General features: G+C 50.9%; 2 protein-coding genes across 2 annotated transcripts in view; both read right to left on the reverse strand.

The window, feature by feature from the left end:
• Positions 1 to 2,647: 2,647 nt before the first annotated feature.
• NSMF (NMDA receptor synaptonuclear signaling and neuronal migration factor) lies at positions 2,648 to 49,812 on the reverse strand. Its single transcript, XM_029960542.1, has 15 exons — positions 49,687 to 49,812; positions 41,122 to 41,183; positions 29,239 to 29,715; positions 23,866 to 23,941; positions 22,178 to 22,183; positions 17,498 to 17,550; positions 15,249 to 15,338; positions 13,539 to 13,660; positions 12,043 to 12,126; positions 10,967 to 11,000; positions 10,381 to 10,451; positions 9,171 to 9,250; positions 7,535 to 7,637; positions 7,378 to 7,453; positions 2,648 to 5,575 (listed from the first exon to the last, which is right to left on the reverse strand). Exons 1-15 carry the CDS (start codon positions 49,794 to 49,796, stop codon positions 5,478 to 5,480), a joined length of 1,542 nt encoding a protein of 513 aa, XP_029816402.1. The 5' UTR covers positions 49,797 to 49,812; the 3' UTR covers positions 2,648 to 5,477.
• Positions 49,813 to 69,393: 19,581 nt separating this feature from the next.
• The window catches only part of PNPLA7 (patatin like phospholipase domain containing 7), a 132,867-nt gene continuing 131,417 nt past the window's right edge, over positions 69,394 to 70,843 (reverse strand). Inside the window, exon 33 of the mRNA XM_029960607.1 lies at positions 69,394 to 70,139. Within this exon, the coding sequence (XP_029816467.1) occupies positions 70,059 to 70,139 (81 nt within the window). The 3' untranslated portion in view covers positions 69,394 to 70,058. The remainder of the gene's footprint in view (positions 70,140 to 70,843) is intronic.

Here is a 70,843-nt window from a genome sequence, read left to right on the forward strand (position 1 = left end):
TTTAAGTTGTATTAGTTCTTTAATATTTACCAAACATCTATGGAAAGCAGCAATGTGGTTTCTCTTCAGATGGATTCTTTACATTTAATGTCCATAATGTTTTATTCCCTCCAGTCTTTACATTTCTCACACTGACTGGCAGTGGGTTGGGCTGAAGTTATTTCTGAACCAAAGCTGCTGCTGGTTCCTGCTCTTTCACAGATCATGCACTGCCTCAGTAAGAGGTTATCTTACTGTTAACTCTGCCAATTACACAGCAGGATCACCTGGGAGTAACGATGACCCCAGTCAGGTTCATGGCCATTAAACCACCCATTTGCTCACTCAGCTCCCATATATGATACCATTAGCAGGCTGACTCGCCCACAGAAGTTTCCAGTTGCCTTTGGCTTGTGTTTCCACAATGAGAATTAAAAAACACTTCCATGGAAGATGCAGAAAGCCACAGATCCGCTGTGGCCAGTGGGACAAAACACAGGATCACAAACAGCTCTTTACAGATGACGTGGAAGATGATATTGCCACTCCACATCCCTCAGGAGGGTACTGGCATCCTCGGGAAGGACTGTCTGTATCACCAGCTCCAGGGACTGGCACAGCAAACCAGGGGCACAGAGAGGCTCAGCTTTACCTGCAGCTGCAGATCCCTGTCCTGGTGTTGGCAGTGGGGCCTGATCCCCCAGAGGATGACACAGCCCAGCTCATCCCCTGATGGAGGGTTCTGACAGCAGGGGCCAACTGCCAAGACCCCCAGAAGGATCTTTTTTCCTCATACAGTAACACATCTTATCCTGAACTAACATACAAATAATACACAGGTGTGACTCAAACTGGGTTGTGATGGGCTGGATGTTTACACTTACACCAAGCCTGCCATTCCACCTCCAGGGGGATTAAGGATGGGGCTGGGATTAAGGGCACATCTCCAGATCCTGCCAGGCTGGCTGTTTAGAATCAGCCCTTTCCATCCTTCCAGCTGACCCCACTCGTGCTGTGTGAAGGTGCCAAGGCAGCCCTGCAGTCCCTGCCAGCAGAGCCTGGGAACAGGAACTCCCAGGGCCGGGTCACCAGCGCAGCCACAGCTCTCTGTGGGTGGGTGTGTGCCAGGCTCTGCAGTGGTGCCAGGGCAGCAGGGACACGTCACTGCCTCTCACTGCACAAGGCAATGGAGGGGAGCAGCTCCCCTGACCAGGGACAGGGCTTGTGTGTGAGGAAGGAACACACACACACTCCAGAAGCCCCTGGAGCAGGAACCCTGTGCTGAGCTCCAGGCACCAAGTGCAGGCTGAGAAATGAAGAACAAATTCCTTCTGGGGGTCCCCCGTGCAGAGGATCAGCAGAGCCCCTCCTCAGGTTGTGGGACATGGCTCAGGTGGCTCCAGAGGCACTCAGAGGCAGGACAGGGTGGGATCCCAGGGATGCACAGAGCAGAGTCCTCACACGGGCACGATGAGCTGCCTGGGGGCCTTTTGCAGTCAGATGTTTTGCTGGAGCTACAAGGACTTTTCTGTTTGGTTTTTTTTCAACACAGGAAGGGATTATTTGGGAGTTCATCTGTTTCCCACCCCAGCCCTGGAGGTCAGCTGCAAAGGGAAGCTGGTGGCTGCAGCACAAGGAAAGGTAAAAAAAGCTTTATCTCAGTTTTCTACCTGTTCCTATATCCCTCAGGTAACTTGAATTTTCTTCTTCCCTTTCCTTCCCAGCCAAACAAGAGGAAAACCCCTGTACAGGACAAGTGCCACAACCAAGAAGACAATGATCCCCCCAGGCCTTTACAGCTCAGTGAACATTTCCCTGCAGGCACCAGAGGACATGGTGGGGCCACTCCCAGCAGGTGAGCCAGGCTGAGCCCCTCCTGCTACCCTTCTCCCCTCCTGGAGGTGACACTGCCAGCCCAGGCCATAACACATTTATCCACACACGGGGCTGGATAAATCTGCCTCACAGCAAGGGCAGCACAAACCTCCACTGTTGGCTGGTGAACAGCCAGGGCTGGAACCCAATTCAGCCATCCCAGGTCCATCTGCCTCCCTCCAGGGGTAACCAGGGCTCTCCTGCCCCTGGGAAATGCAATTCCAGAGCACACAGGAGCTGCAGCAGCAGTTCCTTGGGGAGGGATTGAGTGTAACAGAGGGTGGTGGATGCCCTGACAGAGCACAGGGGCAGGACCAAGCCACAGCTCACAGCATTTACTGACAGCACAACTGGTTCCAGACACACCCCGAGAGCAGGCTGAGCTGTTGAGGGCTGGGAGGAGCTGGGGGAAGTGGAATGATGACAAACTGTCCTGTGTGCCCAGCAGCCACAGCTGCCCCAGGCAGGCACTGCAGGGAGCTGTGCCCTGGCCTTGGCATCCCAGGGGAGATACTGCAGGAGTGCACATGGAGCTGTGCCCACGGGTGCTGCCCTGGCATTCCCAGGGCAGATAACGCAGGGATGCACAGGGAGCTGTGCCTGTGGGCACTGCCCTGGCCCTGGCATCCCCAGGGAGATGCTGCAGGAGCACACAGGGAAGCAGTGCTGGGCCTCAGAGATGTCCTGGCTGGGGCTGTGCCGGGCGCTGGCAGCGAGCACACACCCACAGCTCATCATTCTTTACAGGCTGGTCCCACTGAGGAAGCTCCAGGCTCTATTTTTACCTCTAAAGTTTAAATAATGACAATTTTTATTTTCCTCTGCTGACCCCTTCCTTTCCCAGCAGCCACTTGAAAAGCTCAACCGGTGAAAAAGGGCAAGAAATGTGTTTTCCTCTGTCACCAATGGTTAATTCCAAGGATGCTGCTCCACACAGGATGTCAAACATCACAACTCTGTTCCAGTCACAGCTCTGAGAATATTTCCTCCCTTTAGGCAAATGAAGGCTACAAAGGAAATAATATGCTCATGTCATAAACATCACAAACTATGAGGAATATAGATCTTTGGAGGGAAATGCATTCATCAGTTCTCATTATCCTATAAACTGCACCAGGAAAACAGTCCACAGTGTCCATTCCAACACACATCTTCCCACAGGAGTCACTGTACAATCTACCTTCTACTTTGCACCCCAAGTTCTACAAGTGGTCAGTGAGGATATACAACAGTTCTACAGAGAAATCACTCCAGTGGATACAGAAACGGGCCCTTTTGGGGTTAAATAAGATTTTCAATAGTTCCACAATGCTACATTCATGCTACCAAGTTCACTGAATTGGGATTTCACTTCAGGAAAGAGAAAGGAAGAACAGTTTGTCTGTCTCCAGTTAGGAGGTGAAAGGGTCAGAAAGGGAGAGAGTTTTGTGTCAGCATTTTAATCCTCCCACAACCATTTCCTTCTCCAGATAACATGACTTTGTGCTTCCATTGCACCTCTGGCTCCCACCTCTCACCTCAGAGCTGGTGGGAGCCACAACATTAAATAGTGATTGGCATAAATTTTGGGTTCTTTTTTTTTTTTTTTTTTTTTTTTTTTACATCTGGCATTTCCTTCCAAAAGCTACAGACTGGTGCCTGTTCTTCCCTTCACTCCAAGTCTGGCAAACCTGAGTCCAGGGATGAGATGAGGCTCCCAAAGCTCCCGAGGTCAGGGCAGCTCCCAAGAGCTCCCAACCAGGGGGAGGCAACAGCCCACACCTCTTTGGTTCAGTATGTGGCTTTCAACAACTTTAAACCATCCCTCTCCACTTATTCCTCTCCTTACGTGTATGTACATTATTTCTTCAAAATAGTTTTGCTATAAAACTGCCATAAATGTAAAGGGTTCAGCAGTTCTAGCCAGGGACCTGCTCCCCAAAATCACAACCACAGGGGGAGGAGGACTCTACAGATCAGAACAAGTAGTTCTTTTTGTAAGTAGTTAAAAGAAGATTTATACATATATTTTCCTTCACTTCACAATCAACTAATTTTAGATAACAGGAAATCAGGAAAACAAGGTAATCCTTCCCTGTTACTTCTTTTGCTTGTAAAAGAAGTAATTTGTGTCACCTCCCAGAATTGCCAGTGACCTACAGACTCTAAGTACTATTTATCCTCTGAAAGGACAGTCAAATGTGAAAAAAAAGCCCTTCCCAAAACAAAAAGCACCCCTTGACCTGACCAAAAAAAAGTAAACAGATTCCAAAATGTATCATCAAATATCAAGACCTGGGTTCTCAGGTCTGACAGAGCTTGGGGTTTTCTCTGTCCTGCTCAGGAAGGGAAGGGAACAGCTCAGACCAAGAAACAGGTCTTTCAGCAAGGAAAAAGAGGTGTTTTATGCACAAACAACTGGCAATCAAGTGAACACAGGGAAGATTCAAACTCATGCTCCAAACCTGTTCCTCCAGAAGCATTTCTCCCAAATGCCTCAGTGCACAGTCCCCTCAGAGGGGTCCCAACAGCTGCTCCTCGTGGCAGGTCGGGAAGGGAGCTCATCTCCCAGCACACAGCAAAGCACTGGCAGGAACAGGTAATTACCATGGCTATTAATTTCTAATTCATTTTTATACCACAGAGGGCCTGACAGAGGTTTCCCCAGCCAGGCCCCATATTCCTAACCTAAAGTATTTCAGCAAAACTAAAGTCCCATAGTTTTGCAAGCAGCAAAATAGAAAGTAATAAAGTTGTGGCTAATTGGAGGAGAACTATACATTCGTGAGAGCAGGTACAGTTAGTGCAACACAGCTACTCTGAAAGGAAGGAACCAAACCAATGCAGCAGACATGCAGGGTCTGCCAAGTTATGTTAAAACCATGTTTGCTGGTGATTAAATATGTCTACAGAAGATATATTACCAATCTGAATATATTTTCAAGCAGACCAGAAATACCTCATCTATTGGTTATGGTGTGTTATTTTTTAACTAATTAAATATTGAGAGGGATTTTTACCCCCACCCTTTGCTATAAAAATTGCACTTATTTTCTATTAAACAAAACAAAACAAAAAAAAGAAGATTTCAATTCTATATCCCAGTATATATTCACATGGAAACTGGGTTGTCTTGCTCTAAGCTTGCAGGAGTAGGTGTAGCAGTCCTTGCTCTCCGAGATCCTCAGCACAGAAGGTCCCAGCAGTACAACCCCCTCCTCCCTCTGTGCTCTGGTGACTTCTCCATCGTAGTGCATGGGTAACTGGGTTTATATTTTTTTTTTGTAAGAAAACCTGAGCTTCAAAAGTCTTTAAAAGGACCTGGAATCAAATCTGGCCCATTCTGACCCAAAACAGCTCAGTTCTGCCAGGAACTCCATCCTGTCCTCGTTGCACACAGCTCCTCCTGAGACCCCAGGGCTCGGACTGGGGCCAGCCAGGGTCACCCCCTTTCCCTCCAGTCTCTCTTGACCCAGGAGACTCTCCTTGGACACGCTTCCGAGGGCTCCTCCTCCCCTGCCTTTAGCACTGCTGCTCCCGTGGGGCTCTGAAGGGCTCCCTGTGCCAATAAAAAAGTCTCTCTGCAATAAGCATGACTTCTTGGACACTGGTGATGAGCTTCCTCTTGCAAAGTCTTCTCCAGCTCATAAAATGTCATCGTAATCCAATAGTTTCGAGTGCTGGCGGGTCTTCCAGAGGCGGTAAAGGCGGAAGTCAAAGTAAGTCTCGATCATTTGCTTACCTAGAAGTGAAATGGAGCAGAGGGGTCACACCCTGCAGCACGGGGGACACAGGGGAGAGGCCACAGCACCACAAAAACCCCAGCAGGTTTGTGGGCAGGGCACAGGAACCCATGCAGACACTTCCCTGGGGGAACACTGGCATTGGGCACCTGCCCCGGGGCACGCGGAGGTGCCCGTGAGAACCAAACATCTTTTCAGATCTCCTCAACCATGAATGGCTCCTTGTAATCCCCTGGCAGGGTTTGTCCATGGGGGAAGGAACTGAGCACAAAGTCTGTCTCCAGACTTTGACCTCTCTGCTCTGAGTGCTGAGCTGGGGCCAGGGGCTGGGGAGGATCAGCCACAGGGACTTCAGAAACTACAAACCAAGAGTTAACTCATTGTAAAGACTTGTGGGAAACACTAAAAATAATTAACATTGAAAATTCAAACAAAAATATGCCTTTTTTTTTTAAATTACCAGGCCAGCTCTGCGCTGCAGGGCTGTCTCTGCTCCCAGCAACGAGCTCACAGGACACACCAGTGCCAGCTCTGAGCCCCTCTGATCAAAGGGGGGTCTCACAGGCACTCACAGAGCAAGGGCAGTGCCCAGGAGGCAGTGGGTGCATTGGAAAATGCAAGGGCAAACAACCCTGCACTCAGACAGGGCTTAAGGAGGGGATTTTCGCTTGTGAGGCCTGATTAAGATTAGTTTTAGATGACTTTGCAAAGGATTAGGAGGGTACAGTATTACTGCGTCCCAGACTGACCAAGGGGATAAATTCAGCCGTGTTCTTCAGCCCTCCTGGAAGATCAACTGCTCAGTGCCTGCACACAGAGCCCACTGCCTGCCTGCTGAGCTGCCCACAAACCTGGGAATCTCCCTGCAAGCTGCTCTTGGACACATGTCCAAGCATGTTCCCCGTGGGATCTCTGCAGGCAGCGGGTACAGCTGCTCCAGACCTTGGCAGGACACACACACAGAACTGAGAATCTGGTTTAGTAGAAAGTGTCCCTGCCCATGGAACTGGATGAGCTTTAAGGTCCCTTCCAACACAAACCAGTCTGGGACTCTGTGATTCCATGAACTCTGTGCAGCACCAAAGTGCTCAACTCCTGCACATTCCTGAGGGAGAGGGGAGTTCAGAATAACCCAGCAGTGCTGAGGCCAGCTGGGAGCAGCTGAGGAAGCACCCACAGCCTGATGCTGTGTGGTTTTATTTGCCAAGAGAACAAAGTGCCAAGGAATACAGCAAACACAAAAAACAAGGGCAAACTCAGAATCTGCTGCTTGTAAAACCTCACCAGTTACCGACACTGAGCAGAGAACAGGAAAAATCCTGTAGCCCCTTGAAACATCTTGAGCTACAGGCAGAAAAGGGGAAAAAAGCCAAGAGACTGAGCTGTAGAAAGGCTCTGATGGGTCATATCCCAGTTGCTTGTTGATGACACAACTCTTTCAGTGCCAGTGGTTTGAGCCCTGGAGAACCTGGCTACAGAAAAGGTTCTGCTCCATGTGCATTTCTCCCACATATTCCTCATGTCCTAGTATTAACAGATCTCCTACACTCAGCTTGGAAAGCTGCCCACTTTGCACTGCCAGTGGCCTGGGACAGGGCTCTGGAGCCTCAGGCACAGGACAGATGAAGTGTGAACATGGAGGAACTGCGAGGGGAAACCCAGGAAAACACGGTGGTTACAGGCAAAACAAAGACCATGGCAGGACTTAAGGGAGCTCAAAACTGCTTTCTCAGGAAGATGCCCCCCTGAAGGAGGCAGGCTGGTTAGGAGGGTGTGTGGCTTTGTAAAGAAAATAAATTACCTTGAGCTGATAGTTCAAGTGGAGACTCAAAGGCAACCCTATAAGGATTCATTAAGTTTTTCAGATTCTGAAATAGCTGAAAGGAAAATATATCAAAGTTAGCAGCTGAAAACAGAGATGACTCCTGGAGACCCAGAATTGATCCAGAAGCTCCTACCTTCTCCCCATTGGGGTTTCCAAGAACATAGCAGCCCATGATGTGGATGATATTTGGTTCAGGATTGATTTTACTCATCAGCCGGCTCAACCTCTTCCAGAAGCTGGAAAAAACAGGAAAATACAGAATAAATAATTAAAATATAAACTATCTCTCCTCATAGGCATGATTTATCCCAAGGATGTGTGCACACACCACTCAGAAGGGTGTTCAGGAAAAGCCATTGGATCTTAGACAGGGAAGAGCAGTGGCAGAGCAAGGGCCTGAGGAGCAGGTCCAAGTCATGTGCCTGAGGAGGAGCAGCCCACTGAGCCAAGGAAGCTCCAAGGTGAAGAGAAGGGAGCAAAGTCCACCAGGAGTGCTCTTGCAGTGACAGCTTTACTAAGCATCCCCTCCAGTTTCCTCTCTCCCATTTCTATCAACAACTGCCCTTTCTACTCACCAGTGTTCTCAGTGCACTGGTTCATTTCCAGGGCAGGAAATCAGCAGGGAGTAGCTGGAGAAGTTGTTGTTCTCCACAGCTACAGAGGCAACACAAGCCCAGGCTGCTCCATGTCAGCCTGTGCTTGGTGCTGGTCACAGTCAGACCCACTTTAGGTGCTGTGACTGTGACCAGGAACCTGGTGGGATGTGAAACACAACCCTGGGCAGAGGGTTGGAGCTGGGGGGGGCTCTAAAGCCCAGCAGTTCCTCCATGGGTTTCCCAACCAGCCTGCAGCCTCAGGTTTCCTCAGGACAGCCTCCCAAGGAACACACAAGCTGCATGGAGACATTCACTGCCAAGCTCCCAAATTTTCAGCTGTGTGTTCACAGCTTTCTGAAGATCCCTGATTTATTGGCTTGGGAGCAGTTATGATGCCTGGAATGTGTTCAGAATCGTGTATGTGCACAAGTGCTCAAAGATTTTACAGCCAGTGTTTGTGCCAGAGCACGGGATTGCTGAGCAGATGTTGATTTTAATACTCAGTTCTCTCGCCAACAAAAAGTTGTGTAGGAACAGGTTGGTGTAACATCCTCTCCCCCACAGCCAAGCACCATTAGCCAAGGAAGTCTGAGCCAGCAAAAGTGAGTAGGCAGCAAAGCAGGCAAAGCTTAACTCTACAAGGAGAAGCAAAATTGCCTCAGCAATCCCAGCTGACAGGCTGGCATGTTAGTGAAAGGCCTCCTCAGTAACAGGCTGGACTTTGAGCAGGCTTTGCAGAGACAAATTCCACTTCCCCCTGACCAGAGACAGCTGTGGGGGAACACTCTGGATTTCTGCCACTGGTGTCTGCTCAGCAATGCCACTGCAGCCACTGCTGAGCACCAGAGGCTCAAGGGGCATGTTCTGGTTTCTGGTCAGCACAGCCTTTGTTAGGAGAGGAAATACCTTTTTTTTAATTTTTTTGATAGTCTCTAGTCCAGAGAGACACTAAATAGCAGACAGAAGCACAAATCTCCTGGTGACCAGGGCTGCAGCTCTGTCACCTTTGCATCTCCCCCTGAACGAGCTTCAACCTGCTGACAGCCCCTCCTCATCCCCTGAATAACCCACCCCAGCTCCCTTCACCTCTTCTGCTTGGCCATGTGCTGCAAACATTGAGCAAACCCAGCAGGAAAACTCCATGCAAGTCCAGAACACAACAGAGCCACTCACAGGATCAGATCTTCCTCCTTCTCCACTTTGGCGAAAGTGGCGACTTTGTTCTTTAACAGGTATAAGTGCCCGGGACCTCCCTGCAAGAGAGACGCAGACACGTGGAAACCCCTTTGCACAGGCCCCGGGGATAAAAATCCTGGATGCATTTCCTGCCCTGCCCAGCCATTCCCGGAGCTGCCACAAGGGAGCAGGGCAGCCACGCTGGGAACCCCCCGCAGCAGGCACTGGCTCAGGGCACATCCACACATGGGGAGTGGGGGGGTTGGAGTCTCCAGTTTTTACTGTTCTGTGCCCACCTTGCTCTAGAAAGGCACAATAATAGACAAAAATCGTCGGTGTGAGTCACTGGAGAGTAATAGGGAAGACAAGAAAGTCTGTGTCATTTGGGGACAAGGGACATCCCCTGTCACTGGGGGACCTGCCGTGGTGGGCAGAGGAGAAGCTGAGCACAGCAGGGATAAACAGGAAAGGGATGATGGCACTGCAGAGGAACTGGCCTTGGGCAGCAAAAGGCATAAACAGACTGAGCACAGCACCAGGAACATTAAAAGCCACAATCTCTAGGTCAGTGTGCAGCAAACCTGCCATGCTGCAGCACAGGGGACACGGGAGGGAGTTCAAGTCAGGTTCTCTTCCTCATTTCTCATGTCAAGGTTCCCTGCACAGCTGCTGGGGAAGTCCAAAGCTGACCACCCCGGGGAACAGGAGACTTGGGAAGGAAATCCCCAGCAAGCCACAGATCCAGCAGGGCTTGAACCTGTCCAAGCCACAGCTCCAGCCTGTACCCTGACCCCTCTCCTGCCTCCACTGGCCTCCAGCTGAGCCATCTGCCAGTCTGACCCACAGCTTGCACCACTGTCACTGTCACACTGGAACTGGATGGAAACCATAACCATGACACTGCAAATGCTTGTTCCTGTCTCTGGAATCCCCTTTTGAGGTCTGTGCTGATGCTGGTTTGCCTGGGGTTCCTCGAGAGCAGCTGAGAACCAGCCCAGCTCTTGACCTGGCCACACCAAATCAGGTTTGAGTTCCTGCTGTCACAGCAACTCCAGCCTGCTCAGTGTCTGGGAAACGGGAAGTGAAAGCTGGGCACTGGCAGTTACCCCAATGGAACCTGACTTTGGAATATTGCTTCCTTCATTCTCCCTGTAGAAAAAGACAAATTTGTAAGAAATCACCCAAGCACTTAAAAACTTTCACATACCTGGCAAAATATCAGCATCTTCCAGATTTTGCAGCCTTTGCGATAAATGTTAAGTTTCTTCTCTATTTCCTCTGCAAAAAAACCCCAAATATGATAGAAAATATGAACCATGGAGGAGGTTAAAAATCAATCTTATTTCTTTCCACTTCAGTCCTGCAGGCAGGAGGCTGAGCTGGGAGAGCTGCTCAGCACCTACATGCCGGGGATGCTGTGGGAAGCAGGAATCCCAGTGTGTCACAGGGCAGGGGAGGGATGGTGCAGCACCAGGCACTGGAGCAGAGCCAGCCCTCCTGACCCTGTTCATGCTCCCACCCACCACACAGGTGCAATGAACAGGTACCTGCTGCCCTGTGCCTCAGTTTCCCTTCCACAAACCAGGAGTTTGGCATAGAAAACGAGCCACAGAAGTGAAGGTTTATTACAGCAGCACATCCAAGAGCAGCTGACTGTCTGTCATGTGTCACTGGGGTGGCAAAAACACCTTTATGAGTGGCAGCTGAGGCACAGGGCAGCTGAGTGACTGACACATTGATGGGTTACATTCACAATGGGCAGGAAGCAAGAAAAGGAAATAACACTCACGTACCTAAGATGTCATCAAAGGTGGCATGTTCATGGTCCTGGAAACCAAGACAGAGGACACACAAAGGTTCACTGTCACTACATCAGCTCCCATGACAGCATTATGGTCTCTAATATTGCACACAATCCCATTCCCAGGCCAACAGATGCTCTAAGAGCAGTTACACCAACTGAAGGCTGGTAGTGACAGCACAGCAATCACCACCCTAAATCACATTTCAGCACAGAAGCTGAAGGCTCAACTGCCCATGAAGACCAAATCCACCCAAAGGCTTGGAAATGAAGGCTGCAGACACATCCAAAGCACAGACTGTCCATCAGATGCAGTCAGCACCAGCAATGCCTATTTGCCTCTTGGCCCACATTTTGCAGCCAGTTTTCCCCACGTCCAAGCTGGCTGACAAACATCCCAACACAGTGCCTCTGGCACAGCAGGATCATCAGGACAACTGCACAACTCCCCAAGGAAGGGAGGCAGCAAGGCTGAGCCCCCAGCAGCACTGCCTGCTGCACACAGGGCTCTCTGGGCTGTCAGTCCCACCTTCCCTTTCAAATTAAGTGAATAAGTCATTAGGAAAAAGAGACCCATGACTCCTTCCTGCTGTTTCAGACACCTGCTCAGGCCAGATTCCCAGAGAAAAATCAGAGTTAAATTAGTGACTGGCAGGGATGCACCACAGCTCGTGGGGTGATGGGGTTTGTGTTCACTGCTGAGCTCTGAAGTCCTGCTCATCCCAAGGATGAGCATAAGGAGGAGCCCTAAGCCTGACAATGCAGAGCTCTGCCTGTGATCCAACCTGCCCTGCCTTCCCTTGATAACCTCCCCATGCAGCTTGGCTGGGCCTGAAGAGCCCAACAACTCCCATGTGCCATTTTCACTCCACCTTCCTGTTCTGCCCAGACCTGAGCCCCCACAAAGCCACCCCAGACCCCAAAACTGGGTTCAGCACAGCCCCAGCCCCTCCCTGGCAGCTCTTCCAAATCACACCAGTGCTTTGGAGAGACCATAACAGGAACTATCAAATAAAAAATTCCCAATATGAAGCCTGTTCCCAGCCACAGCAGAAGGGATTTACTTACATAGAGGATGGGGATGATGGAGGGGTCGTCCCTGCGGATAATGGTTGGGACATACTCTGCTTTGGGCACCTTGGAAGAAATGAGCTGGAAGAGACAAAAAAAAGGTGTAATAGCATGAGGAGAAGGTAGTACAGTGTGGACAGAAGCACATAATCCACTGCTAACAGTGCCCTGGCAGCTAATCCAGCCTCTCTGCATCCCTGTGGAAGGTATTCCAGCCTTTGTTCCACCACAGAGCATCCCAGGCCTGTCAAGTACCCCCTGTGTCACCATCTCCTGGACCCCAACACAGGAGCACACAGCTCTGCCTCACAGGCAGCAGAGAGAACAGTTTGGGAAGGGGAGGCTGGTGTGCACAGAGGATGTGTCACCAGGAATGGCTGTATCCCCAGGAATGGCTGTATCCCAGTAAGGATCCCTCCTGTACAGACTCCCTTCTGGCTGTAGGGAGTGCAGGGAGTGTTCAAAAGGCAGGAGTGGCTGGCTGCTGGTGGGACACTGCATCAGGCTCAGGGTCACAGGCATCAGGAAGGTATCTGGCAACTCTGGCTGAAGGTTCAGGTGGCTCCAGCAGCACCAGAGCCCCAACTGTGCTGTGATTCCAGGCACCTCCATTCATCCCCGGGAGAGCAGAGCAGGCAGTGCTGCTGGTGGACTGGGAAGTGCAGCCTGGCTTCCAGCTGGGGCTGGTGCCCAAGCCCCCCATCCCAGTAGGCAGCACATCTGTGCTCCAGCCACATGGAGTTATTGGGACACTTCTGAAGCAGCACAGATTTTATATATATATATATATATATATATATATATATATATACACACACATATATATATACACACACTCCATATATATATCCAGGGATGGACAACCACCACACACACAGTCTCCATGTCCTTCACTCTTCCCAGATCTTAGCAGGACCCATTCAAACCCAGCACTGCTGTGCTGGACTGGCAGTGCTGCCCTGACAACAGGCTGGAAGCCTCAGACCCCATTTTGCCTCGTGCATGTGGCCAAGAAGGGATGTGTGAGAACCTGGCCCTGTCTGCCAAACCCCACAGAGCAGAGCAGGGGAGCACAGGGGGAAGGTTGGAATCAAGGAATAGCAAGAGAGAGAAACCATCCCAAGGAATGACATGCAGCTTCAAAGTAAATCAGGCAAGTAACAACAGGAGAGAGGGACTGCTGGGACTGGGGACTCAGGTCTCCATTTTCAGGGTTAAACAGACTCAGGCTGACTTGACTCTGTGTTGGTGTCAGTCCTGCTCTGATCTGGATTACAGGTCCTTCCTTCTAGTTTTCTGTCAACACATTAACCCCAGCAATAACAGCTCTGAACACCGTGTCATGTCTTGGCTGATCTCTGGGTGACCCTCACACACACCTGAGGCATTGCCTACATAACAGACTTGCCTCTTCCCATGGAGACCCTAAACTTAGCTCTGAAAGGACAGACAGAGCCTGAGTAGACACAGACAGCTGAGCTGGAAACCCTCACCATTATTTTTGGTGGAATAAAGTCTTCTCCGTCACATGCCATGGCTTCAAGTTCCTTTTCTGCTTCCCAGTTCAAGTCGAAGTCACCCTCCAGAGTGCCGCAGGAATCCTGAAGGTCATGGCCTGCCAGGACACAGGGAGCATTACCAGGGCAGAACAGCCTTCCCCATCCATCCTGGCAGCTTCCTCCCAGGAGGCTCCACAAGCCACCAGACTTGTGCCCTCCTGCCTTCCCCAGAGGGACAGACACCACACTTTGGGGCTGGTGTCTCCAAACAGACAGACACGGAACGGATGGAGAGTGCACGAAGAGCTCCACACCACATATCACAGAGCCTCATCACCCTCACAGTCACCAGGCTCAGCTTTCACAACAGTCACCCCGTCATTCCAGAAATGGAGAAGGAGACAGAACACAGACAGGCTCTCTACACTTCAGCATTGCCAAGCTGATAAGCAAAAGTTCAAACACTTCAAAGCTGGTCTCCTTGTAGTAATTACTGCTCTGACTACATCTTTTGAGGGATTGTAAAGCAAATCTGCCTTGTTGGTCAGACTGATCCTGGCAGAGAATTCTTAGAGCGTGCGTGAGGACAGCTGCAGCAAACACATCATAGTGCAACAGTGGACTTGAATTTGCTCTCCAAATTGACCTTACCTGTTGGCCTTCAATGCCTCCTGGGGAAAAAAACATCTGGAAGGAATATAATTGACCATTAAAGGTTAAAAATAGAGATGGTTCCTGGACTGAGGAAAGAGAACCGAGGTGCCTCTCTTTGTGCCTGTCGGGATGTCCGAGTGTCGCTGGGCAGTGCCTGCAGCCTGTCTGAACCACGGCTTTTCCTCTGGTTAGCTGAGGGAGCAGGGAGGGATCAGACTGCCAAGCAGCAAGCAGGTCATGTTTTGAACTTGGCCTGCCTTTCACACACCTCCCCCTACAGCTAGCAGGGCCAGATCTCACGCTTACCTGGTAGGTCAGGTCATTTCATTAGTGAAATCCATTTCAACGTGGGCAAACTCATAACCACCGAGTTCCTGCCTACAGGCTTTGTAAAATCTTTGTAAAATCTTTGTAAAACAGCCATTCCCTCTAGAAGAATACAGTGGGAAGATGCTGGCATTTCCTCCTGTAAATTAGCACAACAGCATCTCAGTCCCCACAAGCAGAACATGGCAGCACTACTGGGGATTCCCAGAGGAATTCCTGGCAGCCCAAATGAAGATCATCACCTATCAAGCCTGACCTGTGCAGGCAGCACGGCCAGGAAATCAAAGCTCCATTTCACAGAGCATTTCAGTTGTTCTGGAGCTATTCCAGACTAGAGAAGAGCTCAGAAGGGGCTCCTGCATGGGAAGCCAAGTCAGCCCCACTCTGGTGAAGGTAGGCGTGGACTGGAGAGCTTCCAGGTGGGTTGTTTGGGTCCCAAGGAAATAAGGGACGATGGGAACAGAGGGCTGTAAGAGAGCTGTACCACTACTATCCTTTGGCAACTGCTTAATAACCTGAGGTTAGCTGGGTTGTGCTCTACAAACGAATAGAGGGACACACAGATGAACAGGTACATACACCTGGAGCGTTACGTGCTCCGATCTCAGGAAACTAAAAGGATCACAGACAGGACAGAAGGGCACAGAGGAGTTACTCCAGTGGGACTCCAGTCAACACCTCCACTGGAGGGTTTGCCCACAGGAGGAAGGACTCAGAACTCACTTTCTCGAGAGTCATGGAAGGAATCAGCTTTGATGGGAGTCGGGTCACTCCAGGACCTGCTGAAGCTCCTCTCACGCCGTTCGGCAAAGGCTAGGATAAAACCAGAGCAGGACATTAACAGATCCCAAAGCCACCTCTGCTGCTGCCACCAAACAAAACAGCCAGTAGATTTCCACCAAAGCCACACATCACAGACTCCCCTGGGCTTGTCCTTCCACTTGCCAAACGTGAGTCCTTTCCACACAACAAACACGGGTCTCTCTTCTGCACAGCCCAGACTAAGTGCCCTGCAGAGGACAGGGTGGGTAACACAGAAAGTGGATGACACTTGATGGTCTCTCCTTAAATGGCTCACAGCTCAAACCTCAATTTAACAAAGCTATTCCGGTGTCCCAGTGTAAGTGCTTGGACTCAAAGGCCTCCCAGGAAGATGCACTGCACAGCTAATGACCTCTATGACCAGAAGAAGGCAGTAGTTCTCCAGGCAGTTCTCCCTTCATGTTCTTCATCCCTTCATCCCAATCCGAGCTGGACCAAACAGCAGGACAGGAACGTCTCTGGAAATCTCATGCTTTCTAACTTTCATTGCAAAAGAGGAAATCCTTCAGCCTTTGCTTGCCTGCACTCTTGTGAGCACTACCTCTGGTTTGTTTTCTTTTCCCAAGGAGTATTGTATTGTTTGTGCTGGCATTTCCCAGTCGGAATCCAGGGAGCTTGGCCCAGCTGGCTGCACCACAGGCAAATTCCTGGGAAGTGCCAACCACCATGTCTGACTTGGCAAGCCCATGTGAGAGCCATTATGCCGACATTAACAGGTACTTACAGCCACTAATACCTATTTCTGGTGGCAGACAGGGAGTTTGCAGCAGGGTATCGAGTAACAGCAGCACAGGAATCCACTGCAGGTCTGTATCACAAGAGCTGAGAAGCAACCTGTCCCCTCCTGCAGTGTGTCCAGGGAGGGTGTGACCTGTCCCCTCCTGCAGTGTGTCCAGGGTGGGTGTGACCTGTCCCCTCCTGCAGTGTGTCCAGGGAGGGTGTGACCTGTCCCCTCCTGCAGTGTGTCCAGGGTGGGTGTGACCTGTCCCCTCCTGCAGTGTGTCCAGGGTGGGTGTGACCTGTCCCCTCCTGCAGTGTGTCCAGGGTGGGTGTCCAGGGAGAGAAATCACATCTTCAGTTCTTCAGGTGACCTCCATCCTCAGTTTGCATTTAAACCAGGCACTGAGGTATTGTGCACACAAAGAAAGCTTTGAAAACATGACCCCAGAGTTCCAGAGGCAGAGACATGCCTGAGCTTCCCCACAGTTCTGGGGGAGGTGAGCCCTGGCCACGTCAGGCAGTGCTAACTCAGATGCCAACAAAGACTCTGGAAAGGGCAAAGCTCTTTGCTGATCACTTCCCACAGCATATGAGAGAGGAAAGAATGCAAATTGAACTCAGCAGTGCTTTGCTGTGGGCAGTCTGTACACGATGCCTGGCCAGGGGGTGGGAAGAACAAGCTGTTTTCCATTCTGGAGCAATCCTCAGCTCTCAGGAGCAGGTTACACCACTCTCAGCCCACTTCACAGAGACAAGGGTGCTGCCCCAACCAAGTTATGAAGGAGTGTTGCCTTCTGCAGAGAAAGGGAACTGCCATTTCCCAGGCCTAAGAGGGGATTTCTTCCCCTGTGAGGCACAACACTCCCTTATTTCCCCCTTGCTCCAGTCTCTTCCCTGTTCTTCTTCTTCCTCCCTTCCATCATCCTCTTAGCTCCCAGCAGGCAACTTTCCCCAGGTCCTGCTGTGGAGGTGGCAGTGGGAGAAGGAGACAGCCAGCAGCCTGCATGGCACAGGGAGCACTGAGCACCCCAGGAGGCACAGCTGGTCCCAGCTGCAGGGGAGCCCAGGCAGTGCTTCCAGCTCTGCTCAACTCCCAGCTCGGGTTCTCCTCACAAGCCTCCACCAAAACCCACACGCAGGCCAAGGATGCTGCAGCTTTCCTTCCATTCCTTGCACCAAAGATCTCCCACAGCCAAGGCAGAGGGTCCTTGGAAGTAACTTTCAGGCTGCTTGGAGACATCCACGTGTCCCAGAGACTTGCAGCAGCCTGGCCTTCATTTTTGCAGGATAAATGGCACCAGCAGGTCAAATCCTCTCTCCAGCCCAGTGCCAGGTCCTTTCCACCCAGAGCTGCACGGGACAGAGCTCCCCATGTCCCTCCAGCACAAACCCCAGCTCCTCACAGCCACAGCCCACAGGTGCTCACTTACTTTGTGCTTTAACCCTTCGGCTCCCCACCATGCGGAGGTGCTTCCGAAAATTCCTGAAAGAAAGGCCAAACACAACCTTTGAGGAAGGTGACACAAAGCAACACCTGGGCCCAGCAGGACTGAAAAAACGGGAGGAACAAAACCAAAATGGGGATGATGGTGTATTTCCTTCTGGGCTTTCAAAAACTGGAGATCAGGTCCCCAGTGCTGGGGACTATTGTGAGCTCCCTGGCACAGGGCAAGGGGGGTCCTACATGGCACCCCCTGCTCTCAGCCCACTCTCCCTTTCCTGTGACTGAGGCACAGCTGTGCTGTACCTTGCTGAGTGCACCCACTGCCCATGCTGGGAATGTTCCCTCTTCTCCTAGTAAAGAGCAGTGCCTGCTCCCCTCTATCCTGCTTCAGCAGGAGTGTGAGGTGCCCAGGTTCTGCACACACCATGCTTGTGGCTGTGCTCATCCCCAAACACTGCAGCTGCTCAGATCTCACCCCTGCTGTTGGGAACCATGCTGGGAAGGCTGGAGCAGGCTGTCCCTCCTTGGACAGCAGCACTGAGCAATGCTGGCTGTCCCCAGGGACCTGCTCTCTGCTGCAGCTGCCACCCCCACTGCCCTGCCCAGGACTCACAGGCAGGGCCAGAGGGGCTGCAGAGCACACAGCTCCAGGGAAAACCCACAGAGGGTAATCCCTGGGGAGCAGCTACACCCCCCAGTCATATCTGTGTAAAACAGTGTCCTGGCCACGCCTGAGAGGCCATGGCAAAGGGATTCTTTGTCCAGCCCCTCCGAGAGCAAGGGACCTGTTTCCTTTAGTTTCTCATCACTCACCAAGGCAGGAACAGGACAGGAATCAAACAGGACAGCAGAAGAGACAGAGGGAGGAGCAGCATGTGGACTACCAAGAGAAGTGTCACCCCTCCATGAACCCTACTTAGTCAGGGTGACTTCACCCCACAGTGCAGCCCCAGGATGTCAGGGAACCTACATGGAGTGAGGGAGCCTTCCTGGATTCCCTTCTGCCCCCCAACACACACCACAGACACCAAGCAACAGAGACTACAGCTGGTGAAAGGGGTCAATGCCAAGTTGTCTGGCTCACACACAGGTTAGTGGGGTGAGTAGGGACATGTTACAACCATGCAGATGCTTTAGCACTGGACCAGGAGACACTTCCAGCACCAATGTGAAGTTGTTCCGAGAAATTTGGATACCTCTGCTCCTGTACAGGGAGATCCACACAAACACAGTCCTTGTGGGAGAGCACTTAACCCACATCACCCTCTGCACTTCCCCACTTAGGCCCTGGATCCCTTGTTGTCATCAGGATCCAAATTCAGCAGCTCAAGAAGGAAAACTAGCAGCTGGAAGCAACATGATTTCATGCCAAATTTCCATCTGCACTTGGGTTATTAATGTTTTCCAAAGATTTATTATATCTGTAATTGAGTACATGAAGAGTCACTGCTGTGGATCAGAAAACTACCCCTTTAGACACATCTACTGACACATCTGAGCTGGCTCAACACACAAAACCTTCTGGGGTGCACCATGACTGATAGTGGGGTCTGTCCTACTGTGCATTAGATTCAAATCCAAATAAATACAACATTTCAAGGGAACCAGGGCTGCGCTTTACACAAAGAAAAAGTCTTAGATATATGTTATAACTCATCAGAATGAAAATCTTTGTGGTCCACTGTGAGCCCAAGACCAAACCAGACACTGAGCACCAATGTTAACTGCCAAGGCCACTGTTACATCCTTTGGGCTTTTGGTATTTTGGAGTAAAATCCCCTTTTCTGTTAAACGCTCAGTTGTCCTCTCCACAGAGGAGATTCTTCAGACCCTGAGGGCAGAGGGGTAAAGCAGTGCTTGCCACAGAAGAACACTGCTCCCAGCTGCCCAGACAGCTTGGGTTCTCCCATGAGAGACCTAAATCCTGCTCAGAGCAGCTCCAGGGAGAGTCCAGCTGCTCAGGGTTAACCACACTAAACGCTCAGAGAATGGGATGAAGAACTTCTGCTCCTTCTCATCTCTTCTAGAAAAAACAGCACTTTGGAAAGGAGGTGCAAGCCTGGGACTGACTCCTAATGTGGGCATCCTGTGGGCATCCAGATCCTTCTGAGGGCTTTTTGCAGCTGTCTGGGTCCTCAGACCCCTCTGTATGTGCATGTCAGCACGGCAGGACTGGCTCTGGGGAAGGTGCAACCTGCTCTGTGAGCAGTGGGGCTCCATAAACCTGCCCAGCCTTCCTGCCTGGCTCCTGCAACTGCACCAAAACCCCTGTGTCCCTTATCACTAGCAAGATCTCTTCACCCATCACAACACAACCAGCAATCCTCAAGTTTCAGTGACAAAATCTCCTTGTTACTCCCTTTTCTGACCAGTGCTCCTCCTGACAGGCTCCAGTTTGCCTGACGGGCACGACCCCACGGCACCTCCAGGGTCTCCATCCCAGGTATCCCTCCAGGGTCTCCATCCCAGCCAGAGGGCCTCCAAAACACCACAGCCTCACTCCACACTCTGCAGCTCTGCCCACAGTGGGTCACCACACTGTGCAGAGAAGCCTTTTCTCTACCCACACTCCTGGCAGCAGCTCTCCCGTTCCCCTCCCTGGCTGTTCGGGTACACGGTTCACTCTGGGCATCCCTGAGTCCCAAGGCAGCATCCCTGGGTGCCATGCCATGCACTCCAGCCTCCCTGGGCACCAGAGCCATCCCTGTGTGCCAGGCCACACAAACCAGCTTCCCAGGGTCAAGGACTGAAGGGGCTGGGCAACAACAACTGAATCCCAAAACCCCCGAGGCCATGACACAACAAGCACCCAGAAGTGAGGTGGGGCTGGGGTCTGCCTCACTCCCTGGAGAAGGGAGCTGAACACTGCCAGCAGTCCTTGTAACTGGGCAGGGTCTGCTTCCACAAGGCCTAGCCAACATCCCATCACTGCTGTCCTCCCTCCTCTTTGGGACATGATAAACACAGATGTGCTCCTGCTGTGCAGCCCTGCCTGGACCTTCAGTCCAGGAGGTGAAGGGACATCCTGGCCACCCAACACAAGGATGAGGTGACTCCATCCTCCCCTCACAGCACCACCAAGGCACACAGCTCCTGCTCCTGTACTCACAGCCCACATGAACAAGCCACTTCCTCACCAAGACTTGCCTCTGTCTTCCAGATTCTGAGAAATCTCCCTCTTTTTAAAGATCCACTGTCTATTTGTTGAGAGCGTCTTTAGTACTGATTTTTATTTCTCTTCATTCTTGTTTTAAAAAAACACACCACCCTTGAGCTGCTAAAAAAAAAGTCTGCCTGGCAATTTCCCAGATAAAAAAACCTGATGTTTTTCTCCCACTTGGTTTTGAGCAGTGAAGTCATCATGGCAGTTTTTAAGCAATGACACAAACACTGTGTTACCCTTTTTAGTAGGCTGCCAAAATACACGAGCCTTGGCACATTTAAAAAAACAAACCAGTTCTGATTCCCACTGTGGGTAAGTGATGTGCCATAGGAGGCCTGCAGAGGGAAATCAGGCCTTTGTGTAATACATGGAAAAGGAATCAGTCCCCATCCCCCTTTTTTCCCTATTATTGAAAAAAAAAAAAAGATTAAAAAACAGGCTTCTTGTCACTAGAGATGTTAATTTTGCCTAAGTCTCAGATTTTTGTAGATGCAGCAGCAGCACAAAAAAGTATTCAGCTAACCTCAACCAAATCCTGCCCATGGCAGAGGAGTTGGAAGTAGATGATGTTCAAGGTCCCTTCCAACCCAAACCATTGTATAATGACATAAAATTCCAAGTATTTGGGAGAAGGCTGGGAAATTGCATCTTTAATTTTTTAAATTTTTCTGCCTGAGACACAGATCATGTATATTATATTTGGAATGTTATAAGAAACTTGACAGTGTTCTTTAAGAAGATGGAGATCAGCTCTTCACCTCCACAGTTCCTACACGGCCACTGCCAGTGTCCCTATGGACAGCACACAGACAGGGACACAGCCAATGCCATCAGGGTTCACTGCTGACACCCAAAGGGCCCATGCAACACCAGGCAGGGTCACACTCCGGGAGGGAAGGGGCCCTACCTCTGGATAACAGCTGCGGAATCATTCTCCCGTTTCCGTCTCTTCCTCTCTGCGTAGCCCCTGAACGCCCTGGGAAACCATTTCAAGCCATTAACCAACTCCACAGCTTTGAACTGCAGAGGACACGGAACACAGACAGGAAAGCTCTCAGCAGACAACAGAGACTGTGCTGCCCAGGGATGGACAGCCCTGAGTGCGGGGCAGGGCCAGGCAGAACTCACCAAACCACAGCTCCTCACTCCCCAGGGCAGGGGCTGGACAAGCAAAGATCAGAGCGTGGCCCAAAGACCAGGGCTGAGCAGCCCCATCCCTGCTACAGAGAATGGACCTGGGAGCTGCAGACACAGCCCCTCTGCACACCAGGACTGAGAGGGATAAAAGTGTGCCAACAACTGGGGTCTGCACCTCGAAGATGGGGGCGGTTGTGGTGTGATCCATGTAGGCCTACAGGTGTAGCCACCTAACCTCCTGCCAGCTGAGACAGCCCCTGGCACAGGGAAAGCATGAGTGGATATGATGGACAGGAGAGGAGAGGAAAGGAGAGTTTATCCAGGACACCAACAGACAAGGAAATAAAAACTGAAGATTATACTTACGAGATGCTACAGATTCCAGGAGAGGCAGGGAAAAAGAGAGAGAAGAGGAATTCGTTAGTGCTCAGCCCCAGCCAGTGTTCTGAGGGAATTCTCACTCCAGAAGGAATACTTCTTGTTAGGTGGAAGGAAATTGCTTTTGAAATTAAACATTTCTCAGTGGTGAGAACTCCAACTTGACAGAGCTTTCTCCTCCCTGGGGCAGTGCTGACATGCGGCCTGGATGCCAAGTGAGCTCCATGCAGACCCAGAGAAAATGCAGATGTACAAGAGCTGGATGTGGCCCATCAGGGTGCATCTCCACAGGCTTCTGGAGCAGGGACAGCACTGGAGCAGAGCCCAGGGATACCTGGGGAGCCACCCCAACACCTCAGGGAGGTGCCCTGAACTTCTGGAGATGTTTCTGTACAGTTTCTGGAGGCAGCACAGAACCTCCAGAAATGGTAACCAAGGGGGTTGTGCTCCTCAAGGGTTTCCTTAGGACACCATTCCCCAAATCTTTGGCCTTCAAGCCCTGTAAGCCCTGCCATGGGCCATCATCTTGCAACAAATCTGCCCAGCAAATTTGCATTCAGAGAGCAAAGGATGTGCCCAAAGGTAATGTGCTGGTTTTGTGCATGGTTTGTGGGTCAGATCAGAACAGTAAAACACCATCAACTGTTCCCAGCCAACATTTTTAAAGAGTTTTTTTCTGGGGAATGCAGCTACTCTGCCCCTCAATGTTGGATCCATCCCTCCCTGCAGCAATCCTTACAGGTCTGATCCAGTCTGAGTTATCCCAAGATCAACAATCAGCCCCCTTTCAGGATTTGAGAAGAGAAAAGTATGAGAGAAAGAGGAAATATGAGAGAAACAGATTACAAAAAGGACACCAGATTAGACAAGAAGAAAACAGGGAGAGCAGGAGAGCTGAGGGAGTCCCAGACATTGGAAGAAGCACACAGGGGAAAAAGGGACAAGGCTGGAGAAGGGCCTTGGAAGGCAGGACATTGTCTCATTTTCCTCACTGCTTGCCTTGGCTTTCCAGTCAGGTAGGAAATAACTGAAGCCAGGAAGACAAAACTTCCTGACAAGTTGGGTACAACCTGGAAATGAGGCTTTCCTTGCTCCCTTCAGCCCTTTGAGAACTGTCTCCTCCCAATGCAAAACAACCAGGGGCACCAAATCCTGCATGGAGTGTGGAGGGACAGGCTCTTCCAACTCACATCCCATCATACTTTGCAGGGATTTTAGTGATAACTTCTTCATATGACCAGACCAGTGCAGAACTGCAGGGCTACATCTTATCCCATAGAAAGGGGATGTCTCTGGAATGAGCAATGCAGGGAAAACCTGGAATAACCTTCCCTCGGGAAGTGGGTGCAGCAGAAGGAAGTGGTGGAGGGTCTCAGCTGGTGCTCCCAGAGGACCCTCCCTCTGCATGGCAGCCAGGGCCAGGGCAGTGTCACAGACAAAACAAGGGAAGCACAGAGAACTGAGCAGCCCAAGGAGTTAAAGAAGGTAAAACCAAATAAATGAGAACAATAGGAAAAAACTAATCAGTGGAACAAAAATTAATAAGAGACAAGTTTCTCTCTCTCTCAGCCCTGGACTGTGATGCCAAACACCCAACTCGAGGCTCTCAGACACAGCTCTGAGCAGGCTGTGGGGCTCTGAGATGCACACAAAAGCCATGGTAGGGTTTCACTTACGCTTGCATAGTTGTAGTAGCGGTGTGAAAACTGAAGAGGTTCTCCTTTGGGAACCAGGTTCGTATGGGGACATCATCTGGAAGAGACAGAGAGCAAAGCCTGAGCATCCAGAGGGCACAGACATCCTTCAGACCACCAGACTTCCCAAGCTCTTTCTCTTACGACTTTTTTTTCCAGCATCCTGCCCTGTACTGAGCAGGAGTCTCATCCTCCTCATATATATGCACACTGCCACCCAGTGCTCTGTAAATTGGTGCTAAGCCTGTCTATCAGGCTACTAAATGAAGAATAAAAGCTCTATCCTAAGCACAGAAGATTAGAGTAATCCAGGAATTACAGAAGTGACATTTGAACCGGGAAAAAAAAAAACCAACAGTGGAAAGAAACATTTTTCATTAAAAGCATTTTCCAGTCTCTGCTTTTTCCTTTATACCGTTAATTTGAAATGTCCCATTCCTCCAGTTCTTTCTGACACAGCCTCTGGTAGAAGCCTCTCCTGAGAACTGTGAGCCTGAGATCTCTTTTGGTGCCACTGAAGTTTCAATAAACCCTTCACACACCTGCTCCTGGTGACCTGGAGTTCATCTGGTTTGGAAGTCAAGCTGCCCATCAGCTATAAATCCGCAGGTAACTGGGCTGACTTGGTCACCTCTGTTTGTAAACTGCCCTGCCAAAACCAACTGTGGATTATTTCCTGATTCCAGGGCACCAGGACACTGCACCATCTTCACAGAATGATCACTAAGACCAAAAGCAGGCAGCAAAATAAGTCACTAATTACATGTGTGGGATGGTGGTGCCCAGGAGGAGGAACCTGTCCCTGAGAACTCTCAGCCTGGAGTCAGACAGGAGGAAAATCAGAGGGGGATTGAAATGCACTGACACAAGACTTGAGAGATCTCAGTGGACTGGATTCCTGGGATTTGGGGCTACCTGATTTTTCATCTTGCTTCACTCCCAATTTTGTGGCTTCCTTGCCCAATGCCTTGCCACATGTTGGTGTTGCTTCAGGCATTCAAGTTGCAGATCATTTGCAACTGTGGCATCTCAGCCATTAATATTCTGGCATTGTCAAGGTGTTTTTTAGCTCACTTTCATCATCTCAGACCCAGTCAAACCTCACATGTCCACTGCAGACATAATTCCTACAGACCAGCTATCTTACCAAATGTCTTGTACAGATCATCATATATTACAGACTGACCCTGCTACTCCCTGAAAGTACAAAAAGGGGCTGCAGTCACAGATGCAAAAACTGCTAACTGCAACTGGGGAGAGTTCCTTTGAAGTGAAGCTTCCCAGAAATCTATAGAAAGCTGTACCAAACACTCCTTCTCAGCTAAGAGTTTACATCAAGTCCTGTTTAAAGGCACCCTAAGGAAATACATATGTTAAATGAAAGCTGCATTCCAGTATGGTAAAGACTTGTGATGCAGTCCCTAAGTCTGCTCTCCTCCAAAACACAGAGAAGCAATGCAGAACAACTCAGACTGTAAAGGAATTACTTGTTTGAAGTCTCAAACCCACAGAAGTGGTGAAGGAGAAGTTGTACAAATTCCTTTTTAGCCAACAATTCTGTACAGACTTCTCAGGGGCTACACATCTCAAAGAACTGACATCTCTTGATGTATTTTACAGCTTTTAAGCCACTAGCTTTGGTTCAAAGCAAAGCTTATGAACAACAGCTTATTTCCTTAGGAGCCTTTGCCTGGACCATCCCTGGGAGACTCCCCTCCTTTTCTCCCAGACAGGAGTCAATATAGGAAGGATATCCCTGTCCTACACACAGCACTCAATGGAGAATTAAGGATTTGGGACCCTTCAAAGGTGTCTCTTTACCAGCCAGAGGTAGAACAGCAGCAGAGGAGCACACAGGTGGGGACTAGGCAGCACAGCTCAGCTCCAGAGCTCACCCACTGAATTAAATTCAGACTATGGGTATGGCTGTTGCTGCCAGGAGTTTGCAGGCAGCAAACTCCTTTTTGGCCAGGCAGAGCAGCTTGTTCTCCTTTCATGTTGCATCAACTGTGATTACACAGTTGAGGGGCCATGGGCTTGGTGAGACTGGAGGATCACCAGCACCACAATCAGCATCTCCAGCCACTGCACCAAATCCCAGCACCACTGTCCATGGTGGATGTGGATCCATGGGTGGATGTGTCTGTGAGAGATGCTGGGAGCAGCCCAGGAGATGACAGCTTGTGCTTCCCTGGAATGGTGTAAACCCAGCATCAAAACCCATACTAAATGATGCCAGTCAGGCCTGGCTGCCATGAGTGTTGGTTGGCAGCAGCATGTCACGTAAATCCAAACAGAGCAGCAGCACTGCAGGGTGAACCTCTGGGGAAATCAGCCTCTCTCCCATCTCCCCTCTTCTCTGCTCCCTTTTCCTGCTAGCCAGGCATGAAGGACATGCCAGGGAATTCTTCTTGCAGCCTGTGCCACTCGTGTTGCTCAGTTCTCTGGTTCCCTCTGAGGGACAACACTTGGGTACAGAGCGCGAATGAGACCAAGCTGGGGAAAATTTCCTTCCACGGTGCCACTGCTGTGATGGGATTTGGGCTCGGAGACACAGCCCTGCCTGTGCAGCCACACGTGCCACAACTCAGGGGCTTGAGAGAATCACCAAGGGGAGCTGCTGCCTGTTTGTATGAAACACAAACTACTCATGGAGGCATCCACTGGCCCACTTTGTTCCCATTTAAGTAACTGCTCTTGATATGTATTCAGAAAGACAGATCTCCATTTCATGTTGGTAACTGGCCCCAGCAAAAACTGCTGCCTAGTTAAAAACAGATACTAAACTCCAAGGCCCAGAAACAGAACATGGCATCTCCCTGCAGGATTTGCCAGGACACATTTTCCAGCAAACTGAGCAGTTTAGGTCCAGCTCTGAGGAGTTAAACCCCTCCGTTAGTGATGTGGAGCTTTCCTTTGGTTCTGCATCAAGTAACCTGTTTCAGTCCCACAGTGCACAGTGCAATTTTGATTTGTTCAGATGTGCTAGTTTGGGATGGGATGAAGTTAATTTTCCTCACAGTAGGTGGTATGGGGCTGTGCTTTGGATTTGTGTTGAAATTTGTACTGAAATCCAGCCAGGCTGGACGGGGCTTGGAGCAACCTGGGCTGGTGGAAGGTGTCCCTGCCCATGGCAGGGTTGGAATTAGGTGAGCTTTAAGGTCCCTTCCAACCCAAACCATTCCCTGATTCTCTGAAAACAGTGTTGATAATACTGGGATGTTTTGTTATCACTGAGCATCCCTGCCCATGGGGAATGGGGAATTAATTCCTTTTTTTGCTTCATTTGCTTTACCCAAACTGTCTTTATCTCAGCCCACAAGTTTTCTCACCTTCACCCTTCCCCACCCCACCGGGGCAGTGACTGAGCAGCTGCTGAAGCCAGAGTTAAACCACGACATCAGGAGAGCTTTCAACACAAACCCACCAGCACTAGGCCAGGAAATCTTCCTTTTCTTAATTCAGTACACATCATGAGCCTGCAACCAAGTCAACTCAGCACCCTGACCTCCAGGAGACCAAGTCCCTGGGGTTGGGATCTACTTTCCTAAAAATACTTTCTTTTCTTGACCTCAGACAAGCTTTCTGGCTCTGTCACCACATGCAGAGCCATCTTTTTAACAAGGAAAACACATATGATCATAAAACCCTAAAAGGTTTCCACACAGAAAAACTCTTATCATTCCTTTTCTTGCACTTTAGCAATAAAAATAATAAAGTCTAAACTTGCACATGCAGTGTCTGATGTGAAGCCCAAAATATCCCAGGGAACAGAGGGAATAATGCTTAAAAACCATGTACAGGATTCCATGGGACTGTAGTTGTTCTGCACATTTGATAATCACCTATTTTTTCACTACTATTCTTCAGTTTTAGGCCATATATTAATTTAGTTACATAATTTCAAGGATCTAAGCATGAAAGTATGGTCCAGAACCCAAACTTTGGTGATCTTACCTGTAGTAGACATCACTATGTTATTTACTAGGAAACTATGAACACAGGAAAGCTGGACAGTTTGATCTCCACAGTCCTTATACTCAATTTCTTCTCCAGGAGAAAACCTGGACCTTTCCTGGCTTGACTCTCTGCTCTAAAAGCCTGGATGTGTGTTTACAGAAAAAATCAGACAAATTAGGTCAGACTCTTTGCCAGCCACATACAGGCAAAGATGGACTGTGCACTAGTTTATAATTCAAAGCACACAGACTGTGACATATATTTGATTAATGGTTCAGTTTTTAAAGACAGCCAGGGATTTCTTTAATGTAATTGAATAATTACAAGCCCTATTCCCTGAGAACACTGAGCAAATGGATAGTGAGCAAGGAAGAAAGTTCAATACTGTGCTATCTGCTGAATTTATGGGAAGCCCATGAGGTGGCAGTACACGGGTTACCCCGTTAAAATGCTTCCAGCCACACAGATGAGCATTCTGGGGGACCCACCAAAGTGCAGAACACTTTAACCTGAGCTGAGGGTCCTACAGAGCACTGTGGCACATTGACAAAGATTTCCCCTGCCCCACATGAGACAGAGAGAGTCCTGCTCTGGGATGAGCAGGGATGAAGGTACTCAGACACAGCCCCTCCTCTCTTGCTCTTCCTTCCACAGAAAGAGAGCCCACAGAGCTCACCCTCACTGAGCTGCACGAAGGTGTCATGAAAACCACCCAGGTCAGCTGCTGCTCACCAGCTGGAAGGAGAGACAACAGAGCTTGGACAGCTGGCCCCTAGCTGAGCTCAGCTTATTTCAGACTCCTTCTCTGAAAATCCCTTTCCAGGAATGCTGGTGCAGGGCCTTGATTTGAAGCCATGTGAGGACACTGAGGGCACTTGGGGTGTTCAGCTGGAGAAGAGGAGACTGAGGGGAGAGCTCATGGCAGTTCCAGCTTCCTGGGGAGGGGCAGAGGAGGGGCAGGGACTGAGCTCTGCTCTGAGGGGGACCAGGGACAGCACCCAGGGAATGGCTGGAGCTGTGTCAGGGCAGGGTCAGGTTGGATCTCAGGAAAAGGTTCTTCCCCCAGAGGGTGGTTGGGCACTGACCAGGCTCCCCAGGGCAGTGGGCACAGCCCCAAGGCTGCCAGAGCTCCAGGAGGGTTTGGCTGATCCTCTGGGGCACAGGGTGTGACCCTTGGGGATGATCCTGTGCAGGGCTGAGAGTTGGACTCGCTGATCCTTGTGGGTCCCTTCCAACTCAGAATATTCTGGGATTCTGTGACAGTACCAGCAAGGTGCCAAAAGTGAAATGCTACAGGGCCCAACTCAAGACATGCGGCAACAAACCCTCCGTGCTGGGATCAGATGGTGTCACCCTTTGTGTCCCTCCAGCACCCAACACTCACCCCTCACTTACCAGACACTCTGTCGACACTGTACATCCTCTCCAGCCTCTTCCTGTGCCACCCAGTCTCGCTGGGCGGGTGCTGCTCCAGGTCAAAGGATTGCTGGGAGGGGGCAGCCAGGCGGGTGCAGTTGGGGCACTCCTTGGAGCCCTGGCGGCTGCCTGGCCAGGCCTTGCAGTGCCTGCTGACGCCGTGGGAGCCGCCGGCGCCGTGCCCGTGGTGGCCGTGGTGACACTCGTCCTGGGCAGCCCCCTTCATCACCACCAGCTCCATGCTGCCGTTCTCCTGCTCCGACAGCATCGGCCTCTCCCCCGAGATCGTGTACACCCGGGGCTTGGCTGCCTCGCTCGGGATCTTCTCCGCCTGCTCCTCAAAGCTCCTCTCAAACTTGCCGTCCGAGATGACCGAGAGCCGGCGCTTGTTCTGCGCCGCCTGCTGCAGCTCAGGGGAGTCCTCCTGCCCGATGTAGGAGTCTGCTAACAGGTGATCTGAAACAAAAGGCACGTGCTCCTTAAAACCAAAGCACCCCAGATTCAAATTCAAATTCACGAGGCTCTTTGCTACTGCTGCAGAAAGGGGAGCAAGGAGAGAAATACAGCAGGTTCCCCCAGGAACCGTTTCAGATGAATGAGTGCCCACTGCTGCCTTCTAAACCTCCAGAGCTGGCACTGAAATGAGAGACATTTCTCACAAATAGGCCCAATATTTTAAGCATGTGTGGCCACCAATGCAGGTCTTATTGCACAGCCTGAAAATGCTCCCATGCAAGACAGCCCTGGTTCAGCTGCAACCCTTTCTGCTCCAGCAGGTTCTGAGCTGGTCACAGTCTGCAGGACAAGGATCAGCACAAACCTCTCCAAGTGCCAAACTCTGTTTTACACATCAAGTTCTTTTAGAACACTGGGAAAGGGTTTGGTTTTTTTTCCTCCTGATTTTCTGCCAACAGGGCAGGTACTGATCGTGGCTGTGTGTACAGACTGGGGAACCAAAGGCTGGAGAGAAGTGCTGCAGAAAGGCACCTGGGGGTCCTGGTGGGTGGCCACTTGGCCCTGAGTCAGCAGTGCCCTGGCAGCCAGGAGGGCCAAGCCTGTCCTGGGGGCACCAGGCCCAGCATGGCCGGCCGGGCCAGGGAGGGGCTTGTCCCGCTCTGCTCTGCCCTGGGGGGGCCTCCCCTGCAATATTGGGGCAGTCTGGGGGGGCACAATGGAAGGAAGAGCTGAAGCCATTAGAGAGTGTCCAAAGGAGGCAACGAGGGTGGGGAAGGGGCTTGATTTGAAGCTGGGGGAGGACACTGAGGGCACTTGGGGTGTTCAGCTGGAGGAGACTGAGGGGAGACCTCACTGGGGTCTTCAACATCCTCCTGAGGGGCAGCAGAGGGGCAGCTCCAATCTCTGCTCCCTGTAAGCAGTGACAGGACCCAAGGGAACGGCCTGGAGCTGCATCAGGGCAGGGTCAGGTTGGATCTCAGGTAAAGGATTTTCACCCAGAGGGTGGTTGGGCACTGAACAGGCTCCCCAGGGCAGTGGGCACAGCATCAACACTATCTGAGTTCAAGAAGCATTTGGACAACACTCTCAGGGACAGGGTGGGATTGTTGGGGTGTCCTGTGCAGGGCCAGGGAGTTGGACTCAATGACCCTTGTGGGTCCCTTCCAACTCAGATATTCAATGATTCTGTGAGATGAAAGAAATGCAGAAAGACTTCAGTTGAGAGGTGCAGCACAGCACCTGCTCCCCACAGCACCCCTGGCCAGCACCCACTGTGTGTGCAGACAGTGACAGCACAGCCTGTGGAAGTGGAAGCTGTCCTGGAGGAAAACACAGCCACTCCCTTTGTAGGGTAGGAAGATCGAAAGGAGAGAGACCCATGAGTGTAACTATCTTTGGAGCCCACACACTGGATGAAGTGCCAGGAAATCTCAGCATTTCCATGGCAATTCCATGCATGAACCCAACAGTAGCTCCCACCCACCTGCTAATCCTTTTTCAAGTGGCTGTTAATTACCTCTTACACTTCCCTTCAGATGGGAAGCAGCTATAGGGGACTGGCAAAAAGGCTCAGCAGGGAATGCATTATTCATGTGACTACTACCCCCAAAAATGAAATCATTAGTGTCCAGCACAGACAGCAGCACTTAAAACAGAGACAGAAGGAAAACCCAAGCCTTCACTTCAGTAGATATTTAAGGAGCTACTGAGTCATGACCTGGAAGAACTCAGCCACAGTTTGAGGCTTGGCTGCCTTGATACTGGCCATGAAGAGATGAAGGAGGAAGAAATCTTATCTCAGGACAAGACTGGTGGTGTATGAGTGTGGCATGGGCCTTTCACTGCTGCCACATTCTGCTGCCTTTGAAGGGCTCCTGTGACCCTCTCAGAAGAGCCTTCCCAAGCTGCAGACTGTCACATTTTGAATCTGAAATCCATCCTGGACTGGGCTCAGGTTGCCCAGGGCCTCTCCCCCTGCTGTGTTTGCAACCGAGACTGACCAGAACTGAGCTGGTCCAGGGTGTCACCCTTATCTCATTTTTCTGCTTGAGACACAACTTCCTCCAGCACCACCAGGAGATAAATATGTCTCTGGCCACTCTGCTCAAGGAGTGACTGTCAGGACTGCTCAAGCTGACACAACTCAGGCTTCATTTCATTTGTCTCCTAGTGACACCTCATAGCCTCTGGATACTGGAGCTGACCAGGAGGAGACACTGCAGGAGTCCTAAAGAAAGAGCTGTGCCTGTTGAACTTGTGGTTGATGCTGTCTTTCCAGGCTTCACATGAAGTCAAAAATGCATGTCCAGACATAGTGAGGAGTCATGCACCTCACTAATACTGTCCAAGTAAAATAGGAAAGGCAGGCAGTGGTCTGCCTTTACCAAATAAAGGTAAAATAGGAAAGGCAGGTGTGGACATCAGCACCTGCTCCAGGAGGAAAGCCTGATGGACAACAAGGGCCATTCCAGCGGAAAAACCAGCAGCTTGTCCACCCAGTCCTACCAGTTGCAGGATACAGTGTCACAGACCAACCAGTGCAGAAGGTGTCCACAGGCTCCAAAGCCTCTCCAACCACATTTCACACCTCAAAGGGCAGCAGGTCTGGGGATCTGCTCTCTAGCACCTGAGATCCTCTCCAGTTCCAAGACTAACTGTGCTCTAGAGTGGGTGTGTCTTGGGAAAACACCACCAAAGGACTCTCCGAGATCTGCCAAGATCTGTGCTGGCTAATTGTGCCAAGCACACCATTTTTAAAATTAAAAACAAAGGCCAGTTCTCAGTACTCATCTCAACTTGTCAAACTTACTAATCTGTGTGGGCACAGTGACGCTTCAGATTTCTCAACCACCACAGAATCGTGGCTGACAGCTGCCCCTGCTCCTCCTGAAATTAATACTAGGATGGAAGATGTACAGCCTCCTCAGAGCAAACACACAGGAGTGTCACCTTCCCTCACACACTGACAGCAGCACAATTCAGAGATCCAAGAACTCCTGAGCTCTGGGGTCTGTGGCTAAATGGAAAAATGAAGCCCCCAAAGCACAGTATGTCTGGAAATGGTGATGATCACAAGTGTAAAGAGACCAATTCCAGTCTCTGTTTTATAAGCACTGAGGTCTGTTCAGCCCCATAAAATTTACAGACATGCAAGTGGGACACGACTGGTTTCATGTAAAAGTCAGATTTTTTACTGAAATCCTGGCAGCATTACAATTCTTGACCAGATATATTTGACATCAACTACCTGTCTGATCTAGCATGCAAAATGCGAGGACAATTCTTTCTTCCTACCTTACTTGTCCCTTCCTCAAGGTGTTTTCACTTGTACTTATGTAGGAGTTTTCATGATTTACACTACAAAAGGCTGCCAGCACACCAATGTGTTTTTCTTTTTGTGAAACAATTGAATAATTCTTCATTTTCATTCAATTTAGCACCTTCAGTAACTACACACTGAAGAAAGAACTTCATATGCAAAGGGAATGTGAAGCTTTGTTCCAGACTTGTCGTTAAAAAGGAATTTATCTACAGAAAAATGCCAGTATGGAAGGAAAAGAGATTCAAATAACCACCATAGTGAATTATTGGCTGCTAAAACTGAACCTGCACCATTTCAGGAGCAAGTCTGTGTACTCATATACATGAAGTCACACAAACAAGCAGCCCCAAGATGTGACCAGTGACCCTTTCTGTGCTTGCAGCAAATTGGATGCAGGTGCCACCTGCCTCCACTGTGGCATTTTAGGTTAATAGTTTGCTTCTGATAAGAAAGAAGTCAGGCTGGTCCAGGAATCAATGCTGAATTAGATCTGAGCCACAGGGATGTTGAGTGGTGAGACAGAGGGACACCAAGGGGAGTTCAGCAGTGACTGGGAGTCAGCTGCAGCAGGCTGCTGTTAACACCCTGTGCCTGGTGACTGCTGCTCCCCTCATCTCATTGTCACATTGCTCTTGTCACTTCTCCCACTCCCAGCTGCTCCATCCAGCTGCCACAGCAGCCCAGGCCAGCGTGACTTGGGACTCCTGGCACAGCTCCCTCCTCTCCAGCCACTCCAGTGAACCTGGCCTGGGAATGCCCCTGCTCTCCCACTTGCCTTCAGCAGCAACACCTTTGTCTCACACAGCTGCAAAGCTACTTGAGACCAGACAAATCAGGTTCCTTTTCATCTAGATTTCTGCTCTCCGTGGATTTGTTGTGCCTGAGATACTTAACAGCAAGATGAAGGGAAGGAGACCAACGTGCTTGATCTGTAGATCATGAGCCCAAACATCCAAATGGTATTTTCATCACTTCCCTGCCACCTGGGCCGAGTCCCACAGCCTGTCCAGAGCCCAGGGGCTTGACAGTCCAGTCCTGAGGGCCAACCCACTTCTCACCCCCCTTGTCATTTACTTGAACACACGTCTTTTTGGCCTCACTTGCTCCTGTCTGACATTTCTTTCTTTACCTTCCACACAGCACTGCCCACCACACTCCACAGGGCACATGTATCACCAAAGGCACCGACAGCAGTGACAATCTGTGCTGGGTAACTGGCAGTGTCTTGGAAAAGAGAGGATCCATATTTTCAGTGCATGTAGTTCCCGATAATTAGACCCTTATTAGATACTTACAATACATCCTTTCTCAGTCAGTAACTCTAACCTGAGCACTCGCTCTGACCCAGGGAACTGTGAAAGGACTTGGGTTGTTTTTCTTTCGCTGTCCCCACGTTTCTGCAGAGCAGGGAACAGGCTGGGATCAGCCCCAGCTGACTGCTGCCCATCCACAACTCACAGAGCCAAACTCACCTCTGCTGCAGACTGCCTTGTAACCCCGTGGGATGAGAAGTTTATAAATCAAGGCAGAACATAGCCAAAAGGCACAGACAGAAGCACCAAATTTATTCCTGCATTTAGCAGCTAAACTGATGATTAAAGCACCTTGGATTTAAAGCTTCCGCTCCAGCATCAGAAGCAAAGTGGCAAAGGGGAATCCAGATAAACCCTATTAAAAGAACCTCTGTCATCTCAGCAAAATAAATTTCAGAGAGAGAGTTCTCTCTTCCCTGTTCCACCTCAGCTGGATCTCTCTGGACCTGATGTTTACGGTACCAATTTTAAAAGAAAGAACTGACTTGGCCACTGAATGGAGAGATTTTGGGTGTGCAGTTCATGGCCTTGCAGCATTGCTCACAGGAGTAGGAATGAAGTTAATGCTGGTTTTATCTTACACCAGGAGGAGTCCAGGTGATCAGTGAGGAGAGCAGAGAGGTGCTCTGGCACTGCAAAACCATAAAAACTATTTGAACTGCACAGCTGAGCAGTCTCTCTTGCAGTCTCAGTACTGAGACCTCCCCCCTGCCTGTCCCTGAGCCCTGGGTGTGCTCCTCCTCTCCCTCATCAGAGCCCTAATGCAGAGCTTCCCACCAAGTCCTTCCCAAAGCTGCTGTACCCCAGCAGGACCCCCCAGCAGCCCACTTTGCTGGGCTCAGGGCTGAGATGTAGCCAAGAAACAGGCATGGGAAAAAATGGGAAATTTGTTCAAAATATTGAAGCACAAGGCAGGAATCTAAAAATGGAGACACGACAATTAAGAAAAAAAGGTCACAGTGGCATTTCAGCTGTGCAGGAGCTTCAGAGTCAAGTGAGTAAACAGATTCACTGAATCACAGAATAGCTGGGGCTGGAAGGGACCTCTGGAGATCATCCAGTCCAACCCCCTGCCAAGGCAGAGTCACCTGGAGCAGGTGACACAGGAACACATCCAGGTGGGTTTGGGATGTCTCCAGAGAGGGAGACTCCACGCCCTCCCTGGGCAGCTGTTCCATTGCTCTGCCACCCTCCATGGAAAGAAGTTCTTCCTCATAATGAGGTGTTTTAGTTGTGTTTTAGTTTATGGCCATTGCTCTTGTCCTGTCACTGGGCACCACTGAACAGTGTCTGGCACCATCCTCTTGGCACCTGCCTTAGAGATATTTGTATGGATTGATGAGATCCCATTTGAGCCTTCTCTTCTCTAGACTAGCCAGGCCCAGCTCCTGCAGTCTCTCCTCATATGAGAGATGCTCCAAACCCCTCATATCTTTGTGGCCTCTGCTGGACCCTCTCCAGTAGCTCCTTGTCTTTCTTGAGCTGTGCACAACGATGTGCACAATGTTCACTGTGGGTTACCCAAATCCTGACCACAGCCCTGCTGTGACTTTACTGGGCACCACAACCCCACTGCTCCCAAGGAAGGAATGTCACACACTTCCCTGCAAAGCCACAGGGAAGAGGCAAGGGCTGCTTCTGTAAGGGAGCTGCTCTGAGAAACCACAAGGTCACTTAGCTATGACAAAATGGTTCCAATTAGTCTTCTGTGCTCAAATGGGCTAGAAAACAAACAAACTCCAGATAGTATTGACACAGTGTCTCATAGGTGAGTAACCTTTTAGTCTGGCCTCTAACATTAATGTGAACAGATGAAATTGTTCCTGTGAGACACGACCCAAAGGAGCAAGTGGCAGCTCCATCACTGGCCTCAGCATCTCCATGGCAACACTGTGACCTATGCTTTCACTCCCTTTATAAGCCAACAACATATTCCATGGCAAATTTCAGGATACACCCACACCATAATTGCTCCAGCTTATGCTGGAAGTGGCCTGAAAGCCACAGAGATGAGATTTCACATCCCTGCTCTGTCCTGAGCTCAGGCCACCTACAGCCCCCTCTGTTTCTAGAAAGGTCACCTCCACTGCTCAAGGCCACCTCCACCTCATCAGCACAGGGACACACTGGGAGCAGGGCCAGGTGCATTGCTGGTCCATCCTGGGGACAGGGCAAACACCCTCTAGAGAAAAAGGCCTCCTTGGTGCTCACCCTGCACCAGGCTCCACTGGCAGCTCCACAGTCTGACCACTGCCAAACTGCAGGTCCCTCAGAGCACTGCACAGCTCCAGCTTGACTTCACAGAGGCACAAAAAGCACAGCTTGCAGGTTGCTTTACCCTGAAGCACCTGTAAGGCCTCACTTCGAGGTTTCTCCAGCCCCAGGCCAGTTCTGGCAGTGTCAGGAAGCTCCTCTGTGTGTGGCTGCTCCTCCACACACACTCCCAGCCTCTTCAGAGGCAGCCAAAGCCCAGGCTGCAAACACAGTGGGTTGATCCAGTGCAGGCTCTGCACCTGGGACAGGGGTAAACATGTTTTGTTCCTGCCACCCCTCCCCACTGCCATTTGGCTCACAAGTGCCCTCTTCTCCTTACACATTGCACTGATGACTGAAACACCATGCAAAACCAAAGGAAAGACGTGAAGATGATCTTTTTTGAGCTTAAAAAGAAGTGTCTTCCAGTTTCAGGTAAACACTCCTTTGGTTTGCACTGATGCAAAGCAGTAGTCAAGCTGCTGTTGCAAGAATCACATCAAATTTGGGTCAAAACCTGCAAGGTAGCAGTGGCAGCACAAACCACACCTTATATCTACTGGGATCTCTCCCTTTCTCTTGCTTCCAGAACCTTTCCCGCTCATCCTGCCCAGAGCAGTCAATCCCAGGGCAGCCCAGAGATGCATCCCACAGCTGCATCCCACAGCCCTGCACTCCAGCAGCAGCAGCTCCCTCCCAACAACCCCACTGAGCAAAACAGAAACTGCCTGATAAAAAAGTAACAGGAAAACAACCCACACAGCTCCCTCTCTTTCCTCAAAGGATCACTGTGTCTGGCTCCCAGCTCACTGGCATGCATCACTGCTTCCCCAGGCAGGAGGCAGCTTCTCAAAGGCTCTGCTTGCTGTCCTTTTTAATGTCACTGCCCTGGCTACCTTTTCCTCTCACAGTGTCAGTACATGGAGATAACAAAATCTAAAACATTATCTCAGCGTGGGGCCTCTGACATCTAAGCTGGGAGAAAGGAACTGTCCAAAATTCCATGAGCTCTGGTGACACTTTGAGAGGTTATTTTTTCTGTGCTTTGTTCTCTGCAGCCTTTTTACACTTGCACAATATTTCAGTCCTTTTCTCCTACACTAAAACCATGCCTCAGACAAGATGGAAAGTCTTTGGAAGGTACCAGAAAGATACAAAAGTCAGCAAGGACTCTGGCAACAGCCCTGCAGTCAGAGTGAACACTGAACACGGGAGAGTGTTCCTCGTGGGAACCCTCCCAGACCTCCAGCCTGCATGAATAAGCCAGCAATGAACAGAGGCAGGAAGAGAGAAGGAGATCCATCACCTCCTCAGCACCAGCTCCCTCACCAGATCCATGTCCTGTCACCTGCAGCAGAGTCCAACACTCCCTTTTTTTTTCTAATTCCTCAAAATAGCTTAAGGATCAGGGGGGAAAGTCTCAGTGAGCCCAAAGGGAGAATTTTTTCATCCTATGTCAGTACTTGTAACCCATCACCAGGCAAATGCCCTGTTCCAAAAGGGAAATAAAGGAAAGAAAACTCTGTGTTGCCATCATCCCTTCTGTAACCTCCGAGCAAGAGGAGAGGTAAATGTACCTCCCCAGTCACCTGGAAAAACCTCCTCCAGAGTGAGACACTGAAGAGTTGCACATGGATAGTCACACAACATTTGTGAGCCATGAAGTTCCCGGGCCTCCCATCAGGAAGAATCAGAAGTTACAACCAACAACAAACGTTCTCCCTCTCCTTTTCCCACTCCATGTCACCCCACAGTACCTCTCTACCTCCTGCTGCTGTTCATCCCACACCCACTGCCCCAGCAAGCAGAGAGAGCACACACTGACTGCAACTGTATTGAAAACAGAAGGTAAAAAAGCCTTGCACATAACTCAGCCTTGGTTACAATGCCTGGCTGTGGCAGCTGGCCCGTCCTGCTGACACACAGTCCCTCTGCAGTTCTTCATTGCCACTCCCTGATTTCTCAGAGACATTCTGCCACACAAGCTCTCCAGAGGAGCCACCACAAACAGACTCTGGGGTGTAAAAGTTACCCCTGAAGAACAAGCTCCTTGATCAGTTGTAGAACATGATCTTATGAGGGATACAAAAGCCACTAGACCGTTTCCTTTCCTTGGAGTCAAGGGACTCTGAAGATGAAAAAAGTTAGACCAAAATGGACAATCCTCAGAGAACAAAATGTAGCAGAACTAGAGCAAGTTGGGGCAGCATCTGCACACCTGCCATCTCCCCCCAGGTGGGTCTCCTGGGGCTGAATTAACAGGTAAAGCAGCAAAAGAACTGACAGCCCAAAGAGACACACCCACTCCATTTTCTCCATGAGGATTGCCCTCTGCAGGGAGAGAGGAGGGTTCAAGCTCCCAGATGCACAGAAGAGGAGGATCCTGCCCTTCCCTTCTCCATTTAAGCCTTCACTGTCCCACTGATGGCTCTGCCACCTTCCTGCTCCTCAAAAAGCACAACAGACAGCTGATCCTACAGCTCCACCACTCTGCCCAGCCAAAGGTGAAGCCTTCAGAAACTTGCACTGTGATCCTGTGACAGAATTTCTGCAGGAAGCAAAGACATGACTTCCCTGGGATTGGACTAGTGGGATGAATAAAAGGGAGCCAAATTTCCTACTCTCAACATATTTTATAGGATAGCAACCTTCCTACCATGGTTATTTATACAGAAGTGTTACAGACTCTGTTAAATTATACACTGCAGAATTTCAGAAGATGACTTAAAAATGACGATTCTCCCTCCTCCCCTTCTTTAGAATTTATAGAGTAATTTCTAGGGAATTTTTTTATTTCCAAGTGAGTACTTGAGGATCCCATAAGTATTGTGGTATTTCCATGTGTACCTCTCACAGCTTGATTCTTGCCTGTGGCAACTAAATTCACTTGGATTCAAGACAATCTCAAGCTTGACACACCAAGGGGCAGTGGGTGAAAAGGCTTCCCTGGAGAGCTTAGGGATGTGTAACAAGCACAGAGAGGGCTGAAGTGCTGCTCTGGGGAGCCCAACACATTATCCAGGAGTCACATCAGCTCCATTTCCATGTTCTCCTTACCCACAGTCCATGAGGAACAAGCAACCAGGAGCACCCCTAAGGCTGAGTAAACGACAGCTCTGTAAGTGCAGAGAGGCTCCTGCTCCTTGGACCTGAGCAGAGCTCCCCAGCCCTCAGGCACCTGAACAGATCTGCAATTCCCCCTTGTCTCCATCAGGTTCCCTGCCTGGCCTGAACGTGACCCCACAGGTGCTGTGAGGGCATTACAGAGGGAGCAGGAGCCAACACTTCTCCCTGTTGGAAACTGGGCTGGGGGGCTGCAAAAAAGGACCAGCAAAGACTCCAGCTGACAGGAACAGCTGCAAAAATGGCCACGATGGAAGGATGGTTTTGCCACCTTGGGAAGCTCCTGCCAGCCTGTCTCTGAACAGTCTGCCCAACCCTCTCTTCCTCCTCTGCCTCACAGACACTTCATCTCAGCTGCACCAAACCCCAGCCTTTCCCCACCCTTCCCTTCCTACCACCACGGGCTGTTCTTAGACCAAATATTGTAAGTAAAGTGTCACTGGAGCTCCTCATGCCTGAAAAACATCCAAGAAAATTGCAGTATGTTGTTTTAGAGCCCTTCCATTCACAGTGTTAGCACAACTCAGCCAAGGACAACTTGAAGGTCATTAGAAGAGATCCAAGAAAAAAGGCAGGGACTCATTCAGCTGGCTGCCAAAGACTAGTGTGACTGGGCTTGCTCTTTTAGCAAGAGGTTTAAACACACACAGAAATTACCTAAAATGATAACACCACATTCTATTTAATAACTTTATCCCCTGCAAAACAGTTCAACATTACAGAACAATCTGCTACTAATTCACATAGGATTTTCTGTGGATTCCACAAGATTTTCTATAGATTTTTTAGTGAATGTATTGTCTGCAGAATATTTTCTTTCCTCACAGAGAAGACAGAGCCCTGCTAGAAGTGGAGTGAGTTTCTCTTGTGCTCTCTTGCCCATCAAGCAGAACTCATCATAAGCTGATGGGGACAATACCTTGCATCTAAAATTCTGACACATTAACTGGCACATGCTGATGCCCTCAACTAGGCAAATCTCAGTTTAACCCCTGTGGAAGCAAACCCTGGGAATAAATCCAGCTGTTACCTTTGCCATCAAGGACAGATTGCTGCACACACACTAAGCACACCAGTGAACACACTAAAACTCATTTTAGTCCCCAGTGAAAGCAAGACCCAGGAGTGACAAAGCAGTGCAGAAGCCTTGTGCAGTGCTGTCACTTCCCTGCTGAAGCTTCTCCCAGGGACATCAGCTCCAGGGGTGCCTTTACCACACTGAAAGTGAACTTGTCCCTACAGCCCACCCAGCACTGAGTCACCAAACTGCCTTTTCTCCTGCCGAGATCTCCCACCAACCCTTCATGACAAATAAATGCACTTTCAATTTAGGGCTCTCAAGCAATAGGTGCATGCCCACAGATGGACACAAACAAGGCACATCAGTTCTCTTACCTGAGCCGTTTCTGCCCTCGGGGTGGTTTTGTGAGAGATATTCTCCGAAAGCCCTCGCCGCTCTGTGTCACAGCAAAGGAGAGAAACAGAGATGGGCAGTGGTTAAAGGCCAAGGAAAGAAGGCACAGTTCAATAGCAACAGACTGCTGTGTTCCTGCAGCTGTCATCCCTCAGCCCCAGGTGACACCAGTGCAAACATGCTGCCATAGCACTGAGGGCTTCCTGGTTACACAGTGTTCCCCTGGCCAAAGAGGGAAAACAGAGCTGGACTGGAAGTCCAGGACTACATTAGTCTTTACCTTCTCTGTTAAAACTGAAAACTAAAATTGAAATGCACCTGCAATAAATTTGGCCTCGTTTCTCTGATGCACACAGGAACTCGCTCACTGTCTTCAACCCCCTCCTGGCAGCTCAGAGGAGGAGGTATCTCCACCCCAGTGCCAACCACCTCTCCAACCTCCTACTCAGGTCCTGAGTGCTCCCACCCGTGAGCTGTAACAGCTTAGACATGAATGCTAATGCTCGTTTTAACCACCTTCACCCCAAGTTCTCAGTGATTGGATTACTGGAGAAGCTTATTTGAGAGACACCCACAACTACCCCAAAAAGCAGTTCCTGGTTCTCTGATGGATTGAGGTCCCGTGGATGACCGAGATTTTACTGGAATATATTAAGAACCAACGAAGCAGGGGGAGCTCAACCCTTATAACACATCTTGGCCTACGTAAGAGAGCAAACCTATGAATATTCCAACCAGGGAAAAGCTCTCTGCTTGCAACCTACACAGGAAAGGAATCCTTGGTCAAGGCACGCATTCCCTGGAATACAGTAATCTCCAGATTCCAATTGCCAGGGCTTTTATACAGTCCTGCTGCAGTGCTTGTTCTCCTGTACCCAACAGACCTGTGACTCAAGAGAGCCAGTACTAATGCCAGCTTTCCCCCAGCCATCCATTTTCCCTAGGTTTGCAGAACAATCTCTCCAAGGTCTGCAGCCTCACAATCAGGCTGAGTTGCCCATGGGCCTCACAAAGAGGGAGGTGAAACAGCCACCACCTCCTGGGCCAGCCAAGCCAAGCCAGCAGACCCAGAGTCCACCAGCACACTAGCATCTCTTGGGAAGGAGTCAAGACTTGCTGCAACAGGGAAGATTGTCCATATTAAGGCATCACATCCACTGTCCTCCTCCTTCAGACGTGCTCAACCTCAACATCCCTCTCCAATTCAAGCTGCTGCAAAAATCTCCTAAGGGACACTAAATATCTAAGTGGAAAATGGCCTTGACCTCCAAAACAACCTTCTGCTTTGCTACCCCATGCAGCAGCCAACCCCAACTTGTGTAGCCACTGCTGTTATGCACCTCCTCCCAAGGGGGAAAAATTAACAAAGCTACAACACACCTCCCAGCACAACTTGGGCTGGAAGGAGTGGGAAGTCCATTTGTCATCCTCAGCCAGCAACACGGGATCGATACGAACGATGAAGAAAGAGTAATTTAATCTCCCTGGGACTAAATTTCAGCACAGCCAAATGCAAAATGCTTTGGAGCAGCACAGCTGGAGCTGTGCAAGAAGCAAGGTTTAAGCTTCTGCATCTTTACAGACTAACATCCAGTGCTGAGCTTTTCCTTGTTTCCGGATCCTCACCTGTCTAGTCCCAGGCTGTACCTTTAGACACTCACTTGGGGTGGCAGTTGCCCAAACTGTCTTCATCAGTGCCTAAGCACACCCAGAGATGGTCACACAGAGGTTCTGTCACATGGGGAGCTGTACAATCAGCCCACAATCCCCACTGCAAACAACAGAGGGACGACCATCATGGTTCACCCATCCAGGAGGAAAAGCACCTCATGGACGTTCCTTGCACCAACCTTTCTGTCCGAGCAAAAAGCAGGACTTGGGCCCAGGACAACACACAAATGCAGAGTTGGGAGCTGGAATGTGGCTACTTTGGGGCAGTGGTTGAGCCACCATCCCTGGAGGGATTTAAAAGACATGCAGATGTGGCACTTGGGGACGTGGGTTAGTGGTGGATGTGGCAGCGTTTGGTTCGCGGTTGGACTCGTCGATCTTAGAGGTCATTTCCAACCCAAATGATTCTGTGATTCTAACATCAGGATATGCAGCTGCAGGAGCATTCCTGAGCTACTCCTGCACTCCATGTCAGAGGTGGTTAAAGCTCAGCCAAAGCCTCGGCTGATCTTGCACAGCGTTGGCAACAGCCCAGCTTTGAGCAGATGCCTGGGCTCGAGACTCCCAAGATCCCTTCCACCAAGACTTCTGGGACTCCAAGGCTTCCCAAGGAAATGTCTGTCCTTGCAAGGCATCACCAACACCATTCACAAATGGAGCACTTGCACCCTGGGGAAAGACTCTGAAGCTTCTCTTTTGCATCAGCAGTTATTCCGTGTAGATAAAACAACAACGAGCAAGTTCTCAGGTAATAATTTATCAGTGAGAGAACACGGTGATTCACACAAAAAATGGTGAAATATGATGATAAAATGTAGTCTGTAACTAGTTCAAAAGCTCCAAGAGCTCCAAGATCATCTATCATTCTCTCCATTCATCTCTCTGCCAATGCCTGAAGCTGATTTGTCGCTCTGAAAACCTGAACCAATGCAGGCTTAAAAAACTAGTACCAAACACTTCCTAAGACCCAGACTGAAAACTGGCTAACACAGAGCCAGAGAGAAGTGATGCCACCCTCCATGGTGAAATGCTTTCCATGCTTGCCATAGTGAAAATAACATCACTCAAAGTAGGAGCCCAAGCAGAGAGGTGCTGCAGTGTCTCTAACCTCACTGTCCTGTCTCCCCAAGCACACAAGGTAGGAGGGTGCAATCCCAAGTGCCAGAGCTCCCAGGGAACAGGCAATACCCAGACCTCTCGTGCAGGACAGAAGCACAGTGGAGGAGCACAGGGCTGCTCCAAAGCCCTGCTGCCCTGCCCAGGCTGAACCTGCAGTTCTGTCCCTGCCTTTCCACCCCCACAGCTCTCAGACCCCACAGGCCAAGCCAAGAGCAAACAAACATGGTCACACGGTCACAGCTCTCTCGTGACAGCAAACACAGCAGTGACGCCTGCACAGCACAATGTGCAACGGGGGGTTTCCAGCCAATTACACTGCAAACTTCAGGCTAATTATTTTGCCTATTATCTCAGTGGTTCCCTTCTACATCCCTGCTTTCCAAGTGCCATCGGCTCCTCCTTGGCTGTGCCTCAGCTGATCTCCCACTGATGTCTGCACGTGCCCTTTGCCAAGGGGACTCTGATGGCCATGCTGATGGCTCCTTATGCCTGTTTTCCCCTTGCCAAGCCTTTTGTGTTCCTTCTCTGCCCTCCCTGTGCTCACAGCCACCCCAGTTTACCAGCACCTGCCCATATTGTTACCGTGCCGTTTCCCCCTCTCCTTGGCTACCCACTGGCTTCATCAAAATAAAGCCAGAGCAAAATTCAAACAGATGGTAGCTGCTCTAGCCATCCCATTCTTTTCTATCCCTTTAATCTACACTCTCTATTGCCACAAGTTACACAATCAGACTTTTCTCTCAGCTCAGCTTTGCCTCCACTATCACCAGCCATGGAGTTCAAGCCTCATGACACCATCACACAAAACTCTTCAACTGGGCTCTGAGCAGAGACACTTTGGGATAATTTAACTGGCAAGGGATGAAAAAGATAACTTTTTTCACATAAATGAGATGAGGTACAAGGTGCCTTAGAGCTGCACGGGCTGGTGAGCTATAACCCTGAGTGTGTGACACTGCCAAAGCTGCATACAAATGAGCAGGTAGTACTGAGAGGTGATCAGCTGATGACATGACAAGTTTAGCCCTGACTCATCTGGAGAGAGGTTATCATTTTAGTGGCAGATCAGCCCTGCATGTTACGCAGTCAGCACAGCTTGATTTAACAGAAGGACATGGACCAGGGACCTCAGCTCTAGCACGCTGTGCTGCCCAGTGTAAGCAGCACAGACCAGCCTGCCACGGCTCCAGAAATCAGGAGCCTCTCCTCCAGCATTCCAGCAGAACGGCTTCAGGAGTGAGGAGGGTGGGATGGGGCAGCACAACACAGGCAGCAAAGGCAGCTGCCCTTTGGGGGGCATTTTTCAGTACTCACTGTGCATCAGATGTCAGAGCTGGACTCAGGTCTGGACCAGAACTGCGGAGAAGCGCAGACAGGCTAGACAGAGATTTGCTAGAAGGAGCGAAGCCACCAAATAACAAAGATCTCAATTACAATGTGATAAGCATAAAATAGCCTTCATGTCTCTGAAATAATCACATCAGCAGGATAAAAGGGGCCTTGATGCACACTAGCAGCTATGAGAAACTGGTGCACGTAAATTTATGCAATCCACCAAACTGACACTGAACTGAGCGAAGAAATGTGGATTGAAACACTCAGAGAGACAGGAAAGACCTCAGATAACTCCACTGAGAGCACAGCAGCAAGCTAAGCAAAACCTGGACTGTTCAGAAGTATTACATGGAAAAAATAAAGAACACCCACCACCTTCTTGTGCTCCTTCAGAAATAATGCCCAGAGCGGTTGCAGCAGGAATCTGTTGTGACAGCACCTGACAGTGCTGCATCTCAGGCAAACAGGAGACAAGAGACCTCCTGCATCATCAGGACCTACGTCCTCCTACAGCAGCAATCCTGCTCTTGTCACCAGGCAGAGAAGGGAACACCTCCAGCATATCCACAGTTAACAGCTCAGTCATTAAAGACTGTTGACACCTACGTTATTTAAGCCTAATAGTAACAATACCCTGACGAAAATTAGTTTTCTGAAATATCTTTGTAAAGAGATGGGAGCTGGAAAAATTTAATTTTAAAATTCTCAGTCTCAAGAAAGGGAAATTGGACATCAGCAATGGATCGAAAAGTCAAAGACCCCACAGTCTTGGAGTAATTTAGTCACGAAGTTTGGACAGGAGGAGAGAGGAAAAGCAGGAAGAAGTTGAAAGAAAAAGGCAATCAAAGCATGAGAGAGTTCATACCACTCACCAGAACATTCACAGGCAGAAAAAAGAATCTAGACTCCAAGAAGAACCCCCCAATCTAAACCAAAAATCTCTCACACAGCAAGAAACCTGGGATAAGGAACATGTTCAAGTACCTCTGCATTTTGTCAGTGCAAAACTTACCCTTTACAGCAACGAATGCCGTGTTCAAAGCCATTCTCCAGCTCTCTCCAATCGGTAGAGAGGGAGACCAAATCCTTATCTCTTTTTGGGGTATCTTGGACTAGATGGCAAAGTCCTGAAATTGGGCAAAGATGAACCACACTCTCAACTCAAATATTTCCTGTGCTAACTACAGCAAGGAGAGATGGTTCTGGAACACCCAGCAAGAGCCTCACATCTGTTTGCTCGCACTGTCACGCTCTCCCAAAGAGCAGCACAATACAAAGCAGAGCTGTAGGGAAAGACTTCCTTTACTGCCCCTTTTGGGGTACCAGTGTTTTCCTGTAGGTGCCAAGGCAGCAAGGGCAAAGAAAACCCATTTCTAAGGGTTCATGTGCACCCTTGGAAGTGTGCTGGGGAAGCCAAGGAGCATGGGTCAGACACCCCTGGCCCTGAGGGGAACGTGCAGGAGCCCAAGGCGCAGCAGCCCCGGCACCGTCAGCGGAGGGGCAGCACCAAGGTCATGGCTCAAGGACGACTGCGTCATCCCTGCCTTCAGCACTTGGGCCCCAGGAGCTGCACACAGGGCAATAAATGCACTCACAGGGAGGAGACAGTCTGACAGGGAGATCTCACAGCCCAGCACTTCAGATGAGATCAGAGCAGCAGCTCCAAGCACAGCCACTGCCAGGGTGTGTGCACGGAATCGGCGCAGGTCACTGCAACTCCCTCGGGAGAGCACGACTACAGAGGGCCAAGCCAGCAGCACTGGGGATGTTCCCCACAACACTGGCACAGAGCAACACTGTCCTTAGTTTGTAAGAAGTTGTTTCAACGACCTGGTACACAACAAGCTGTGTGGAGCTTAATTAATTCTCCTGGGACAGGAGACTTCCCTGAGTTGCTCTGCAGAGGTTTTCATTTAAGAATCTGGGGAGCCTGCACCTTCTGCTCAGATCTCATTACTCATGCCAGCAAACAACCCATGCCCCTTGCTCAGTGAGAGTCAAGTGTGCACACAGACTCCATCCATTCAAAATAAATACACATCAGTGGCCCTTGGACTTGCAGCGAAATTCAGGAGATGATTTTTCTCTCCAAAGAAAAAGTTGTGAGAAATATGAACGGGGCAGAGCTCAGGAGATACAGAGAAAAAATCCCAGGGCATCTCTTTCTGCAGCACAGGAGCAGGACTCTACAGCTGCCTATACCCACAGGGCACCTAATCATTGCAGCAGTGCTACCATACAGGTGACCCAAGTCCCCAGCCCTCGTGGGATGGACAGAACAGTCTCTGTAGCCTTATCCAGTGTCCTGCAGAGTCTTTGCTGTAGATAAGGACACATGGGGTACATGGAGGAGGATCCAGGGCAGAGCAGAGGGGCTGTGTGTGATGTGCTCTGGGAAGCCTGGAGGAAACCTTTCAGCAGGTGGGTCCTCACCAGAGTGAACGTTCTAAGGGTGGCAGAGCCCACAGGAGGCAGGGGCTGAGCTGTGCATGGAGGGGCAGGATGGAGGCACGTGGACAGCACCTTCTCCATGCAAAGAGGCACTGCAGGGAGCCCCTCAGCAAGTTCTCTGCCCTCCTCTAAGGCTTTTTGGATTAGGCATTTCTAGCACAGGGCACCAACAGGGAGACACATAAAAACATCTGTCCTATGCCATGGTCTACGTGACCAGACACTGCTCAAGGACTTTATGTTCCCCAGCCCAAGTCCAGCTAACTTTCTTAGTCAAGCCACCTCAATTCACACCAGCAAGAGACTCCTCAGAACTCCCACATAACTGTACCTGCAGCTTGTCAGTAGTTATAGCAGGTATGTAGCAAACCAGAACCCCAGAGGCACCTCCCAGTCTCCACACAATTGATACTACCCGAGTAGCATCTGCCCACCTTGGTGTAGGCTAACAAGTCATTATGTTCAAAACACATTAGTCGCTCCCAAACACCCACACAACCACTTGAAATCTTACCAATTACCGAATATGTTGTTTGTGTGACTGTCTAAATCCCAATCCCAGAACCCCATCACAGCAGTTATGGTGCTTCACATGTCATTTCTGCACATCCACCTGGCTGACATCACCAAAAAGAATCCCACTTCCAAATCTCTGGATGCCACTGAAAGCACCCACATTTCCATTACTGGTTTATGGGCAGAGTGCACCAAGACACGGGGAAAAGTTGCAGGCTCTGCCCGGGGAGCTTTCTCTAAGAGACACTCCAGACTTTGAAGGATGGATTTCTTTACAACTCAAACAGATGGCAATATACAGACAGCTCTGAATCTTCTTCCCTTCAAGCCATAAGACTTCTCTTTCCTCCCGGCACAGCAGAGATGCCATAATGCTGAGTTACATGGAGAGGTGACTGAGATCTCTCAGCAACACGGATCGCGTCCTACACATGACTCCAGGTTATTCTAATGCAATTCTTCTGTCTGACACAAAGAAGGTGTTACATAATGCAGCCAAAAAGTTTATTTCTCCCCATTTTTTTCCCAGCAGCAAGGAGCTGGTCTAGATGTAGCAGCGACAGCGACAGACCTACCTCTTGGCACAGCTGTGCTGTAGGAGCAGCTAAAAAGCTGCGCCAATGCCCCCAGATAGTTGCCGGATAATTTCCGTGCCACTGGCACTGCAGCGTGGGAGAAGGGTCCTCTCCACCTACCTGGGCACTGTAGCAAACCTCATCTCTGACAGCTTTCTAAACCCCAATAAATTCAAGCAGCAAATATATTTTCTAGGATGTTTGATACTGAAAAGCAGTGGGACTAGTCGGCGAGCGAAACGCTACACTGTAGGACAAGCAATATAAAAGCAGAACAGGCACAATACAGAACCCAAATCCTTTAACTGGTCCATGCAGTGGCTTGGGACGCTGCCGGAGAGGGCAGACGAGGTGGGTGCAGGTTTTCACACGACAGTTTTCCCATTCAAAGTGAAAAGGAAGCTGCTGACTTTGCCCTCGGACACGCAGACGGCATTTCAGCCGAGGAGAACCCACCGAGCGAAGTGACCACGCTCCCAGCTCCCGGAGACCAGAAAGACACATCCCTAACAAATCCACGCTCCTTGCCACCCCAGCAAATAAAACCTGCGGGCGCTGTCGCCGGGCCGGTGGCGGGGACACCTCTGAGAGAAGTCACCTCTCCGAGGCTGAGGGAGCGCCGGGCGCAGCGGGAGCGGAGTCACCGCCGGAGCGCGGCGGGTTCTGGGGGGCTCGGGGCAGCCAGCGAGGGGGACCCACCGGCAGGGCTGCCATTCCCACAACCCGCGCGATGGCCCCGGGGGACAAAACCCGATCGTGCCCGCAGCCGGTGCCTCGGTCGGCCCCTGAGGCTCTCGAAGTCCCCCGCAGCCCGCAGAGCCCCGGGGCGGCCGGGGAGCGCGGGGTCCGGCACCGCGGGGACCCCCCCGAGGGCACCACCTCACTTTGGCCGCCACGGACGACATGGCCTCGTCCTCAGCGTCTTCCTTTTGGACACGGCTGTGCCATATTCGCGCGGGGGGGAGCGGGAGCGGCCGGGGAGCGCTCATCGCCGGGCCCCGCGGCTGCCCATGCGGGGCGCGCCCTCGCCGCCGCCGCACCGCCTCCAGCCGCACGCCTCAGCGCCCCGCCATGCCGCCCCCCGCCCCGCCGGCCCGCCGGCCCTGCGCTCCGCCGCGGCCGCTGCCGGCCCATTGACTGCGGCAGGAGGCAGGGGAGGAGGCACGGAGGGAGGGAAGGAGGAGAGAAGGGACGAGCCCGCCCCACCGCCCAGGAAGCGCCGCTATATTTGGCCGGCGGCGCCTCCTCCGTGCCCTGACATCATGGGGAGGGGGCGTCGGCCCCGCCTGAGGGAGAGACCCCCGGCCCGGAGCCCCCGCGGTGCCCCGCGCTCCTGGTGCGAGCCCGGAGATGGGGGACGGACGCTGAGGGGGGACATCAGGGGGCTGCGCCTTCTTCATGAGGGGCAGCTCCGATCTCTGCGCCCTGTGAGCAGGGACAGGACCCAGGGAATGGCTGGAGCTGTGTCAGGGCAGGCCAGGTTGGATTCTCAGGAGAAGGTTCTTCCCCCAGAGGGTGGTTGGGCACTGACCAGGCTCCCCAGGGCAGTGGGACACAGCCCCAAGGCTGCCAGAGCTCCAGGAGGGTTTGGACAAGGCTCTGAGGGACAGGGTGGGATTGTTGGGGTGTCCTGTGAGTTGGACTGGATGATCCTGGTGGGTCCCTTCCAGCTCAGGATACTCTGTGATTCCACGATTCTACCTGAGGTGAACATCCAGCCATCAGCAGCAGACACAGCTGCGAGGGGAGGCCCGGGAGATGCTCCCTCCAAGCTCCTGTCAGGAAACAGATGTGCAGCCTGCAAAAGAAAATCAGTCGTTTTGACATAAAACTGCAGCCTGCCTTTGACAGATTGGGTGGAAGGTTTTACACGTGGTTTACTTTCCACAGCTGGGTGCTGTGTTGGTGGCAGGGCAGGGGTGGGTGCAGGGGTGTCGCATTGCTCACGAAGGTTGGGCTGTTGGGTTTTGGGCACGACAGCTCTGAAGGACTGACACAAACACCCATTCTCCACCACTGGCTTTGTCCCCTGAGCACATCACCACTCATCACCACCATCCAGAGAGGGCTCCTGGGCAGCACAGCAGTTCCCAGAGGCGACTGGAGGCAGCAGAGCCGTGAGGCAGAGCTGGGCATCAAGATACCTCCTTTGTCCCCAGTGTCATCTGACAGAAGAAACACCTGCCTTGAGGTCACAGAATGTTTGAAAACAAACCCAACACAAGGAGCTGATCAACCACTCAGTCAGTCAAGCCTCAGAGGGTTTTCAGTTCAGACCATCACAGAACTGCCTGGGTTGGAAGGAACTTTCAAAGATCACTTAGTCCACGTTCCACCAAACCAGGTTCCTCCAAGCCCCATCCAACCTGGCCTTGAGCAGTTCCAGGGATGGGGCAACCACAACTTCTCTGGGCAATATATGCCAGGGTCTCACCACCTTCATCTTACAAAAAAAGTTCTTATTGCACAATCTAAATCTCTTTCTTTTCCCCTTGTCCTGTCACTAGTTAAAAGTCTCCCACCATCTTTCTTGTAAGCCCCTTCATATATTGAAAGGCTGCAGGAAGGTCCCCCCAGAGCCATCTCTTCTCTGCCTGAACAATCCCAACGCCTTCAACCTTTCTTTACAGCAGAGGGGTTCCAGCCCTCAGATCAATTCCATGGGTGTAGGTTTTGATCCCTAGGAAGGTTCGGAAAAGTATTTTTCCTTGGGAAAGTATTTTATAAATCTGCTTTCAGGGCACCTGAGTGAGTAGGGGCAGCAAATTCTTAAATATTATTCATACAATATGTTCAGCAAAAGCACTTGGACAGTCCTGACTCTGCAAGGTGCATGAATCCCAGGAATTCAGAGCCAGCTCATTCAAGAATATTTGACAGAGGAGTAGAAGTTTTATAGATAATTAAAGTTCCTACAGGCTTTGTGAAAAGAGGCAGCTGAAGGAGGGAGTGATGGACACACCTCGTCTTATCGCTACCTGAGGAAAAGTTGTATCATAAGCTCATGTTTCACTGTCCTGCAGAGACCAAAAGGCTGGGAAAAGCTTCAATCCTCTTTCTCCATAGACTCCAAAGTCAAATTTGCAAGAAAACATAAGAAGATTTGAACAAAAAGTCTAACTATTTAGTCTATTAATCTACACATTGAAAAATAAAGTAAATTGTATAGAGAGCAGAAAAAGAATGGATCAGGTACCCAACTCCCCGTGCGTGTGTGGACACAAGGAGAAGGTTATAAACACATCATCAGGCGGAATTTTATCACAGACCGAGGAATTCACTCTGAAAAACAAAATTCTGCATCTGTGTCTTTGCTGAGACCCAAGCTGGGAGCAGAAAAAGTGCCCTATGTGCAAAATAAAGACATCTCCCTGGTTTTTAGCTTAGAGCAGCTGCCCAAAGGAGAGGATGAACACAGCTCTGCTGTTACCCAGCACTGAACTGAGTGGTGGGACTTCTTTAAACATTACCATCTCCATCCCATCGTGGTGAACAGAGTTTTGGGCAGGTGCACCTCGTTTCTGAGTGTTGGAGTCAAGGGCAGTAGAGCTGATGCACGTTCATCTGATCTGATGCCCAGCCTTGCTTCATGTCATAGAAACACAGAGACAGAGATCTGGGGGTGAACACACGGTCAAAAGATGGGGGAAAAGATGTGTAACTAGAAGGTGGGAAATGTTCTTTATTTCTATGTTTAAATAATTTACCAGTTGAGGCAAATGCTATTCCTTAAAAATACATACACCCCCTCCAAACTAACAGAGAGATCTGCTCTATCCCTGACACGAGCCCCACCAGATCTACCTGGAAACACCCCGAAGTTGCTCACGGTGACATTTTCCAGGTACAAAACAAAACCCAGCATTGGATCCCTTCCCACAGAGAATGACTCCCATTAAACTTCTCCTCATGACTATCCCCCGCCCCAGTTTTTGTCGCGCAGTCATGTCAACAAAGAGTTCCTACAACAGAAAACGAGAGAAAATCCATCTGTTTTGAGGGAACAACTTAAAGAAAAGCTGTGGAGAACTCGAGCCATGCAAGCAGTTACAGCCTCCATGAAGCTGTGCCCAGCACTGCCAGTTCCCAAACTGAAAAGCAGGGATACCTCCATCTTCATCCTGTTTTCAAACTGCTGTCTGCCACACTTGTGCCTCTTGGAGCCTCTCTCCAGCCTTTCCTTGCCCATTCCCCACCAAAGTCTCCCTCTTTGAGGCTGGGGAGGGTCCAGCCCAGCACAGGGCTCACTTCGAAGGCACATTGGCCGCTCAGGGCTCAACCTGATGGGTTTTGAAGACCTCCAAGGATGGAGATGCCACCAATGCTCTGGTCTATGTCCCAAGGCTGCCCCACTCTCACAGGGAAAGATTCCCATACATCTGATGGGAATTTCCTGTGTTGGTCTGTGTGCCCCCTGCTCCATCGCTCCACGAGCATTGGCCCATCTCCCTGCAGCTTCCACTCTTGCTCTCTGCTCCTTCCCTGCCTTCATTTAGAGTTTCCTCCCTGCCTTTTGTGGTGTTTGGGGGTCTTGTTTACCCCAGTGTGGCACAGAAGAGGAGGCAGCAGGCCCCCAGCTCATTACAGCTGGAGAGATGCCTTTGCTTCGTGCTAGGAAAAAAGTCAGGCGAGCCAGGCAGACAGTTCCCATCACTTCTCCATGGCAACAGGCCTTCCAGACATATGCACATAGGCAGGGAACATCACAGTCCCTCCACTTGTGGGGCTCTGCCTGCTGAGCTCCTGTCATCCCAGGGGGGCTCACCCCAAAACAGCTCCCAGAATAATCACAGCTGCTCCGAGGAATGTTCCCTCCTTCCTCCGCTGAAGGTGCAATGCCCTGAGGGCCAAGCCAGGCAAAATCCATCCCAGCCAGTGCTTGGTGTTGTCCATATGAATGTATCACACTTGAAAATCTGGTGTCAGACCAAATAGCACATCTCTGTCTAGTGGGAAACCCAGAGCTTTAGACCTGGTTAAAACTGGGTTGTGATCAGGTTGTGATTCTCAGACCTTAAGGAACCAGTCATTTTATGTTTAGAAAAGCCATTTTTGTCTAAAATTGCAAAAAATGTGTATCCTGACAATTTAAATGCAAAAAAAGGAGAAATAAGGCAAGCCAAAACCAGTCACAGCAGCAACCTGCAAGAGGGAGAGGCAAACAATAATAAATACTTCTTTGAACACGTCAAGCTGGAGAGGCTGGAGAGTCAGAAGCTGGCCACGGTGCAGGAGAAGCATTTGTAGGAGATAAGGTCAGAACAGAAAAACAATGAATATTTTGTATCTGTAGTCAGTGAGGAAAAGCTTGGAGACGTTTCTGTGCCAAAAGTTATCTTTATATGGATGTGGCATTGGACCTGGCACATGGTCAAGTGTCAGCAGAAGAAGTTGAGGAATAAATAGCCAAACTAGAGAGTGCAAATTCACCAGGCTGAGATGCTTCACCCAAGTGCTCAGTGAGAACTCAGAGGTGAAACAGTTTAATTACTTAATTGTAGCATGTAATCACTGTGTGCAACAGCCTCGGTGTCTGAGAGCTTCAAGGTGACAAATGGAAAGGGTTTGAGGTTAAGACAGGCCCTGAAATCTGAAGTCCCTCCTGGGCAAACTGAAATTGTAATAAAGAATCCCATCAGTGCAGAGTTGGATACATCTGAAATACTGGGAAGAAAAAAAAGGTTGGTTTTCCTGGAATAAAGGAATGCTTCATCAATCCATTACAGCCCTGAGAGGGGTTGATAAGCATGTGGTGTTGTCTGCCTGGATTTCAAAAGGGTCTGTCACGCGAGTTTCTTGCAGGAATGCAGCTAAACCAGGGGATCAACAGAAAAGGCTGGAAATAGATAAATACCCAGTGAAAGGATTCTCAAAGAGCAGCTCTCAACAGGCAGCTCCTGAGTGGAGGGAGGACTGGAATGGAGCCCACAAGGACCTGAGGGGGGTCTGCTCACTTCAGCATATTCAGAAATAATCTTGAAAAAGAATTGAAAACGGGCTGACGAAGCTTCCTGCTGATGTTAAGGCATTCAGGGTCACAAATACATGAGGTACCGTGAAGAGTTATACAAGGACCTCATGAGAGTGAATTACTAAGTAATAAAATGGCTCAGGACATCCAGAGGAAATAATTGCAAAGATAGACACACGGGAGAAAAACAATCCCAACACCACAAGCACTGGGCTCTGCACTGATCCTTATCCTCAGAAATGGCCTCTTTTTCTTCCAGGTTCAGCTGAATATCATCCCCCCATCCCAGCTGCAGTTGTGCCTCATGCTGGTCCCTGGCTTTGGTGGGAATACAAACCTGGGAGAAGGGAAAGGACTCAGTGTGGTGAGCATAGAACCAGGATAAAGCAGGGTGTTTATGGGCCAGGTGAGATGGCTGCAGTTCCTGTGGTCCAGATTGAGACTGGGATTGTTTGTGGTCCCTGCAGAGAACACAGTGAGTTACTCAGTTCCTGGGAAGGGCAGAATACCAGGGGTAGCAGTGCCAAGGGAGGGGTGAGACCCCCTCCTCAGGGACATTTCCCAGGGCTGAGCATCACCACAGCTCAAGCCAAGGTGCCTCCCCAGGCACATGATGTGCTGAGACAGCAGAAGTGGGAGGGAAGGGCCTGGCTCAGACAGGGATGTTTTTAGCCCCCTACCCTCTGCTCCCGTTTCTCTGCACAAAACGAGTGGCCCAAGTGTTTAGAAGCACCAGACTGCAAAGAGAAGACAAACTGATGTGCCCATGGTCCATAAAGATGCTGTCCTAGTTGAGCTCATCTGACAAGCCCCAGCAACCCCGAGAGATGGTGATAAAACCATGGCACTGGGAGATCTGGAGCAGCTGTTGTTTGTCTGCACAACACTGTTTGGAAAGAGTTTGAGGACAATGGTTATGGCCAACTGCACTGGGGAGCTCAAGGTCTCCTGAGTACCAGAAGGTCACTCAAGTATCACCTTCCTGCTTGGCCAGTTTGGTCACTTCAAGATGTTGCTGTTCAATTTATCGATTAGAAACTTCACCCTAATGAAGCACTGTAAGAAAATAACTTTCCCAACACTGGCATAATTAAAATTAGGCTATACATCACTGAAGCAATATCAATAGCTAACAAGTTGGACTTAGCCAAGAATTATGGTTTTGCTTTGAGCAAATTCATTTGAACAGAGCTGTTCTTACACAGCCAAGCGTTTGACATCAGAAAAGAGGAGCTTGTTCAGTCGCAGTCCCAAAGGTAGTGCCAGTCACTGGGTGATCAGTTCTGAACCAGCTGGGATATGGAGCACTCGGACCCAATGCTGGCCAGCTCACCCCCAGCTATTTTTAGGGAAAGACCTAATCAGTGATTGCCAGGGCCGGGTTCAGCCTCTCAGCCTTGCCTTCTGCTACGTGACATGTCCCAGCCACGTGTGCTAATGAGGGCAGCACTGGTGGGAAGGGAATTGAGACCTGAGACCCTGATCACAGGGTTACCTGTGCTTGAAGATTAAACCCTCTCCTCCATCCTCCTGTCACTACATTTTCCCAAAGCTTCTGATTTTGCCAGCATTATGAAGAGGTTGAATACTAGTTTACATTATCTGTCTGCTCGTGCACAAGACAGCAAGGTCCTGGCAGGGCAAGCCAGGGCAGCCCTGCTCCAAGTAGGGGATTTGGAAGGGAGGCTCTGTGCTTAGCTGGGGGTGGAGGACATAGAAAACCAGAGCATTGTATCCCAAATTTGGGAAAAAACACTGAAAAAGGCTTTGGAGCCTTACTTCCCACACAGAGTCATAGTCTGGGGGGATCTGAGGGCTGGTGCACCCTCCTGGGATGGGAGCAGGAGCCCACACTGCCACTGCTCAGGGCAGAGCCCAGCACCAGCTGGCTCAGGGGGCACAACATGCTCCTGCTCCCTGCTCTGGGCTGGGCACAAGGGGCTTTCCTGGGCCCAGACACCAGGCTGTGTGTGTCCCAAATCCCAGACACAGAGAGGTGTTTTCTCAGCCCCCGCTGACCTCCCAGGCTGGCTCAGCAGTGACTCAGAGCAGGAGCTCTTCCAAGCTGGGTCAGTGGCAGCAGCCTGGCTTCCCACTGGCTTGACCTGGGTCTGTCTGGCTCTTCAAGCACAACCTGAGCAGACTTTGCTGTTCCTGCCACTCTGAGAGGTGGGAAGGTGGTGAGGCTGCAGGGTTTATTTTACCACCTTCTTGCTGAGAGCAGTGCAGGAGCCTCAGCAGCTTTCTCAGAGCAGACATTAGAGATGGGAAGGATGGGCTTCAGCTTCACCCCATCGTGCCACAGCCCCTTTCCTGCTCCCTGCACTGCAGCACCAGCACTGGCACAGCACGACCCCAGTGGGAGGCATCATACTACTTAAAGAAAATTATGTTGCTGGCCTTTTCATTATGTTGCCCAGCAAATGTTCCCATGAAATATAGGCCTAATTATCTACCCACATTCAGATTACTCTAAGATGCAATTTTCTTCTACTCTGTGGAGTTTGCTTTCCTTCTGTGCATCTCATGATTGAAATACACTCAATTAGCTATTACTCTGCTGGCTGAAATCTTGAGCTGCCTTCCCAACACGGCTGCTCCATCCAGGTCTCTCTGGCATTAGAACAGCCAGGTGACACACCTCACCACAGAGGTGTCTCACCTCTCAGCCATGCCTGTTATTTATTAGATCTGGATTGCAAACTGAAGCCTAGTCAGGACTGAGGGCTTGTATTGTGACATATCAGGGTCACAGGATCATTTAGGTTGGAAAAGGCCTCTAAGGTCATCAAGTCCAACCATTCCCCCAGCACTGCCAAGGCTAAACCATGTCCCCAGGTGCCACACAGCTTTCAAATCCCTCCAGGGATGGTGATTCCACCCCTTGCTTGGGCAGACTATTGAACAAAGAAAGGAAACAGCCTCAGCACAGACAGTTGCTGTGGTCAGTGTCCATCCCTTGGGTGGGATCACTTCAAAAGCATTCTCCTAAATCCCTGTGAGGGAACTCACTCTGCCCAGGAGAGGAAGTCTCTGGGTGAAATACTGTGTTTCTGAGTCAGGAGAACTGAACATTTCAAGAGCAGCATAATATTACATACTTCTTTTTTTTTCTTAAAATGATACAGCAGGTGGAGAGAAACAAAAGGCAGTAGCAGGAAGGAGAATTTGAGCAGGGTGGTAACATCATTTCATTCCTATTGGCTACATCAGTGGCATCAAATTGACATGAGCCAGTCCCTCAGAATAAACTACAATAAATAAAACCAATTGATATAACAAAGGAAACAACAGTGTGGGTATGTTACGTAGGAAAAAGTCTCCTTAACTTCTCCACAGAACAGTGGGAGCTCTGGTGTGAAGGCTGTCTGGAGGTCTTTGCTGGAAGCAGGGCTGGTGCCTCCACAGAGCAGCTTCACTGGGCCATGCTGAGACACTTGCTGGATGGTGACCCCCTCCCAGGGTCATGTGTGGGTGCTGCACCACCCTCCTGGGGAAGGGAAACTGCTTCTGTACCTACCAGAGACATGCTTCACTCCCAGGGATCCCAGCACCCTCAGGGTCCATTCAGCAGCTGTGGAGGTGCAGGATTTGGCCCTTCCAAGGGAGGTTCCTCAAGGTCAGGATTCCGGAAAGAGCTCCAGGAACAGATCAAATGGTAATTGATTGCTCAGTGATTCAGTGATTACTCAGTTTTTGCTCCATCCACACCTCAGTATTTCATTGTTTGGCAAAATATCAGCCTGACTTTGTCCTGACATTGGCACCACACAGCAGAAGAAGAGCTGAAGTTTGAAGTGAATGTGTCAGATGGAGGAAAAAATGTTGTGACTGCAGGAAAGTTTGTGTGACTGTGTCCCCAGAAGCACCTCACTCCCCAAATTCTGCTCCAACCCTACCCTGCTCCATGTCCAACCTTAAAGGTGCTGGGTGCAGAAATGAAAGAATCTCCAGCTTTCTTGTGCATTTGCTATAACTGTTGGAAAAAGGGCTCAGGTAGAGCTGGAAATGCAGCCACTCTCCTTGGAGCCCAGGGCACAGCAGGATCAGCTCCTTCCAAGGCTTCTGCCCATCAAGAGGCTGTGTGAGGACATGGGGACTGATCCTGCACAGAGAGAGGCCAAGGAGCAGTGAGAGAGCAGGGAGGAACATAAGGGGAGGATGACTCAGAAAGCTCAGCTGGAGGATGAGGAGGGATGCACACAATTCAGGGCCATCAGAGCTCCTGGCCATGGGGAGGGGGTAGCAAAATAGGTGCCATCTGCTTCAGCTGGAGCATCACACAAAGGCACAGGCAGCAAAGAGCCTCTTGCTTTGACCCTGTTGGCAAGGATAACAAACTCCACAATTGCAACTAAAATAGCCCAGGGCACAGGAGAGGAGTGGCCACGGTGTGCATGGAGGTTATCCATCCTGTGCCTGCCCCACTTCCAAGCTGTCCTGCAGTGAGGAAGGAGAGCAGCCCCCCGAGGTTCATGGTGAAATCAGACCAGTGCTGAGTGGGATTGGCATGGGCTTGGGATGGGCAGCAGCTGAATCTGTTGCTGTTCTGCAGGAAAGGACCTGGACTGTTGCTGAACCAAAATCACAAGCGTTGTGCTGGTGCAGAACAGTGAATGTCACAGAGGTGACACAGCACAGGGATGTGCAGCACAGGGCAGGGACCACACCAGCCAGAGGGCCTGGGCTGGCTCTGCCTGTGATGCTGCAGGGGAAATTTGGGCTGGAAAGGGCTCAGGTGGAGCACTGGGAGCACTGGGATGGTGTAAAAGTGCAGCCTGTGGACAAAGACTAAAAATGGGACCAATTCAGCCCAGGGAATTAAGGATCTGGGGGAAGGCACAGAAACACACTCCAGTCATGTAAAAGGCTGAAGGGAGGACAGGGCAAGGAGCAACGGGGGAAATTCAGGTTAGACCTAAAGAAAAACTGTAAAGGAGAGTGAAGCAGTGGAACAGCCTGGAGGGAGAGCAGCAATGCTCTGGAGTGGGGACAGCAGTGCAGATGCTTCATCAGGTGTGAGAAGATGGAGCAGAACCTCCCCTGGGCACCAGGTCAGAGGGGATGGGCTCAGCACAGCTGCTCCTGACTGAGTTGGGCTCTTCATCACTCGTGGAACCAGCAGCTTCACAAACCTCGTGGAGGTGGTGACAATTATGAGGATTGAAAGGAAAAGTGGGAAATCAGCAATTCTTAGAGTCAAGCTTGCAACAGGGCAGAAAAGGTGATATTGCAGAGTCAAGAAACTTTGGCTGAAAGCCCATCCTGTAAGTTGGTCATCCTGAAAACAGCCATTGGAAGCAAAATGACACTATATATGAAGAAGAAGAAAGGAATAGATACTGATCAATATGCAGCAATCACCACAACAATCTATGGAGGAGAGATATTGATAGAGGAGGGTAAACAGCCAGTGGAAAATCCATGTCTGGCAAAGCCACAACCAGTAAAAAGTTGTTCACTAACTATATTAGAAACAAGAGAAACGTTAATGATGTTGTAGACTCATTTCACAGACTTAGAGAAGCATAAAAAAATTTTAGTCAGGAGCAAACTCAAGTGTATCTGTTCCAAACTCCTGCCTGGAGCAGGACTGATGCCCAAGTGACACTGCCTTGCTCAGGGAATTTTGTAAATCTCTAAGCATGGAGAGGCCAAAGCATTCCTGGATGAGGAGGTACTTTGCTAGTGACAAGGCCCTCAGGGGGTTTCTTCTGCGCTTGGAAAGGATGGGAATGTAAGACATGGGGATGCTGAAATGTCTGTGGTCTAATAAAAACGAGAGCATCTTGGGTGACATCTGCGGGGTTTCTAAACCAGCAGATCCATGTGATGTGCACCTGAGGGCCCTCGAGCAGCGTGCCAAGCCAAGCCAAGCCAAGCCAAGCCGAGCTGAGCTGAGCTGAGCTGCCTTCCCTCGCTGCTGAGAAGCTGAATTTGGGGAGATGCCAGGCTTGGCAGGGTGCTGACGTGGTGCTCAGCAGGCAGAGAGGGTGCCCTGGTTAACAGCTGGTCGGTCCAGCATGACATGCTGAGACAGAAAAATGGAGAGGGCACAGAGGATTCAATTAATATAGAATTCAAGGATTAAAAATACACCCGTCAATGTGGTGTAATGGAAAATGTCTTGTCAAATGAGCCTCTGTTCATCCTTTGAGAAAATTGGGAGTTTGTAGATAAAGGTTACCATGTAGCCATTATTTGCTTAGCTTTTGGCAACGTGTTTGACTTAATATCCTATGACACCCTAATTACAAATTTAGAGCTATACAATCCCAATAAAGCCCACATTAAATGGATGGAGGGCTGCAAACCCAGCTCCAAAACAAGGACTCGTCAGTGAACAGAGATGATTTAGAGGGATTCTGCCAGAGTCGGTCCCAGCCTGACACTAATCAATGTTTTCATCATTGATTGAGAAATGAGCACAAAACACAGCTGATAAATTATACAGCTGCTGGAAGCACAAGGGCTGGCAGTGAATAATTATGACAGAGAAGTTCTACAGAGCAACTGGGATCTTTTCTGTGCACAAACCCATTTTTACTTGGCAGTGTTAAAATAGGCCAGCTTTCAAACAGGAATGGAGGAGAAGTTTCATCCAAAAGAGATGGGAGGAAAGGTTTCATCCAAAAGAGATGGGAGGAAAGGTTTCATCCATAAAGAATGGGATGCAAAAAAATGTAGACATAATTACGGGAAAGTAAGTCAGAGGCAGCTGCTTTTGCAGCATTCCAGCACTGTAGAGCTGGCCCTGGGTGCAGAGACTGGAGGCAGAGAATGAGGAAAGTGGGACAGTCCTGCAGGACAAGGAGCAAAGGACACCAGAGGTGGCTTCAGGGATGGCTGAAGTGCCAAAGGAGACAGACAAGTCCCCAAAGGGGAGATGGACAAAGTCCTCGAGCTGCAGGTACCCTACAGGGTGCAAGTTATGGGGCTGGGGATGGGCTCCAGTTTGCAACCTACTGCCTTCTCCACCTTAGAGCAGCACAGGGACCAGTCCATGCTTGTCCCCACAGCACACTCCAGACCTCTCATCCCCATCCTCTTGGTGCCCTCCAAAAGCACAACACTAAAATAAAAGCAAAGCAAAACAAACAAAAATGAAACAAAACAAATAAAAGCAAAATTAAAAAAAAAAAAGGCAAAAATCCTTCACTTTCCCAACAGAAAAAAGATTGCTTTACTGAGCTCTTGCATCAGGCTGGGGGCCCATTCCTCCCCCCACAGTATTTTCTGCTGGTAATTGTTAACATGCAGTGAAGGAAGCTGAGGGGGTTTTCTGAGGAGGCAGGTGAGGAGGCTGGGGATGAGACATCCAAGGCTCATGGGAGGGTCTGTGTGAGGAGCAGGGAGTCACCTCACAATGATTTATACACCACCAGCAGAGACACGTTTTCATGGCTGGATTCCGGACCTGCAATCACAGGAGGGGCTTTTCCATCACCTGCTCCTGAACCTCACCAGCCCCAGCAGCCCAAGGGCCCTGGTGACCCTCCTGGACAGGGCTTGAGGCATCTGATGGCCACGGTCCGACCTGGGGAGGCCACGGCCCTTCACAGCTGCGGGGAACGCTCGGCTCTGTTGGTATTTTTAGCTCTGCCCACGATGTTGCTCGAGTTCATGGTGTGACCTACTTTGGGAAGGCAAAGCATGAGCCCCGCTGGGTCCCTGCTCAGCCACGTGCTGGGGAAGATGCTGATGGCCCTGGAACAGCTCCCCCAGGGCACCGTGTCCCCAGCACGTGGTTCTTTGCCTCCCTGGGGATCCACACAGCCCACCCAGGGGCAGATTTTGGGGAGGAGGAGGAGGATCCTGTGGGAGCCAGGGCTGTCTGCAGCAGGGACATGTGCAGGGCCCCCAGGTGGGTGCTGCTCTGCAGGGACTCAACAGCCTTTTGGCTGGGCTCTGCATTTCCACTTTTCTCTTGCCTCCTGTAAAATCAGCAGCTCCCAGAGGGGCAGAGGCACAGCCTGGATTTGGGTCCCCAAAGGAGTTGCCTTCAACCACTCAGCTTCCCAACAGGCCAGACTGTGTAGCCAGCCCAGGTGGGACCTTCTGGAGCCCTGAGCTTGACTCTGGGGATCATACAGTCATAGACTGTGTTGGGAGGGACCTTAAAGCTCATCTCATTGCCATGGGCAGGGACACCTTCCACTAGCCCAGGTTGCTCCAAGTCCCGTCCAACCTGGCCTTGGACACTTCAAGCCATGGGGAGAGGAGCTGCTGTGATGTGTGGTCCATGCCTACACACATCCACCCTGCCCACAGCTCCATCAGGGACTGGGCTCAGCCCTGGCATCCCTCAGCCACTGATGGATCTGTCCCGACCTCTGCAGAGCCTCCCCCTGCAGCCACCACGCTGAGGGCTCGATGGAAGACTTGGCTCCCCAGAGCTGTGCAATCCCACTGCTCCAGGGATGGGGCTGGCAGGGTGTCACCAGCCACACAGCCAGGTACTATTTTAGATCATCCATCCTCTGCCAGCCCTTTAAAATTCCCACTTGCTGCCCCAGTTTCAGTGCAAGGGACACGAGCAGAAGTGCTCTCCTCCCACTGCCCGTTCCACATGGAGGACCAGCTGCAGCACAGACACCCCTCCATGAATGTGGCAGCTCTTTGACACTTGGAAAACCTCTTTCCTGACACTTGGAGTGCATGGGAAGGTTCATCACTTGCAAAAGAGCTCCAGAAAGAGACACACTCACCCGAACAACTCCTGCAAGGCTCAGCTCTCTCCTCTGCTTTAAGGAACCAAAAGCCCCTTCAGCATCAAGGAATGTCCCAGCACGGGCCTTGAAGGTGGCAGTGGCTGCCTGGGTTGTGCAGCCCCGTGCTGGCTCTCCTGGCTGTGTCCTGGGCACTGATCTATGAGGCTGCCACAACCTTCTCCTCACCAGCTCTTTCCTGCCTCATTACCCCCGAGTTCCCTGGGGCTCATCGCTTTGCCAACCCTGCTCTAGAAGCTTTTCTGAACTTTGCTTCGTTAAAAGCTTTCTATTTCCAGCAAGGAAGCAAGTGGAGGGATTTTACAGCCACCAGGTGACTTAGTGCCAGGGCTGAGCCGTGGGGCAGTAGTTTAAGGGAGGTTCTGGGTTGGCAGCACTCAGCTCTGCAGTGGGGGAGAGAAGTCACCCACCAGCCATTTCTGAGATCCCTCTAACTGGGGAGAGAGACAGAAACAGCCTGGTCACATGTGGGGGGAGCAGACCCACACCTCTGGGAGAGGGGAAAGCACCAAGACAGGACTGAGGATGATGAATCCAAGAACAGCAGAGCTGACACACGTGTCCAACCATGCACGAGCCAACAGCCAGGACAACCTGGGCAAATTCTCATTCCAAATGCAGAAACAGCCCTCCTGGCAATGGCAGTGACCAACTGAAACCTTCCCCTGAGTGCTTCTGCCTCTAGGCAGCCCTCAGTCACTGCGAGGAAAGTGGGTTTCACAGCTCAGCCCACACAGAGCTGGACAGGCACGTGGAGTGAGAACCTCGCTCTGGGTGCAGACACAGCCACAGGCACAGCCAGTGCCACAGAGCACCTCCTGTGCCTACCTGGGTCCAGCGGGGTGCAGAGCACCCTGGCAGTCCATGCCAAGGGCAAGCAGGGCGTTTGTGGCACAGTGGCCCGTGGAGCAGCCACGTGCTCAAGCACAGGCACAGCTCCGGGCTCTCCACCCTGCCCGGGGTGCACAGGCAGGTCAGGGCTGCACCAGCCACACTCACACATTCCCCCGGGGCTGTGCATCACATCTAATGTGCCTTCTTCAAGGGGAAAACGTGTCATTTACGGTACATTTAAAATTAATGCGCATTTGGTGTCCTCTCTGCTCCCAGATTACCCACCTCGGGAGTGCTGCAGGGCAGAGCTGAGCCCGGCCCCGCCAGGACGGCATCGCTGCTGCACCTCCCTGCCCCACACATCCCCAGGGACAAATCCCCAAAAAGAAGTGCTTCCAGCAGCATCCTTGGTGTTTGTACCTCACCAGTACCAACTCCTGCCAGTGCCAGGGGTGTCTGTGCCCCCCAGGAGGGCTTGGGCTCAGCACAGTCTGTCTGGAGGCCACGATGGATCCTCTGGATAAACCTCTGCATTTCCAGGGCTGGACTCCCTGGAGCTGCTTCCTGATGGGAAATGCGTTCCTGTCCACAACCCTTGATGGTGTGAGGTTTAATTAAAAGCCATCCCTGCTGGTGCTGGTGAGTGGTGATGGTGGTTCTGCCCCTGAAAATGCCACATTTGTGCAGGGCACAGGTGCCTTCCCAGCACTCAGAACACTGCTCAGGCTGCTCCTGCCTCCTGCAAGGGACCTCCAGGAACAACCTTGGCCCATACTTATTTAGATGTATTATGATGTCTTCTAAAGCCAGGATGGATGAGTTAATACAGCTTTGGTTTTGCTTTCACTTATTATTTTTTTAAAACAACAGGCAAATGCTTTCATTGCCTTCTTTTTTTTTTTTTTTTGCTGGTGCCACAGTTTCCCCACAACCCTTGATATCAGTAAGGGAGGGGATCTGGCAGTGCTGACTTGCCCAGCATGGATGTCCCCAGGCTGCAGGAAGCTGGACACAACAGCATTCCCAGCTTCCACTCCCAGTGTCCCCAGGCAGCTGGGCTCTATCCCTGTTTCCCAAAGCAGCTCCCAAGAGTGGGATGCAGGTGCAAGTGTGGATGCTCTGCCAGCTCCTTTCAGCACTGTTTATACCAAAGCCCAAATTAAGGCCACTGGGATAAAGGGGGTCAAACCCTCTGTGACCTGAGGAATGGACACAGGCAAGGAGTGTGAACACAAACCCCACCAATCCCACTGGGAATGGAAACAGCCATCGGCCAGGAAGGGATATTTATGGGAGTCAGTGGCAGCAAAAGCCACATCCCGAAATCCATTCATCAAACAAACAACACCTTCCCAACCCCAGTGCCTCCTGCCCTGGTCCCACAGTGAAACCTTGTGCCCTGGGACCTGTTTTGGAAGGGCCCTCGGGATTGTGGGCACCAGTGGGTGCCAGTGTGGGCACACGGAGCCCTGGAGGGAGAGGAGAATATTTCCTGTATATTCCTTGTTTGCTGATTTTCCTACCAGCTCCTACAGCACCAATAAATGAAACCCACAGCCAACCCCCCACCTCCTGACAGCTCAAACACAGCCCTGGGGTGGCACTCGGGGAAAGTCACTCCTGGGGGAGGTCAGGGAGCACCAGTAAATGAGAGGGGATTAATTTTGGAATGACACACAGGGGAATGATGTCTGCCAGGGAAGGAGCATCGCAGGGGGCACCAGAGCTGGAGCAGAGCCCGGAGGGGCTGCACAGACACGACCCCACACAGAGCCAGAAATGTGAGAAGGAGCAGCAGGAGCTGTCACCAACAGCTGGGCACGAGCCAGAGCCCCACTCCATGAGATCAAAGCTCTCCCCCTGCCCGGGCAGGGCTTCCTGGGGGTTTTGAACAGGTGCTTCCAGCTGCCACATGTTTGTTCTTCATCCCAAACCCCACTGGAACTTCTCTGGGAGCTCCACAGCTTGTGTGGCTGCGCTGATCAAGTCACTCAGTGAGTTTGTTCCTCGCACTGAGCTGTCTGCAGAAGGTCACCCTGTGGGGACAGGAGTGTCACTGCCACTGGCTGCAGGAGAGCCAGGCTATGTGTCCCCTCTCCAGGCTGGAGTTGGAGTCCTGCAAACCATCTTCCTCCCCCCTCCACAGCATCCCCTCTCCAGTGGGGACCTGGTTCCCAAATCCCTCCTCAGGGCAGGTCTGTCCCCCCATGACAGATCCCTTGAGCAGCACAGGCTGTGCTGGGGGTGTTTCTCACCCCAGTGCCCACACCAGCTGCCTGGGGGGCTCAGCCCAGGCCCTGCAGCAGGATGGGGGCTGGATCCATCTGCTGCAAATCCATCTGGGACGTGTTTCTGAAAGCTCAGTCGAGGCTTCACCCCCAGCAATGAGCAACCACCAGACGTGTCAGCAATAGGTGTGAGGGGAACATTCCCACTGCAGCTACTGCTCATGGCCACAGCTCCTCAGGACATTGCTCTGATCCTGCTGCCTCAGGGCTGGCCTTGCCTGGCATCAGGTTTGTCGTGGGAACAAGCTCCATGTCCTCTTCACCTGTGCTGAAGCCTTCAGGCCTCAGCAGCTGTTTTGTCTCCTCCAGCAAAGCCAAATTCATCCAGCTTCTGGTCACACTTCACCCTTTTGGGGATGTCACACAGCTGTGAAGAAACTGCAGAGTGGGTTCCAGCCAAGGTCAGCACCTGGCCTGGCAGGATGGTGACCTGGGCCAGGAGAGCTGGGACTGGGCTCTTCCAACCCCCCTCCTCTTGCTGCATTTCCAGCAAAGCCACAATGGGACCCTCACTGCAGAGCCTGGGGACAAAGGGGTGACACAGCACCCACTCCTTAGCACAGGGCTGGTGTCCAAGCAGGCAGGGGCTGATTAAACCCTCCAGATGTGGAATTGCTCAGATGATCCCTTGGGTGCCCCCGGGTGTAAGAGCAGCACGGAGCTGACCCACCGTGGGGACACTGCCTTGCCTGGCCAGGCAGCTGGGCAGGACACAGCCAGCAGCAAAGCAAGGTGGAAAAACAATTTGGCTTTTAGATTTGTACCATTACTGGTTTACATTCCTGGGCACGGAAGAACAGGTTGGTTTAATGTCCAGGGCTCAGCTATGGAGGAAAGACGTGATCAATTATTCAGAAGAGACTTTCAGTCTCACATCAGAGGTTTGTCTTCTGTCTTCATACATCTCAACTAAGTGCCATTTCCCTGTGGCACAGGGCATAATGCAAATGGAGAGGCTCTAATTAGCATGCCCAGGAGCCCAGTATTTGTTTTCTGCTACTCCTTCAACGAGCCCAGCAGCTCCCAGCCAGGCTCCAGGAGCACCCCTGGCTGCCAGGAGGTTTGGAGTGAAACAACACAGCTTGGAAATGAATTACTGGTTTAAACTGAGGGGAAGAGCTCTCCTGGAGCAAGGCAGTTTGGTTCAGGCTGGCAGACCCCTCATCCTTCTGGCCCATAACCCGTGGAGCCCATCCTGCCCCAGGTTGGGGGATGCCCTGGGCAGCCAGGCACAGGGAACACGGGGAATCGGCCACTTTGTCACTTTGTCACAGCACAGGTGTGTGACAAAGTCTCTCCATCGACAGCAGGTTTGATTCAACCTCTGCTGAAGGCACTTTTGGTTTTAACTGTATCCTCAGGAGGCAGATGGCCCAGGATGGGCTCAGTGAGGGCAGCCAGAGGAGCTCAGTCATCTCTGGAGTTAGTCTGTGCTCCAGACCCATTCACCATTTTCCAGGGAAAGGTTCCTGGACTGTAACCTCCTTTAAATAGAGATATTGAAGGACCTCACATCTGGTTTTGTCAGAAAACAAAGCTCTGAACTGTGCTGCTGTTGCTGCACGAGGTGTTTGCCCAGCACCTCCCCCCAGGAACCAGCCCAGCAGAAATTCAATCTCTCCAGCTCCACAGGCAGCCTGTGCCTCCACAGAAGCCCCTGGCTGTTCTGCCTCCTCTTCTGAAGCCACTTTTAAGTTTTCTTTGTGAGAATTAATTCTTTGCAATAGCAGGGAACAGCCTCCAGCAACTGCAACATACTCTGTACAACCAAAATCTGCATCAGAGACCTGGATGATCCTTGCAGGGAAGGTTTCCAACTGCTTCCATTGCTTCTGGATGGGCCAGGGGCCAGCCAGAGGTGCAGCCAGGCTGGGTAGTGTCACTGAGGAGGGGGCTGGAGTCCCTCTGGGAACAAAACACTCACCTGGGACTCTGACACTTGAAAATACCATTTTGTTTGAGAGGAACTGCTCCCTGGGCACAGGCTGCACATTCATGGACATGCTTCATCCCTGGAAGTGTCCAAGGCCAGGTTGGACAGGGCTTGGAGCAACCTGGGCTAGTGGAAGGTGTCCCTGCCCATGGCAGGGGGTGGAACTGGATGATCTTTAAGGTCCTTTCCAAACCAAACCAGTCTGGGATTCTGACAGAGCAAAACATGATGAAGGGTGGGTAGAGAAGGAGAAGCCTGTGCCAGGAAAAGAGAGAAGGTTAAATGCAGAGAACAGGTCACAATTCTCAGCATTTACAACCACCACAGTCCTTGGTGGTGCCACCAGACACGTTTCTGGTCTCAAGGTGCTGCCCAGCCCTGGTCATGCCTGGAGGCATCGCCGGCAGCTCACACTGACATCAGAGAGCTCAGGGAAGGAGGCAGCTTTGAGGAGTGCCTTCAGTGCTCTGGTTGGATGACAAATCCCTTCAAGGCAACAGCACCTAGAGCTTGTGCTGAGCAGGAGTTTACATAAAGCAGGAATCAGCTTGGATATCCAGCCAAGTGCAGCTACTGGCAACGACAGATGTGAGACAGGCAGAGCAAGCACCAGGGGATGTCTGAACAGGGTCCAAATGCCACCAACTGCTCCAGCCCTGGGGACAGAGCACTGGAGATTTCTTCCCAGCACTTGACAATACCTGGAGTGACTCCTGCTGGGGGGAGGAACTGGAAACCATGCACATTTCTTTGATATAGCAAAGAAAAGTTTGGCTCTTACTTGCTGACAACTTTCTCATTTAGGACCCAAGACAAAGAACCACAGAGACATTTCAATCCAGCAAAACAACTTTATTTCACAGGGCAAATACAGCCAAGTGGTGATTCCAGAGTTGCCCAGAAGTGTCAGCTCCATGATCCCTCAGTAAATGTTCTGCCGGTGACTCGAGGATGCAGCTCCGTGGCCACCCCTCACAATCATTTCTTAGGTTTAGATTTCAAGTGAAAATACATTCAGATTTGCTCCTGTCAGAGCACTGCTCACGAGTACGTGGTTGGCAGTCACTGAGGAGTTAATTACAGAGTTACCTGATTGGTATGAAAAGAAAGCAACGCTTCGACCCACGAACCCCTCCCTTCTGCAGTGCTGCTGCTCGGGCCGGCACACGGAGGGGACACACCCCGGCCTTCCTGGGGCCTCCGCAGGAAAAACAGCAACTAAAACACAGCAGCAAAAACCAAGGCAGCTTTGAACTGCCCCTCTGCCCCCCTGCCAGCCTCAGGGATCAATAACCTGCTCCTGACACCCGTAGGAAGGAGATGCCCAGGGCAGAGCTCCAAAGGCTGTGCTTTGTGCCAGCAGCTGAGCCCGGCCCTGGCTGGGGAAGGCTGAGCTCTTGTTTCGTTTCATGTAGGCGTTGTTTTGGTTTTGTGAAGTATTAAATAAATAAATACAGCTGCTGTAGGCTGGGGTGCAGCTCTGAGCCTCCCGCGCTCTATCCCGGCTCCCCCGTGCTGCTCGCCTGGCCCTCCGTGCTGGGCACAGTCCTGCGCTTCCTCAGCTGCACGTCTTCATCCTGAGGGAAAAGAGGGAAAGAAAGCACAAATTAACCCTTCAGCATCCTCTCTGAGCCAGATAAAATCCGTCCTCTTCCCCTCCACCAGCTCAGATAAACCCAGCAAACAAAACCATCATTCCAGCTCCTCACTCGGAACACTGGAGCCTTTTTACACCCTCACGTGGGCACTTTCCCAAACCATCCATGTGCTGCCACTGAGAAGCTGTTTGTGCCCAGCAGGACAGGCAGCTTCACCTTTCAAACCCTCTGGCCACAGTCAGAGCAGCAGGGATGTGGCCTGGCTGAGCTCTGCTGCTCGGGCTGGGGGTCACACCTGCTCTCACAGTGCAGGTTTGCCTTGGGATGGACCTGCTGTCCCACAGAATCAAACCACAGTGGCTGGAAGGGACCCCTGGAGGGTACAATCCACCTGTCTGCTCTAAGCAGGGCTCACTCTGGTGCTGCCAGGGTTCTTCAGGGCATCAATTTGCTTTTCATGCATCTACAAGGATGGGTTTTCCACCTTCTCCCTGCACAGTCCTTGGTGAGTCTCAGCTGTGTGTACAGGGCAGGATTTCCCAAAGCCAGGGAGGGTTTCCTTTAGCAGGTTGTGCCTGTCACCTCTTGGCTTTTTGCTGGGCATCTCTTCTTCTTCCATGACCTCCTCCATACCCACCCTCAGGCAGCTCCAGACAGCTGGCAGATCCTCCCTCAGCTCCTCT

This window comes from Manacus vitellinus, unplaced genomic scaffold, assembly GCF_001715985.3.
Source record: "Manacus vitellinus isolate BGI_N305 unplaced genomic scaffold, ASM171598v3 scaffold_27_pilon, whole genome shotgun sequence".
In the NCBI taxonomy this organism is placed as follows: Eukaryota; Metazoa; Chordata; class Aves; order Passeriformes; family Pipridae; genus Manacus; species Manacus vitellinus.

Coding starts and splice junctions, on each gene's coding strand:
- NSMF (XM_029960542.1), bottom strand. CDS start 49,796: ATGAGCGCTCCCCGGCCGCTCCCGCTCCCCCCCGCGCGAATATGGCAC. Junction 29,716..41,121: donor CGAGGGCAGAAACGGCTCAG/GTAAGAGAACTG, acceptor CTTTTGTTTCAG/ATCACCTGTTAGCAGACTCC. Junction 23,942..29,238: donor CAGTGTCGACAGAGTGTCTG/GTAAGTGAGGGG, acceptor TGTCTCTTCCAG/ATGATGTCCCCATACGAACC.